This window comes from Bufo bufo, chromosome 1, assembly GCF_905171765.1.
Source record: "Bufo bufo chromosome 1, aBufBuf1.1, whole genome shotgun sequence".
Taxonomy (NCBI): Eukaryota; Metazoa; Chordata; class Amphibia; order Anura; family Bufonidae; genus Bufo; species Bufo bufo.
Genome location: NC_053389.1, coordinates 356832503 through 356904591, shown reverse-complemented (window position 1 = coordinate 356904591; position 72089 = coordinate 356832503).

The window sequence follows — 72089 nt, the reverse complement described above, 5'->3', positions numbered from 1 at the left end:
GCCTGATAGAGCAGAAACCACTAATTTAGGAATTGCTAAGTTGGGAATTGTATTTCAACCCAGAACAAAAACTGTGCTTCGGCAGACAGCAGACAGTATTACAATTGGCTAGCCACAGCTGAAACACCAGATTTAGGGTACTGCTATTTTGGCAATTGTATTTTACCCCTCAATAAAATAGCAAGCACAGCCAAGCCAAGCCACTATTGATGGTTAAAAATGGACTTGGTGGCAGCTTGTGCTGGCGCTCCACAAGACACAAAATGGCCGCGGATCACCCAATTGAATAGCTTGAATAGCTTAAATAGAGGCTGGGTCACATGCTCCACTGGCCAATCACAGCCATGCCAATAGTAGGCATGGCTGTGATGGCCTCTTGGGGCAAGTAGTATGACGCTTGTTGATTGGCTGCTTTGCAGCCTTTCAAAAAGCGCCAAGAAAGCGCCGAACCCGAACCCGGACTTTTACGAAAATGTTCGGGTTCGGGTCCGTGTCACGGACACCCCAAAATTCGGTACGAACCTGAACTATACAGTTCGGGTTCGCTCATCCCTAGTCATAATATATATACAGTGGGATGTGAAAGTTTGGGCAACCTTGTTAATCGTCGTGATTTTCCTGTATAAATCGTTGGTTGTTACGATACAAAATGTCAGTTAAATATATCATATAGGAGACACACGCAGTGATATTTGAGAAGTGAAATGAAGTTTATTGGATTTACAGAAAGTGTGCTATAATTGTTTAAACAAAATTAGGCAGGTGCATAAATTTGGGCACCACAAAAAAGAAATGAAATCAATATTTAGTAGATCATCCTTTTGCAGAAATTACCGCCTCTAAACGCTTCCTGTAGGTTCCAATGAGAGTCTGGATTCTGGTTGAAGGTATTTTGGACCATTCCTCTTTACAAAACATCTTTAGTTCATTCAGGTTTGATGGCTTCCGAGCATGGACAGCCCTCTTTAAGTCACACCACTGATTTTCAATTATATTCAGGTCTGGGGACTGAGATGGCCATTCCAGAACGTTGTACTTGTTCCTCTGCATAAATTCCTTAGTGGATTTTGAGCAGTTTTTAGGGTCGTTGTCTTGTTGAAAGATCCAGCCCCGGTGCAGCTTCAGCTTTGTCACTGATTCCTGGACATTGGTCTCCAGAATCTGCTGATACTGAGTAGAATCCATGCGTCACTCAACTTTGACAAGATTCCCAGTCCCTGCACTGGCCACACAGCCCCACAGCATGATGGAACCACCACCATATTTTAGTGTAGGTAGCAGGTGTTTTTCTTGGAATGCTGTGTTCTTTTTCCTCCATGCATAACGCCCCTTGTTAAGGCCAAATAACTCAATTTTAGTTTCATCAGTCCACAGCACCTTATTCCAAAATGAAGCTGGCTTGTCCAAATGTGCTTTAGCCCACCTCAAGCGCCACTTTTTGTGCTGTGGGCGGAGAAAAGGCTTCCTCTGCATCACTCTCGCATACAGCATCTCCTTGTGTAAAGTGCGCCGAATGGTTGAACGATGCACAGTGACTCCATCTGCAGCAAGATGATGTTGTAGGTCTTTGGTGCTGGTCTGTGGGTTGACTCTGACTGTTCTCACCATTCGTCGCTTCTGTCTATCCGAGATTTTTCTTGGTCTGCCACTTCGAGCCTTAACTTGAACTGAGCCTGTGGTCTTCCTTTTCCTCAATAAGTTCCTAACTGTGGAAACAGACGGCTGAAATCTCTGAGATAGCTTTCTGTATCCTTCCCCTAAACCATGATGGTGAACAATCTTTGTCTTCAGGTCATTTGAGAGTTGTTTTGAGACCCCCATGTTGCTACTCTTCAGAGAAAATTAAAAGAGGAGGGAAACTTACAATTGACCCCCTTAAATACCCTTTCTCATAATTAGATTCACCTGTGTATGTAGGTCAGGGGTCACTGAGCTTACCAAGCCAATTTGAGTTCCAATAATTAGTTATAAAGGCTTTGGAATCAATAAAATGACAACAGTGCCCAAATTTATGCACCTGCCTAATTTTGTTTAAACAATTATAGCACACTTTCTGTAAATCCAATAAACTTCATTTCACTTCTCAAATATCACTGTGTGTGTCTCCTATATGATATATTTAACTGACATTTTTTATCATAACAACCAACGATTTATACAGGAAAATCATGACGATTAACAAGGTTGCCCAAACTTTTGCATCCCACTGTATATATATATATATATATATATATACACAGTGCCTTGCAAAAGTATTCACCCCCCTTGACTCACAACCTGAAATTAACATGGATTGTTTGAGGATTTGTATAATTTAATTTACAGAACGTGTCCACAACTTTGAAGATGTTTTTTTTTTTTTTTTTTTTTATTGTGAAGCAAACAACAAATAGGACAAAATAACAGAAAAAGTCAATGTGCATAACTATTCACCTCCCTAAAGTCAATACTTTGTAGAGCCACCTTTTGTGGCTATCACAGCTCCAAGTCGCTTTAGATAAGTCTCTATGAGCTTGCCACATCTTACCTCTCAGATTTTTGCCCATTTCCCCTTGCAAAACTCCTTCAAGTTGGATGGCTTGCGCTTGTGAACAGCAATCTTTAAGTCTGACCACAGATTTTCTATTGGATTGAGATCTGGGCTTTGACTAGGCCATTCTAACATATTTACATGTTTCCCCTTAAACCACTCAAGTGTTGCTTTAGCAGTGTGTTTGGGGTCATTGTCCTGCTGCAAGGTGAACCTCTGTCCTAGCTTTAAATCACGCACAGAGTGGTTGTCACGAGTTAGAGATCCAGCGAAAGACCTCTGCGTCGTCAAGCAATAAACAAATGGAAATCAGGTACAGACACACAAGAGTTTATTGCACAAACAAAAACCAGGGAAGGCAGCACAGACAAAACATGAGCTCTATGTAACGTCAGCACAGTGGTACTGCGCCACTGTCTAGTAATACTCCAGAGGGGCGTGACTAAGCAACTCCTGGTATTCAGATGGTAGGCTTAGACTTTGCAGCAGGAAGTTGCCAGGTTCCACTGCAGAGCGTGAACTTGACAGTGACAGCAAGAACGAACGGACAGCAGGTACCAGAAGGTACCAACGGCACATAGGCAAACATAACATAGACAGGCAAATACAAACAGGGCAACTAATAACACAAGCAGGAGTACATAGCAAGGAACCAGGAGTGACAATGAGCAGAGGAGGACTTGCTCCACCAGAAGTAAACTGCATGGCCTTGCCCATGGCACTCTGCTGCAAAGAAAGGTGCAGCAAAGGCTTGCTGAACAGAATATCCCCTAAAGCAGAGACAGAACCCTCCATATGGAGGAACGAATATGAAATAGGGGAAGATAGGTACGAAACAAGACAGACAAAACAAATCAGGGCAGAGGAATAAAGACATAATAATACACACAGGGGAACTCAAACATAACTGGCAACCCTGCCAGAGGTAACGACTGTGACAGTGGTACAGGTTTGGCTCAAGAATATCCCTGTATTCAGCACCATCCATCTTTCCCTCAACTCTGACCATTTTCCCAGTGCCGGCTGCTGAAAAACATCCCCACAGCATGATGCTGCCACCACCATGTTTCACTGTGGGGATGGTGTTTTTTGGGTGATGTGATGTGTTGGGTTTGCGCCAGACATAGCATTTTCTTTGATGGCTGAAAAGTTCAATTTTTGTATCATAAGACCAGAGCACCTTCCTCCATACATTTTGGGAGTCTCCCACATGCCTTTTCGCAAACTCACAACGTGCCTTTTTGTTTTTAGTTGAAAGTAATGGCTTTATTCTGGCCACTCTGCCATAAAGCCCAACTCTATGGAGCCTACACCTTATTGTCGTCCTATGTACATAACCTAACCCTGACTTATACTTCTCAACAACATTGTCCCTTACTTGTTTGGAGAGTTCCTTGCTCTTCATGGCAGTGTTTGGTTAGTGATGCCTCTTTCTTAGGTGTTGCAGCCTCTGGAGCCTTTCAAAAAAGGTCTGTATATGTAATGACAGATCATGTGACACTTATATTGCACACTGGTGGACATCATTTCACTAATTAGGTGACTTCTGAAGGTAATTGGTTGCACCAGAGCTTTTTATAGGCTTCCTAACAAAGGGGGTGAATACATACGCACATACCAATTTTCTGTTTTCGATTTCGAAACAATAGTTTTATTTATGTACTTTTCTCATTTCACTTCACCAACTTAGACTATTGTGTTCTGATCAATCATATAAAATTCTGATTAACAAAACATTGAACTTAAGGCTGTGATGTACCAGGGGGGGGGGGGGGGGGAATACTTTTGCAAGGCACTGAATATATATATACACATATATATATATATATATATATATATATACAGTACAGACCAAAAGTTTGGACACACCTTCTCATTCAAAGAGTTTTCTTTATTTTAATGACTATGAAAATTGTAGATTCACACTGAAGGCATCAAAACTATGAATTAACACATGTGGAATTATATGCATAACAAACAAGTGTGAAACAACTAAAAATATGTCATATTCTAGGTTCTTCAAAGTAGCCACCTTTTGCTTTGATTACTGCTTTGCACACTTTTGGCATTCTCTTGATGAGCTTCAAGAGGTAGACCCCTGAAATGGTTTTCACTTCACATGTGTGCCCTGTCAGGTTTAATTGCCTTATAAATGGGGTTGGGACTATCAGTTGCATTGAGGAGAAGTCAGGTGGATACACAGCTGATAGTCCTACTGAATAGACTGTTAGAATTTGTATTATGGCAAGAAAAAAGCAGCTAAGTAAAGAAAAACGAGTGGCCATCATTACTTTAAGAAATGAAGGTCAGTCAGTCAGCCGAAAAATTGGGAAAACTTTGAAAGTAAGGGCTATTTGACCATGAAGGAGAGTGATGGGGTGCTGCGCCAGATGACCTGGCCTACACAGTCACCGGACGTGAACCCAATCGAGATGGTTTGGGGTGAGCTGGACCGCAGAGTGAAGGCAAAAGGGCCAACAAGTGCTAAGCATCTCTGGGAACTCCTTCAAGACTGTTGGAAGACCATTTCAGGGGACTACCTCTTGAAGCTCATCAAGAGAATGCCAATAGTGTGCAAAGCAGTAATCAAAGCAAAAGGTGGCTACTTTGAAGAACCTAGAATATAACATATTTTCAGTTGTTTCAAACTTGTTTGTTATGTATATAATTCCACATGTGTTAATTCATAGTTTTGATGCCTTCATAGTCATGAAAATAAAGAAAACTCTTTGAATGAGAAGGTGTGTCCAAACTTTTGGTCTGTACTGTATATATATATATATATACACTGCCTGTCCCAAAAAAAAGTCACTACCTGGATTTAACTAAGCAAATAATTATGAGCCTCCTATTGGATAATTACTGCATGGGCAATTATCTTTCAGCTGGCAATAAGTTATTTAACCCCAACTGGTGCAATGAGTTGCTTCTCATTTCTTAAATAACCATGTCGAGAGACAAATCTCGTGGTCGTGGAAAAGATGTTAGTATGTTTGAGAAGGGTCAAATCATTGGCATGCATCAAGCAGAGAAAACATCTAAGGAGATTGCAGAAATTACTAAAAAGAACTGTTCAACGCATTATTAAAAACTGGAAGGATAGTGGGGAAACATTGCATTTGAGGAAGAAATGTGGCGGGAAAAAAATCCTGAATGATGGTGATCAGCGATTTAAACGTTTGGTGAAATCAAAGAAAAACAACAGTAGAACTCAAGGCTATGTTTAATAGTTAAAGTAAGAGCATTTCCACAAGCACAATGCGAAGGGAACTCAATGGATTGGGCCTGAACAGCTGTGTAGCCGTAAGAAAACCACTAATCAGTGAGGCCAACCAGAAAAAAAAGGCTTCAATTTGCTAGGGAACATAACGATTGGACTTTGGAGCAATGGAAGAAAGTTATGTGGTCTGATGAGTCCAGATTTACCCTGTTCCAGAGTGATGGGCGCATCAGGGTAAGAAGAGAGGCAGATGAAGTGATGCACCCATCATGCCTAGTGCCTACTGTAAAAGCCTCTGGGGGCAGTGCTATGATCTGGGGTTTCTGCAGTTGGTCAGGTCTAGGTTCAGCAACAGTATGTGCTCCAAGAATGAGGTCAGCTAACTACCTCAACATACTGAATTACCAAGTTATTCCATCAATCGATTTTTTCTTCCCTGATGGCACGGGCATATTCCAATATGCCAGGATTCATCTGGCTCAAATTGTGAAAGAGTGGTTCAGGGAGCATGAGACATAATTTTCACACATGGATTGGCCACCACAGAGTCCAGACCTTAAACCCATTGAGAATCTTTGGGATGTGCTGGATAAGGCTTTGTGCAGCAGTCAGACCTACCATCATCAATGCAAGATCTTGGTGAAAAATTTACGCAACACTGGATGGAAATAAATCTTGTGACATTGCAGAAGCTTATCGAAACAATGCCACAGCGAATGCGTGCTGTAATCAAAGCTAAAGGCTTTATTTCAATGGCAACTTTTTTTTTGGACAGGTAGTGTGTGTGTGTATATATATATATATATATACAGTCAGGTCCATAAATATTGGGACATCAACACAATTCTAAATTTTTTGGCTCTATACACCACCACAATGGATTTGAAATGAAACGAACAAGATGTGCTTTAACTGCAGACTGTCAGCTTTAATTTGAGGGTATTTACATCCAAATCAGGTGAACGGTGTAGGAATTACAACAGTTTGCATATGTGCCTCCCACTTGTTAAGGAACCAAAAGTAATGGGACAGAATAATAATCATAAATCAAACTTTCACTTTTTAATACTTGGTTGCAAATCCTTTGCAGTCAATTACAGCCTGAAGTCTGGAACGCATAGACATCACTAGACGCTGGGTTTCATCCCTGGTGATGATCGGCCAGGCCTCTACTGCAACTGTCTTCAGTTCCTGCTTGTTCTTGGGGCATTTTCCCTTCAGTTTTGTCTTCAGCAAGTGAAATGCATGCTCAATCGGATTCAAGTCAGGTGATTGACTTGGCCAATGCATAACATTCCACTTCTTTCGCTTAAAAAAACTCTTTGTTTGCTTTTGCAGTATGCTTTGGGTCATTGTCCATCTGCACTGTGAAGCGCCATCCAATGAGTTCTGAAGCATTTGGCTGAATATGAGTAGATAATATTGCCCGAAACACTTCAGAATTCATCCTGCTGCTTTTGTCAGCAGTCACATCATCAATAAATACAAGAGAACCAGTTCCATTGGCAGCCATACATGCCCACGCCATGGCACTACCACCACCATGCTTCACTGAGGAGGTGGTATGCTTAGGATCATGAGCAGTTCCTTTCCTTCTCTATACTCTTCTCTTCCCATCACTCTGGTACAACTTGATCTTGGTCTCATCTGTCCATAGGATGTTGTTCCAGAACTGTGAAGGCTTTTTTAGATGTCGTTTGGCAAACTATAATCTGGCCTTCCTGTTTTTGAGGCTCACCAATGTTTTACATCTTGTGGTGAACCCTCTGTATTCACTCTGGTGAAGTCTTCTCTTGATTGTTGGCTTTGACACACATATACCTACCTCCTGGAGAGTGTTCTTGATCTGGCCAACTGTTGTGAAGGGTGTTTTCTTTACCAGGGAAAGAATTCTTCGGTCATTCACCACAGTTGTTTTCAGTGGTCTTCCGGGTCTTTTGGTGTTGCTGAGCTCACCGGTGCGTACCTTATTTTTAAGAATGTTCCAAACTGTTGTTTTGGCCACGTCTAATGTTTTTGCTATCTCTCTGATGGGTTTGTTTTGTTTTTTCAGCCTAATGATGGCTTGCTTCACTGATAGTGACAGCTTTTTGGATCTCATCTTGATAGTTGACAGCAACAGATTCCAAATGCAAATAGCACACTTGAAATAAACTCTGGACCTTTTATCTGCTCATTGTGATTGGGATAATGAGGGAATAACACACACCTGGCCATGGAACAGCTAAGAAGCCAATTGTCCCATTACTTTTGGTTCCTTAAAAAGTGGGAGGCACATATGCAAACTGTTGTAATTCCTACACAGTTCACCTGATTTGGATGTAAATACCCTCAAATTAAAGCTGACGTTCTGCAGTTAAAGCACATCTTGTTAGTTTCATTTCAAATCCATTGTGGTGGTGTATAGAGCCAAAAATCTTAGAATTGTATTGATGTCCCAATATTTATGGACCTGACTGTATATACAGTACAGACCAAAAGTTTGGACACACCTTCTCATTCAAAGAGTTTTCTTTCTTTTCATGACTATGAAAATTGTAGATTCACACTGAAGGCATCAAAACTATGAATTAACACATGTGGAATTATATACATAACAAACAAGTGTGAAACAACTGAAAATATGTAATATTCTAGGTTCTTCAAAGTAGCCACCTTTTGCTTTGATTACTGCTTTGCACACTCTTGGCATTCTCTTGATGAGCTTCAAGAGGTAGTCACCTGAAATGGTTTTCACTTCACAGGTGTGCCCTGTCAGGTTTAATAAGTGGGATTTCTTGCCTTATAAATGGGTTTGGGACCATCAGTTGCGTTGAGGAGAAGTCAGGTGGATACACAGCTGATAGTCTTACTGAATAGACTGTTAGAATTGGTATTATGGCAAGATAAAAGCAGCTAAGTAAAGAAAAAGAGTGGTCATCATTACTTTAAGAAATGAAGGTCAGTCAGTCAGCCGAAAAATTGGGAAAACTTTGAAAGTAAGGGCTATTTGACCATGAAGGAGAGTGATGGGGTGCTGCGCCAGATGACCTGGCCTCCACAGTCACCGGACCTGAACCCAATCGAGATGGTTTGGGGTGAGCTGGACCGCAGAGTGAGGGCAAAAGGGCCAACAAGTGCTAAGCATCTTTGGGAACTCCTTCAAGACTGCTGGAAGACCATTTCAGGGGACAACCTCTTGAAGCTCATCAAGAGAATGCCAAGAGTGTGCAAAGCAGTAATCAAAGCAAAAGGTGGCTACTTTGAAGAACCTAGAATATGACATATTTTCAGTTGTTTCACACTTGTTTGTTATGTATATAATTCCACATGTGTTAATTTATAGTTTTGATGCCTTCATAGTCATGAAAATAAAGAAAACTCTTTAAATGAGAAGGTGTGTCCAAACTTTTGGTCTGTACTATATATATATATATATATATATATATATTACGGCGGCCGCTGCATCTTCCTAGTGTCATCGACGATGCTAGGCAGGTTCGTCCACTTCGAGGCCTGCTATTGGTTGTTCCCCGTCGACGGATGTTTTGGGAGATGCAGTGACGGGAGTGCAGGCATAAGGTGCAACACATTTGTTGGGGGAGTGGGGTAAGTAAAACCTGTATGAGATGCCCTGGCATTTTGGAGGGCATTATAGTGGTTGGATAACCCCTTTAATGGCAATTATTTCTGCATCCTGGAAGGGGTTGTCTCATTTCAGCAAATGGCATTTATTATGTAGACAAAGTTAATGCAAGGCTCTTACTAATGTACAGGGTGGGCCATTTATATGGATACACCTTAATAAAATGGGAATGGTTGGTGATATTAACTTCCTGTTTGTGGCACATTAGTATATGTGAGGGGGGAAACTTTTCAAGATGGGTGGTGACCATGGCGGCCATTTTGAAGTCGGACATTTTGAATCCAACTTTTGTTTTTTCAATAGGAAGAGGGTCATGTGACACATCAAACTTATTGGGAATTTCACAAGAAAAACAATGGTGTGCTTGGTTTTAACGAAACTTTATTCTTTCATGAGTTATTTACAAGTTTCTGACCACTTATAAAATGTGTTCAATATGCTGCCCATTGTGTTTTATCTTTGGGGTCATCTGAAGGCAATTGTCTATGCTGTGAAGATACGAGATGTGCAACACCTGAAACTACGGATACTGGAAGCCTGTGCTAGCATTTCTACTGCGGTGTTGCTATCAGTGTGTGAAGAGTGGGAGAAGAGGGTTGCATTGACAATCCAACACAATGGGCAGCACATTGAACACATTTTATAAGTGGTCAGAAACTTGCAAATAACTCATGAAAGAATAAAGTTACGTTAAAACCAAGCACACCATTGTTTTTCTTGTGAAATTCCCAATAAGTTTGATGTGTCACATGACCCTCTTCCTATTGAAAAAACAAAAGTTGGATTCAAAATGTCCGACTTCAAAATGGCCGCCATGGTCACCACCCATCTTGAAAAGTTTCCCCCCTCACATATACTAATGTGCCACAAACAGGAAGTTAATATCACCAACCATTCCCATTTTATTAAGGTGTATCCATATAAATGTCCCACCCTGTATTTTGATTGTCCACATTGCCTCCTTTGCTGGCTTGATTCATTTGTCTATAGCATTATACACTGCTCTTATCCAGTCGTTTTGACCACCCTGCAATCCAGTAGCAGGAGCCATACATGCACACTATAGGAAAAGGCATATGCACACTCCCACGGTCCTAGTCATCAGATAAGCTGGCACATTTTCCTATAGTGTATAAGCATAGCCACCACTACTACACTGCTGTGTGGTCATAACCCTTGGATACGAGCAGTGTATAATGTGATGGAAAAATAAATCAAACCTCCTCTTTACTGCACCGTTGCTGAATACTGAAGTCAGGGCCAGGCATGATGACGTTTACATTGCCTGACTCTGTCGATCAAAGTGCAGATGGTGTGGTAGCAGCAGGAAGAGCACAGTCTATAGGAGTAATAGCAATGCCCCCGTTGTTCTTGGAGGCTCATTTGCATATATTAAAAGTTCTATTTTCTCAGAAAAAAAGCTACAGGTGGGAATTGGACCAAGACTGCTTGCTTCTGCTGACCTGCGCACATGTTGCAGCCTGTTTTGCTACAATGATCCTAGTGACAGAAGCTCTTTAACTTGATACGTTTTGCTTACCTTAGAACTAATAGAACCTGGTTTTCCTCTTCAGTTTTCCCCTTCCTGACCTCTGCAGTAATAGTACAGTGGAAGCCGGGTCTTTAAAGATGGCAACTGCTTGTGAGTGCAGCTAGTGACATAGCTTTCGGGTTTTTGATTATGCCTGTGATCAGCGATAATGCCAATTGCAGGCATTTAACCACTCAGATGCCTTAGTCAAATGTGACCATGACATTGGAGAGTGCAAAACTCAGAAGCGCTGCACTTCTGCCCCTGGAACGGCTCCCTAATGAGACATATGGGAGAGCTGTTCATTGCCTATGAAAGGCTGCTGAGGCTCCAATACTGTACCTTTTACAGGTATATTCGAAAGCAACTGTAGGTGCTGTGGTAGATACGTTGGTCAGTATGCCTTATTCTTTGTTGATTGTACCATATTTGAATATAGCATAGTGTGAGTTGATGTCCATATAGTCTAGGGCAGTAATCAGCAACCTTCGGCACTCCAGCTGTGGTGAAACTACGACTCCCAGCATGCACACTTGCTTAGCTATTATCAGGACTCCCATAAAAGTAAATGGAGCATGCTGGGAGTCGTAGTTTCAACACATCTGGAGTGCCGAAGGTTGCTGACTGCTGGTCTAGGGTCTATATTTGACCTCTTGATAATATATTGTAGACTCGACAATACTCTCTGATAGGCACTGACTGTATCTTTTTGTTGCATATTTATGTAGGCACTTGCACTTTACTTATATGTACTGTAATTACCACACGTCTGCAGTTTGAGTGACATTTTAAGTGTTCTTAATGTCTGTGTGGCCAGGAATGGTTGCAACTCTATATGTACTAATAAACACCGGTGATTTTGTATAAAGTCATGTTGTTGGAGTTGTGATTTAATCAGATCCATATATCGTTTATTGGTTGCCATATTCGAAAGCAGGCCTGCAGATGGCAGCACTATATTGCAATATACTAAATAATTGATTTGTCATTGATTTATTTGTCAATTATTTATTAATTTATCAATGGATTTATTTCCATATACAGTACAGACCAAAAGTTTGGACACACCTTCTCATTCAAAGAGTTTTCTTTATTTTCATGACTATGAAGGCATCAAAACTATGAATTAACACATGTGGAATTATATACATAACAAACAAGTGTGAAACAACTGAAAATATGTCATATTCCAGGTTCTTCAAAGTAGCCACCTTTTGTTTTGATTACTGCTTTACACACTCTTGGCATTCTCTTGATGAGCTTCAAGAGGTAGTCCCCTGAAATGGTCTTCCAACAGTCTTGAAGGAGTTCCCAGAGATGCTTAGCACTTGTTGGCCCTTTTGCCTTCATTCTGCGGTCCAGCTCACCACAAACCATCTCGATTGGGTTCAGGTCCGGTGACTGTGGAGGCCAGGTCATCTGGCGCAGCACCCCATCACTCTGCTTCATGGTCAAATAGCCCTTACTTTCAAAGTTTTCCCAATTTTTCGGCTGACTGACTGACCTTCATTTCTTAAAGTAATGATGGCCACTCGTTTTTCTTTACTTAGCTGCTTTTTTCTTGCCATAATACAAATTCTAACAGTCTATTCAGTAGGACTATCAGCTGTGTATCCACCTGACTTCTCCTCAATGCAACTGATAGTCCCAACCCCATTTATAAGGCAATTAAACCTGACAGGGCACACCTGTGAAGTGAAAACCATTTCAGGGGACTACCTCTTGAAGCTCATCAAGAGAATGCCAAGAGTGTGCAAAGCAGTAATCAAAGCAAAAGGTGGCTACTTTGAAGAACCTAGAATATGACATATTTTCAGTTGTTTCACACTTGTTTGTTATGTATATAATTCCACATGTGTTAATTCATAGTTTTGATGCCTTCATAGTCATTAAAATAAAGAAAACTTTTTGAATGAGAAAGTGTGTCCAAACTTTTGGTCTGTACTGTATATATTGAAGTGGCAATCTAATGACTGCATGGTGTAAGGCCCTTTGGGGGCCTAAAAGAAATCTGAAAAAAAGGTAAAAAAAAAGTTTTTAAAAATATAAAGAAATAAAAAATGAAAAATGTAAAAAACGCCCTTGCCCTAGAATAAAACGAAACAATAAAAAAATAAACATAAAAGATATCCCCATATGCAAAAACATTCATACTGTTAAAATCAAAAAATATTTATTCCATAAGACAAACAGCATAACAGAAAAAACATCAAAATGTCTGATTCACCATTTTTTCGACACTTCAACTACCGAAAAAAATGAATAAGAAAAGTGACCAAAAAGTCACACACACCCTGAAATGGTACAAATAAAAACTACAAATCAGTCTTAAAAATGAGCCCTTACACAACTCCATAGTTTATTTTTTCTAAGTATTAACATACTATAAAAACTATAAATGTAGTATCGCCATAATCATATTGACCTGGAGAATGAAGGTCATTGGTCAGTTTTACTGCATAGAGAAAGCCCTAGAAACAAAACCCATAAAACTGTTTGAAATAATAAAAGGTGTCTTTAGAAATTACAACTTGTCATGTAAAAATCAAGCCCTCAGTCGTCGATGTGAGCAGAAAAATAAAAAAAAGTTATGGCTCTGGGAAGGCAGGGAATTAAAAACAAAAATGCTAAATTGCTAAATAAACAGGAGTAGAAGAGGTTAAAAGGATATTCCGGTTGTATTAAGTTAATAATAATATAGTTAATATAGTATAAGTTAATAGTATAGTTAATAATAACTATCAGATTGATTGAGGTCTTATTGCTGGACACCCACCGATCATAAGAGCAGGGGCTTTGTACCCTATGGACCCCCTGAAATGAACGGAGAGGTCAGACATGTATGCAGCTGCTCCATTAATTTCAATGGGAGATATTTGAGTATAGTGCTCAGATATCTCTGGATCTTACAAAAAAAAAGAAAAATGGAGCAACCGTGCACATGCCTGACTGGTTGCTCTGTTCTTTTCTGGGGGCTCCACAGGGTATGAGATCCCCATTCTGGTGATCAGTGGAGGTCCTACCACTGAGACAGGGGATAGCTTTATATAACCAGAATACCCCTTTAAGGTTAGAATATGATCAACAGTAAATATACAATACACGACTGCATGAACCTTATAAGATCTTGTTATGTTATGTATTAGATAAAACTGAAAGACAATAATTATGTTATTGAATTCTGTTTTGTAATTGCTAAAATATTAGTAACAACAGTTGAAAATTGGAAGAAAAATATTTCTTCTTTAGATGTGTTTGTAATTTTTAGTTAACTATTAAGTCAGAATCAGAAGTGAAAAGTAAAATCAACATTATTATAATTACCATTTACAATAAACAGCATGATGCTAAAAGCAGAAAATTATTGTGGCTGATGAGCACTGCTGATTAGCATTGTGAAATCAAAACGGCATCTATATTTACCATACTAAAGTTGTATATCATATTACTAATCTGCTCTTAACTCAAAAAAAGAAGTAAATTAAATGGAATCTGTCACCAGTTTTATGGTGTCTTAACTAAGGGCAGCATAATCTAGTGACAGATCCCTTTAGCAAAATGCTTTCTTTAATTGCAGTTGCACCAAAATCTTGTATTGAATAGCTCCAGTGCATGCAGATGAGTCCTGAATATTTATGAGCTCCTGATTTTCTCTGCCCCCCTACTACTAGTTCAGATGGGGGATAAAAACTGTCAGCTCATGAATATCAGAACCTAGCAGCATAAAACTGGTGACAGATTTCCTTTAAAATATGACTTGTGTATAGGGATGAGCGAACCTGTAGAAGTTTGCGTTCACCGGGTTCGCCCAAGCTTCAGGTTAAAGTTCGGGTTAGGGTCCTGAACTTAACCCCAAACCCGGACCCCATTGAGGGCAATGGGGACCAGAACTTCACTTCATTATTTTCTGTTATAACATGGTTATAGCAGGAAAATAATAGCTGTCTTAAGACTGAAAGACGATAGAAAACACTGCAGCGGCGTGATCAAGTGAATGAGGTGAGTTTTTTTTATTTTAATCCCTAAATTGCCATACCCTTTTGCATTCTGTCTTAAGAATGCTTTTATTTTCCACTTAAGAGCAGGATCGGACCACTACAGCCGACCATCAGGAACCACTACCAGAGGACCAGAAGGATACAAGCCACAAGCGTCAAGAAGGGTAAGTGATTTCTGTAGCCAGAGACAGTGCGGGACGCCGCACTCAGGCACAGAGCACCTCTGCCTTCATACAGTATGTTATATGGATCCCAAACAAAAACAACTATTACCCACATGTAATATTTGTATAGACGCACCATCCTCTGTTGCGCAGCACTCTGCATAATTTGCTACTTACCTGATACCCCATATACTGATCCTACAAAGGGGCAATATAGGACAACATCCTCATTATAAGATCTTTGATTATAATCGATTTTATCCACCACACAGTGGTCACTTTATAAAAGACGGCAAGACAGTTCTATCATCCATATTTTTATGAAAGACTTTTATTATTATTCTCAGTTTTATTTCATATTTTTCCACATTTTTAAGAAGGACTATTTTTTTCCAAGTTTTTACCCCTTTTCCATTGTTTCCCACATATATTATCATATATCCTAAACAAGACTTTGTGCACATAATATATATATTTATCTCTATATATATTTTCTATTTTTGAAGGATTTTAAATAAGACCCATATCCGGGTTTTTTTCACCACAACCCTATATTTTTCGTAGGACTACCCCACAGGACATCTATCACCTTTTCACCTACTGGTGATCACTCTACACACCCCGTACCCTCACCTAACTTTATTTTTACTCTTTTATCTACTATAATAGACCATCAATAAATTACCGTTTGTACCCTATATAAGAGTGTGCCTGCTTATCTCTTATTACTTGTTACTTTATGCTTCTGACTGGGTGAGTCAGACCAAGCAGCCTTGCACCTCTACCATTTGCCTGAGCAGTAGAGCCGTCTACTCCACTTCTTTACCTATAATACAAATTCTAACAGTCTATTCAGTAGGACTATCAGCTGTGTATCCATATGACTTCTCCTCAACGCAACTGATGGTCCCAACCCCATTTATAAGGCAAGAAATCCCACTTATTAAACCTGACAGGGCACACCTGTGAAGTGAAAACCATTTCAGGGGACTACCTCTTGAAGCTCATCAAGAGAATGCCAAGAGTGTGCAAAGCAGTAATCAAAGCAAAAGGTGGCTACTTTGAAGAACCTAGAATATGACATATTTTCAGTTGTTTCACACTTGTTTGTTATGTATATAATTCTGTGTTAATTCATAGTTTTGATGCCTTCAGTGTGAATCTACAATTTTCATAGTCATGAAAATAAAGAAAACTCTTTGAATGAGAAGGTGTGTCCAAACTTTTGGTCTGTACTGTATATATATATATGTATATTATATATATACAATATTTTTTTTACGATATAGAATTGTGCATTCTCATTAAGAACACATATTCTCTCACACATACAATTGTAATAAAAAGTCAGTGAATCCTTTGGGATTGCTGAATTTCTGTATAGATTACTAATTTAATGTAGTTAGAGTTGAGCGGACACCTGGATATTCGGGTTCGACAGGTTCGGCCGAACTTCACAAACAAGTTAGAGTTCGGGACCCGAACTTGACCCGATCTTGACCCCAAGCAGCAAAATGTGGTTAAGAGCATGGCAAGTGCTCTGCAAACAAATGTGGATAGGGAAATGACTTAAAATAACATAAAATACATAAAAATTAAAAATAATATTCTTGATCTAGGAGGACGAGGTCCATATGGAGTAGGAGGTTGAGGAGGCAGTGGATGTGGCGGTGTAGGTGGAAGCGGCGGTGGAGGAGGAGGAAGTAGCTTACACAGTTTTTTTGGTTTTAATTATTTATATTTTTTTGTTTAAATTAGGGTACACCCCAAAACATTGGGAAATATAATCTGTAATAACCCCCTCCAGTCGTGCTACACAAACGTTCAGACAATACACTGGCTGCAGGGCAGGCCAGCACCTCCAAGGCCTAAAGGGCAAGCTCAGGCCATGTGCCCAATTTGGAGACCCAGAAGTTAAAGGGGGGAGACCCATCAGTCAGTACGTATAGGCGTTTGCACACATACTGCCCCACCAAGTCGCTCGTCCCCGTGATGTTCACAATCCATTTGGATATCTTATCTATCAACTTTCGATGTTCTTTTCGGCTCCTACCATGTTGATCATGGTTATCGGCGAATCAGGGTTCCACGCCGGAGAGGGAGCGTGAGAAAGGGAGACCACATCCAAGGGAGGTTAATGGCTGCAATGTGATGGAGCAGAAATATGGGACAAGTTATTAAAGCTGAAGGATTGAATAGGAGGGCCAATTAAAGAAGAATTTTAGAAATTTAAGTCCCTGTCACCTATGCAGAGCAGGGGTTTCTATCCGTCAAAATTGGCAAAATGTCACCTGACAATGTAACAGACACATTTTTTTAATTTATGTCCCTGTCCGCTATGCAGAGGAGCCCCCGTGACGTCCACCATCCATTTGGATATCTTCTCTATCAACGTTCGATGTTCTTTTCTGCTCCTACCATGTTGATAACGGTTATCGCCAAATCAGGGTTCCATGCCAGAGAGGGAGCGTGAGAAAGAGAGACCACATCCAAGGCAGGTTAATGGCTGCAATGTGATCGAGCGAAAATGTGGGAGAAGCAGAAGCATTTAATAAAAGTGTAGCTGCTGTAGACACTATAGGGACATTTGGGGTAATTTATCAAACTGGTGTAAAGTACAATTGGCTTAGTTGCCCATAGCAGCCAATTAGATCTCACATTTCATATTTGACAGCTCTTTTGGAAATCCACTTTACACCAGTTTGATAAATAACCCTAATTATGTCTACTGGGGTCGCTATGTTTTCAGCAGTATAGTACCTAGGGCATTAGGGGGCACAACGGGCACAGTATTGGGGGTGGCAGTGGGATGATACTGTGGGGACACCAGGAGGGGGAGGTTGATGGAAAACCTGAGAAATCTAAAGTGTCTGTATTACAAACTCTGTAGAGATGAGATGCGGCTGAAAGAATTTGTCATTGTGGTCTAACGGGGAGAAGAGGGAAGAGAAGGTCTACATGACAGGAGATGTCCCTAGATCAAGAGCTTTGTGGTCAAGTATTGGGGGGGGGGGTGCCAGAGAAAGGACCCAGTCTGGGTATCAAACACCCTAGGCACACCACTGGAGACACGTAGCCGGAAGAAACCGATCTCTTTTGTCAAACCATTGGGGTGGCACCATGGATGATCTAGTCTGATGCATCAGGCATTGGTGGGTGGAAATCCTGGCTGATCCACGCCTGATTAATTTTGACAAAGGTCAGTCTCTCCACATTTTGGGTGGACAGGTGAGTTCTTCTTGGTGTAACTATGGCACTAAACACCGGCTCTGATGCCACACTACTGGCCGGGTAGGAAAGATTTTCTAGGGCAAACTCGGCCAGTTGCGGCCACAAATCCAGTTTGGCTGCTCAGAAGTCTAGCGGATCTACAGGGAGTGCAGAATTATTAGGCAAGTTGTATTTTTGAGGATTAATTTTATTATTGAACAACAACCATGTTCTCAATGAACCCAAAAAACTCATTAATATCAAAGCTGAATATTTTTGGAAGTAGTTTTTAGTTTGTTTTTAGTTTTAGCTATTTTAGGGGGATATCTGTGTGTGCAGGTGACTATTACTGTGCATAATTATTAGGCAACTTAACAAAAAACAAATATATACCCATTTCAATTATTTATTTTTACCAGTGAAACCAATATAACATCTCAACATTCACAAATATACATTTCTGACATTCAAAAACAAAACAAAAACAAATCAGTGACCAATATAGCCACCTTTCTTTGCAAGGACACTCAAAAGCCTGCCATCCATGGATTCTGTCAGTGTTTTGATCTGTTCACCATCAACATTGCTTGCAGCAGCAACCACAGCCTCCCAGACACTGTTCAGAGAGGTGTACTGTTTTCCCTCCTTGTAGATCTCACATTTGATGATGGACCACAGGTTCTCAATGGGGTTCAGATCAGGTGAACAAGGAGGCCATGTCATTAGATTTTCTTCTTTTATACCCTTTCTTGCCAGCCACGCTGTGGAGTACTTGGACGCGTGTGATGGAGCATTGTCCTGCATGAAAATCATGTTTTTCTTGAAGGATGCAGACTTCTTCCTGTACCACTGCTTGAAGAAGGTGTCTTCCAGAAACTGGCAGTAGGACTGCGAGTTGAGCTTGACTCCATCCTCAACCCGAAAAGGCCCCTCAAGCTCATCTTTGATGATACCAGCCCAAACCAGTACTCCACCTCCACCTTGCTGGCGTCTGAGTCGGACTGGAGCTCTCTGCCCTTTACCAATCCAGCCACGGGCCCATCCATCTGGCCCATCAAGACTCACTCTCATTTCATCAGTCCATAAAACCTTAGAAAAATCAGTCTTGACGTTTCAGCTTGTGTGTCTTGTTCAGTGGTGGTCGTCTTTCAGCCTTTCTTACCTTGGCCATGTCTCTGAGTATTGCACACCTTGTGCTTTTTGGTACTCCAGTGATGTTGCAGCTCTGAAATATGGCCAAACTGGTGGCAAGTGGCATCTTGGCAGCTGCACGCTTGACTTTTCTCAGTTCATGGGCAGTTATTTTGCGCCTTGGTTTTTCCACACGCTTCTTGCTACCCTGTTGACTATTTTGAATGAAACGCTTGATTGTTCGATGATCACGCTTCAGAAGCTTTGCAATTTTAAGAGTGCTGCATCCCTCTGCAAGATATCTCACTATTTTTGACTTTTCTGAGCCTGTCAAGTCCTTCTTTTGACCCATTTTGCCAAAGGAAAGGAAGTTGCCTAATAATTATGCACACCTGATATAGGGTGTTGATGTCATTAGACCACACCCCTTCTCATTACAGAGATGCACATCACCTAATATGCTTAATTGGTAGTAGGCTTTCGAGCCTATACAGCTTGGAGTTTGACAACATGCATAAAGAGGATGATGTGGTCAAAATACTCATTTGCCTAATAATTCTGTACAGGGTGTATAATGATGGCTGACAGGGTGCACTCCAAGTATGCCACCATCTGCTGGTTCAGGTTCCGCTCTATGTCTACCTGTTGGTGAGTAGTTTCTTCACTATGCAGGTGAAGAAAGCTGCTCATCAGTGACTCTAGACTCAGGCTGCTGGCGCTGCTGTCATGCCCCCTTACTCTGCTGCAACCTGTGCCTGCGCCAGAAACATTTAGGCCTCTGAAACTTTCCTGTGCAGGGCCTGGCACTTCTCTATCTGACATACTATTAGATGAACTAAATAAATAAAAAATAAATTTAAACACCCCTAAGATAGAGATGTTGCGAACATAAAAATTTTCGTTCGCGAATAGCGAACGCAAATTTCTGCAAATGTTTGCGAACGGGCGAACCGCCATAGACTTCAATAGGCAGGCAAATTTTAAAACCCACAGGGACTCTTTCTAGCCACAGTAGTGATGGAAAAGTTGTTTCAAGGGGGCTAACACCTGGACTGTGGCATGCCGGAGGGGGATCCATGGCAAAACTCCCATGGAAAATTACATAGTTGACGCAGAGTTGGATTTTAAAGGGCATAGATCACCTAACAATCCAAATTTTTTTGGAACAACGTGGTTTAAAACATCCAGTGTGTGTATACGATCAGGTATGATGTTGTATCGATCAGGTAGTGTAAGGGTTACGCCCGCTTCACAGACATTGACAGACCAAACTCCCCTTTTAATGCACCGCAAACTTCCCATTTGCACAAGGTTGGATACCAAGCTAGCCATGTCCCGTTGATGTCATTGAAGGTTTCTTCCTCCACCCAGCCACGTACAACACCAAGGGTCCCCGAAAGGTGAATTCAATTTTCGAACGGGGAGATGGTTAAAAAAACGCTGGCTCCCTCCCCTTTGTTTGAATCCATGCCACGGTCACTGCGTCTGCATCGTGCAATTTACTGTCACACCCGATATGAGTGGTATTTTATGTAGTATTATTCTCATCAGTTTAATCCCTGTATGGTCCCTAATCTGGGATCCATTTATTAAATTCATTTTTCGAACGGGGAGATGGTTAAAAAAACGCTGGCTCCCTCCCCTTTGTTTGAATCCACGCCATGGTCACTGCATCTGCGCCGTGCAATTTACTGTCATACCCGATATGAGTGGTATTTTCTGTAGTACTATTCTCATCAGTTTAATCCCTGTTACGTCCCCAATCTGGGGTCCATTTTTTTAATTGATTTTTCTAACGGGGAGATGGTTAAAAAAACGCTGGCTCCCTCCCCTTTGTTTGAATCCATGCCATGGTCACTGCGTCTGCGCCGTGCAATTTACTGTCACACCCGATATGAGTGGTATTTTCTGTAGTACTATTCTCATCAGTTTAACCACCTCAGCCCCCAGTGCTTAAACACCCTGAAAGACCAGGCCACTTTTTACACTTCTGACCTACACTACTTTCACCGTTTATTGCTCGGTCATGCAACTTACCACCCAAATGAATTTTACCTCCTTTTCTTCTCACTAATAGAGCTTTCATTTGGTGGTATTTCATTGCTGCTGACATTTTTACTTTTTTTGTTATTAATCGAAATTTAACGATTTTTTTCCAAAAAAATGACATTTTTCACTTTCAGTTGTAAAATTTTGCAAAAAAAACGACATCCATATATATATTTTGCTCTAAATTTATTGTTCTACATGTCTTTGATAAAAAAAAAATGTTTGGGTAAAAAAAAAATGGTTTGGGTAAAAGTTATAGCGTTTACAAACTATGGTACAAAAATGTGAATTTCCGCTTTTTGAAGCAGATCTGACTTTATGAGCACCTGTCATGTTTCCTGAGGTTCTACAATGGCCAGACAGTACAAACACCCCACAAATGACCCCATTTCGGAAAGTACACACCCTAAGGTATTCGCTGATGGGCATAGTGAGTTCATAGAACTTTTTATTTTTTGTCACAAGTTAGTGGAAAATTATGATTTTTTATTTTTTTTTTCTTTTCTTACAAAGTCTCATATTCCACTAACTTGTGACAAAAAATAAAAACTTCTATGAACTCACTATGCCCATCACGAAATACCTTGGGGTCTCTTCTTTCCAAAATGGGGTCACTTGTGGGGTGGTTATACTGCCCTGGCATTCTAGGGGCCCAAATGTGTGGTAAGGAGTTTGAAATCAAATTCTGTAAAAAATGACCTGTGAAATCCGAAAGGTGCTCTTTGGAATATGGGCCCCTTTGCCCACCTAGGCTGCAAAAAAGTGTCACACATCTGGTATCTCCGTACTCAGGAGAAGGTGGGGAATGTGTTTTGGGGTGTCATTTTATATATACCCATGCTGGGTGAGAGAAATATCTTGGTCAAATGCCAACTTTGTATAAAAAAATTGGAAAAGTTGTCTTTTGCCAAGATATTTATCTCACCCAGCATGGGTATATGTAAAATGACACCCCAAAACACATTCCCCAACTTCTCCTGAGTATGGAGATACCAGATGTGTGACACTTTTTTGCAGCCTAGGTGGGCAAAGGGGCCCATATTCCAAAGAGCACCTTTCGGATTTCACAGGTCATTTTTTACAGAATTTGATTTCAAACTCCTTACCACACATTTGGGCCCCTAGAATGCCAGGGCAGTATAACTACCCCACAAGTGACCCCATTTTGAAAAGAAGACACCCCAAGGTATTCCGTGAGGGGCATGGCAAGTTCCTAGAATTTTTTATTTTTTGTCACAAGTTAGTGGAAAATGATGATTTTTTTTTTTTCATACAAAGTCTCATATTCCACTAACTTGTGACAAAAAATAAAAACTTCCATGAACTCACTATGCCCATCAGCGAATACCTTGGGGTCTCTTCTTTCCAAAATGGGGTCACTTGTGGGGTAGTTATACTGCCCTGGCATTCTAGGGGCCCAAATGTGTGGTAAGGAGTTTGAAATCAAATTCTCTAAAAAATGACCTGTGAAATCCGAAAGGTGCTCTTTGGAATATGGGCCCCTTTGCCCACCTAGGCTGCAAAAAAGTGTCACACATCTGGTATCTCCGTACTCAGGAGAAGTTGAGGAATGTGTTTTGGGGTGTCTTTTTACATATACCCATGCTGGGTGAGATAAATATCTTGGTCAAATGCCAACTTTGTATAAAAAAATGGGAAAAGTTGTCTTTTGCCAAGATATTTCTCTCACCCAGCATGGGTATATGTAAAATGACACCCCAAAACACATTCCCCAACTTCTCCTGAGTACGGAGATACCAGATGTGTGACACTTTTTTGCAGCCTAGGTGGGCAAAGGGGCCCATATTCCAAAGAGCACCTTTCGGATTTCACAGGTCATTTTTTACAGAATTTGATTTCAAACTCCTTACCACACATTTGGGCCCCTAGAATGCCAGGGCAGTATAACTACCCCACAAGTGACCCCATTTTGGAAAGAAGAGACCCCAAGGTATTCGCTGATGGCCATAGTGAGTTTATGGAAGTTTTTATTTTTTGTCACAAGTTAGTGGAATATGAGACTTTGTATGAAAAAAAAAAAAAAAAAAACCAGCATTTTCCACTAACTTGTGACAAAAAATAAAAAATTCTAGGAACTCGCCATGCCCCTCACGGAATACCTTGGGGTGTCTTCTTTCCAAAATGGGGTCACTTGTGGGGTAGTTATACTGCCCTGGCATTTTCCAGGGGCCCTAATGTGTGGTAAGTAGGTAAATGACCTGTGAAATCCTAAAGGTGCTCTTTGGAATATGGGCCCCTTTGCCCACCTAGGCTGCAAAAAAGTGTCACACATGTGGTATCGCCGTATTCAGGAGAAGTTGGGGAATGTGTTTTGGGGTGTCATTTTACATATACCCTTGCTGGGTGAGAGAAATATCTTGACAAAAGACAACTTTTCCCATTTTTTTATACAAAGTTGGCATTTGACCAAGATATTTCTCTCACCCAGCATGGGTATATGTAAAATGACACCCCAAAACACATTCCCCAACTTCTCCTGAGTACGGCGATACCAGATGTGTGACACTTTTTTGCAGCCTAGATGCGCAAAGGTGCCCAAATTCCTTTTAGGAGGGCATTTTTAGACATTTGGATACCAGACTTCTTCTCACGCTTTGGGGCCCCTAGAATGCCAGGGCAGTATAAATACCCCACATGTGACCCCATTTTGGAAAGAAGACACCCCAAGGTATTCAATGAGGGGCATGGCGAGTTCATAGAATTTTTTTTTTTTTGGCACAAGTTAGCGGAAATTGATATTTTTAATTTTTTTCTCACAAAGTCTCCCGTTCCGCTAACTTGGGACAAAAATTTCAATCTTTCATGGACTCAATATGCCCCTCACGGAATACCTGGGGGTGTCTTCTTTCCGAAATGGGGTCACATGTGGGGTATTTATACTGCCCTGGCATTCTAGGGGCCCTAAAGCGTGAGAAGAAGTCTGGAATATAAATGTCTAAAAAATTTTACGCATTAGGATTCCGTGAGGGGTATGGTGAGTTCATGTGAGATTTTATTTTTTGACACAAGTTAGTGGAATATGAGACTTTGTAAGAAAAAAAAAAAAAATTCCGCTAACTTGGGCCAAAAAAATGTCTGAATGGAGCCTTACAGAGGGGTGATCAATGACAGGGGGGGTGATCAATGACAGGGGGGGTGATCAATGACAGGGGGGTGATCAATGACAGGGGGGTGATCAATGACAGGGGGGTGATCAGGGAGTCTATATGGGGTGATAACCACAGTCATTGATCATGCCCCTGTAAGGCTTCATTCAGACGTCCGTATGCGTTTTGCGGATCCGATCCATCTATCAGTGCATCCGTAAAAATCATGCGGACATCTGAATGGAGCTTTACAGGGGGTTGATCAATGACAGGGGTGTAATCAATGACAGGGGGGTGATCAGGGAGTCTATATGGGGTGATCACCACAGTCATTGATCATGCCCCTGTAAGGCTTCATTCAGACGTCCGGATGCGTTTTGCGGATCCGATCCATCTATCAGTGCATCCGTAAAAATCATGCGGACATATGAATGGAGCTTTACAGGGGGGTGATCAGGGAGTCTATATGGGGTGATCACCACAGTCATTGATCATGCCCCTGTAAGGCTTCATTCAGACGTCCGGATGCGTTTTGCGGATCCGATCCATCTATCAGTGCATCCGTAAAAATCATGCGGACATCTGAATGGAGCTTTACAGGGGGTTGATCAATGACAGGGGTGTAATCAATGACAGGGGGGTGATCAGGGAGTCTATATGGGGTGATCACCACAGTCATTGATCATGCCCCTGTAAGGCTTCATTCAGACGTCCGGATGCGTTTTGCGGATCCGATCCATCTATCAGTGCATCCGTAAAAATCATGCGGACATCTGAATGGAGCTTTACAGGGGGGTGATCAATGACAGGGGGGTGATCAGGGAGTCTATATGGGGTGATCACCACAGTCATTGATCATGCCCCTGTAAGGCTTCATTCAGACGTCCGGATGCGTTTTGCGGATCCGATCCATCTATCAGTGCATCCGTAAAAATCATGCTGACATCTGAATGGAGCTTTACACGGGGGTGATCAGGGAGTCTATATGGGGTGATCACCACAGTCATTGATCATGCCCCTGTAAGGCTTCATTCAGACATCCGGATGCGTTTTGCGGATCCGATCCATCTATCAGTGGATCCGTAAAAATCATGCGGACGTCTGAATGGAGCTTTACAGGGGGGTGATCAATGACAGGGGGGTGATCAGGGAGTCTATATGGGGTGATCACCACAGTCATTGATCACGCCCCTGTAAGGCTTCATTCAGACGTCCGGATGCGTTTTGCGGATCCGATCCATCTATCAGTGGATCCGTAAAAATCATGCAGACGTCTGAATGGAGCTTTACAGGGGGGTGATCAATGACAGGGGGGTGATCAATGACAGGGGGGTAATCAATGACAGGGGGGTGATCAGGGAGTCTATATGGGGTGATCAGGGGCTAATAAGGGGTTAATAAGTGACGGGGGGGTGTAGTGTAGTGTAGTGGTGCTTGGTGCTACTTTACTGAGCTACCTGTGTCCTCTGGTGGTCGATCCAAACAAAGTGGACCACCAGAGGACCAGGTAGCAGGTATATTAGACGCTGTTATCAAAACAGCGTCTAATATACCTGTTAGGGGTTAAAAAAAACACATCTCCAGCCTGCCAGCGAACGATCGCCGCTGGCAGGCTGGAGATCAACTCTCTTACCTTCCGTTCCTGTGAGCGCGCGCGCCTGTGTGCGCGCGTTCACAGGAAATCTCGCGTCTCGCGAGAGGACGCGCCGGCGCGTCCAGGAGGAATGAATCAACCACCTCCAGGACGCGTCTGTGCGTACAGCGGTCCGGAGGTGGTTAATCCCTGTTACGTCCCATATCAGGGTAAGATTGCCTTTTGTGGAAAAAAATTTAGGCCGGGTACCTTCGACTGCCTTCACAGTGACAGACCAAACTCTGATACACCAAACTGAATTGATTTTAGGAACCGGGAGATGGAAAAAGCAGCATGGTCGGTCCTCTTACTCCCAAGTTGGGGCACTGCGCATGCACGGAGCAATGTGCTGAGACACCCTATATGAGTGGTGTCTTAACTAGTACTATTCCTCAGTTTAATCCCTGTTACGTCCCCTATCTGGGGACGTGTGTCGAATTGATTAACCATTGTCGAATTAACGAACCATTACGACATCCTGGAATAATTTAGTTCTGAGCTCTGTACTTGCTTTGTATTGGAATTGATGGGGATTTTTTAAATTGTCTGCATTATTTCTAATAAACTATTAAGAGACTTTATTATGATTTTTTTATTTTATGTATTAAAAACCCACCCATTTTTCTATGAAAAATTATCCAGCCGATCGCTTTTGGTCTGATCATAATGAAGCAACGGACTTATCATCTGGGGTGTGGCAACATTGCCAACACACTCATAGAGGTGATGATTGCTTCATTATGATACGCAAGCCCCTTCACCACAACAAGGTAACGATCACGAAGGGGAATTGACACTTTTTTTTGTTTTGTTTTTGCAGCCACAGTGCAGCACCAGAGGCCAGAAAAATTAGGCATGTACACATGCCTGAAAAATAATGTTATTGTTGCAGCCGCTGTTGTAGCAGCGGCCGGAAAAATTTATGTTTTCAAGGCAGAAAGGTGACTAAAACATTGCGGCTTGAACCCTAGTTGGTGGCGGAGAATTCACGAAAGTCATCCGGTATGCAGACATTAAATACAGCAGTGTGGGGACCATTTTGAGGCCAAGGCATGTCATCAGGCCTTTTGTTAGTCAAACGTATCCCTCACTGTCAGTCCCTTCGGGATCCATGCCTCATTCATCTTAATGAAGGTGAGGCAATCAACACTTTTTTGACCGAGGCGACTTCTTTTGTCAGTGACAATGCCTCCTGCTGCACTGAAGGTCCTTTCTGACAGGACACTTGAAGCGGGGCAGGCCAGAAGTTCTATCGCAAACTGGGATAGCTCAGGCCACAGGTCAAGCCTGCACACCCAGTAGTCAAGGGGTTCATCGCTCCTCAGAGTGTCGATATCTGCAGTTAAGGGGAGGTAGTCTGCTACCTGTCGGTCGAGTCGTTCTCTAAGGCTGGATCCCGAAGGGCTGTGGCGATGTGTAGGACTGAAAAAGCTCCGCATGTCCTCCATCAACAACACATCTGTAAAGCGTCCTTTCCTTGCAGCCGTGGTCGTGGTAGGAGGAGGATTACTTTCACCTCTTCCCCTGTTAGATTCCCGTTGTGCTGTGACATCCCCCTTATAAGCTGTGTAAAGCATATTTTTTTGTTTTGTTTTGAACTGCTGCATCCTTTCTGATTTTCGGTAAGTTGGTAACATTTCCGCCACTTTCTGCTTATACCGGGGGTCTAGTAGCGTGGCCACCCAGTACAGGTCGTTCTCCTTCATCATTTTTATACGAGGGTCCCTCAACAGACATGACAGCATGAAAGACCCCATTTGCACAAGGTTGGATGCCGAGCTACTCATTTCCCGTTCCTCGTCCTCACTGATGTCATTGACGGTCTGTTCTTCACCCCAGCCACGTACAACACCACGGGTCCCAGATAGGTGACAACAACGAGCACCCTGGGATGCCTGTTGTGGTTGGTCTTCCTCCTCCTCAAAGCCACATTCCTCCTCTGACTCCTCTCCCTTACACTCCTCTTCCAGCGTTGCCGCAGGTCCAGCAAGCGATGATGACAAGGCTGTTTCTGGTGGTGATGGTGACCACAACTCTTCCTCTTCACGCTCATCTACAGCCTGATCCAGCACTCTTCGCAGGGCACGCTCCAGGAAAAAAACAAATGGGATGAGGTCGCTGATGGTGCCTTCTGTGCGACTGACTAGGTTTGTCACCTCCTCAAAAGGACGCATGAGCCTACAGGCATTGTGCATGAGCGTCCAGTAACGTGGCAAAAAATTCCCAGCTCCGCAGAGGCTGTCCTAGCACCCCGGTCATACAAATACTCGTTGATGGCTTTTTCTTGTTGGAGCAGGCGGTCGAACATTAGGAGTGTTGAATTCCAACGTGTCGGGCTGTTGCAAATCAAGCGCCTCACTGGCATGTTGTTTCGGCGCTGAATGTCTGAAAAGTGCGCCATGGCCGTGTAGGAATGCCTGAAATGGCCACACACCTTCCTGGCCTGCTTGAGGACGTCCTGTAAGCCTGGGTACTTAGACACAAAGCGTTGTACGATGAGATTCAACACATGTGCCATGCACGGCACATGTGACAACTTGCCAAAATTCAATGCCGCCAACAAATTGCTTCCATTGTCACACACCACTATGCTGATCTCCAGTTGGTGCGGGGTCAGCCACTGATCCACCTGTGCGTTCAGGGCGGACAGGAGTGCTGGTCCGGTGTGGCTCTCTGCTTTCAGGCAAGTCAACACCAATACAGCGTGACACTGTCGTATCCAGGATGTGGAATAGCCCCTGGGGAGCTGGGGGGATTCAATTGATGTGCAGCCAGACGCCGCAGCAGAAGAGGACTCAGCCGAGGAGGTTATGGAAGAGGATGGAGTAGGAGGAGTAGAGGAGGTGGCAGGAGGCCTGCCTGCAATTCGTGGCGGTGTCACCAACTCCGCTGCAGAGCCACGCATTCCATGCTTGGCAGCCGTCAGCAGGTTGACCCAATGCGCAGTGTAGGTGATATACCTGCCCTGACCGTGCTTTGCAGACCAGGTATCAGTGGTCAGATGGACCCTTGCCCCAACACTGTATGCCAGAGATGCCATGACTTCCTTTTCAATCACTGAGTAGAGGTTTGGGATTGCCTTTTTTTAAAAAGAAATTCGTAAGGGTACCTTCCAGTGTGGTGTCCCAATAGCGACAAATTTTTTGAAGGCCTCAGACTCCACCAGCTGGTATGGTAAAAGCTGGCGGGCTAAGAGTTCCGTCAAGCCAGCTGTCCGACGCCGGGCAAGGGGGTGACATTGGCTTCCTACGCTCAAACATTTCCTTTACAGACACCTGACTGTGGGCAGATGAGATAGAACTGCTGAAGGTGAGAGGCGGAGTGGCGGGTGGTTGAGAGGGGGCAAGGAGGACAGCAGTGGTTGACGTGGCTGGAGATGCTGGACCAGGAGGAGGATGGTGGCTTTGAGCTTGTGTGCTGCTTCTACTCATCATCATGTGTTGATCCCTTAGGCGTTTGTGATGTGTGATCATGTGCCTTCGCAAAGCAGTTGTACCTTAGTGGGTGTTGGACTTCCCACGACTCAGTTACTTTTGGCACAGGTTGCAAATGGCATCGCTGTTGTCAGAGCCAGACACAAAAAAAAATGCCACACTGGTGAGCTTTGCAATGACGGCATTATGGTGGTGGCAACAGCATGTGTTGATTGGCGTGCTGTCTGGCTGACCCCGGGTGCCGATACATGCTGTCTGACTGTGCCACTAGCTCCTTGCGACGACCTCCCCCTGCTCCAACTCGTTTCCTCCTTCTCTCTGTCTCCCCTTCTGAACTTTCCCCCTCTTCTTCTCTTCGAGCAGACACCCACGTGGCATCCACAGACACATCGTCATAATCAACCACTTCACTTGTATCTGACACCTCAGCAAAGGAAGCAGCAGCGGGTACAACATCATCATCATCATCACACTGTACGTCCATGTGTGTAATGCTGCCTGACTGAGACATATCCCTGTTATCTCCATCCTCTGGCAATAATGGTTGCGCATCACTAATTTCATCCAACTGATGTGTAAATAACTCCTCTGAGGGATCAAGGGAAGCGGCTGTGGTGGCTGTGGTGGTAGTGGTGGTGGTGGCGGCGGGCGGGAGAGTGGTAACTTGAGAGCAGGTGACCAAAGCTGAGCTGGAGGAGGATGGTGCGTCAAGGTTCTTAGCGGAAGCTGTTGAAGATTGGGTGTCCTGTGTAAGCCAGGCATCTATTTTCTCCGAATATTTTGGGTTCAGGGTACGTGGCCTCTGAACACTGGGCATTATTACAGGGCCAGTGGAAATCACAGCACCACGACCACGACGGCCCCTGCGGCGTGGCCTGCCTCTGCCTGTCATTTTGTATTAGATAAGTGTTACTATGCGTGCAAGGTACTGTGCCACCCTATATAAGTGGTGGGCAGTGGGCACAGTACAGTCTGCGTGGGCCTTACACACACTGGCTTGCAAATGGGATTATATCACAGAAAAAGATTAAATTTAAAAAAAAAAATTCTGCAAGGTATTTGTGAGTGACACCCTGTAACGGTATGAGTGGAGGCCTAGCCACTAGCCAGTGGCCACAATACAGTCTGTGTGGGCCTGACACACACTGGGCTTGCAAATGTGATTATATCACAGAAAAATATTAAATAGAATTTTTTTTTATCTGCGAGGTATTTGTGAGTGAGTGACACCCTGTAACGGTATGAGTGGAGGCCTAGCCACTAGCCAGTGGCCACAATACAGTCTGTGTGGGCCTGACACACACGGGCTTGCAAATGTGATTATATCACAGAAAAATCTTAAATAGAATTTTTTTTTTATCTGCGAGATATTTGTGAGTGAGTGACACCCTGTAACGGTAAGAGTGGAGGCCTAGCCACTAGCCAGTGGCCACAATACAGTCTGTGCGGGCCTGACACACACGGGCTTGCAAATGTGATTATATCACAGAAAAATATTAAATAGAATCTTTTTTATCTGAAAGGTATTTGAGTGAGTGACACCCTGTAACGGTATGAGTGGAGGCCTAGCCAGTGGCCACAATACAGTCTGTGTGGGCCTTACACACACGGGCTTGCAACTGTTATTATATCACAGAAAAAGATTAAATAGAATTTTATTTGATTGGTGAAACAAGTGATGTACCTGCATTGAAAAGCCTCCGATAATACTGTATGGCCATACAGAAGAAAATTTCTACAGTAAAGGATTAACTATTCTTATCGTCGAAAGCTGCACCGAAGGAAATTGCGGAACAGAGTGGCAACTCCTGCGATCTTTGGAACTTCCGCGAAATTTAAACCAGCTTGCTGTATGGAGCGACTGAATAAGCCGGCAAATATTTAAAGCTCCATTGAAGCAATAGGGAGACTGCAGACGCTAGACGATAAGCCAAATATCGATTTAAAGTTTTCTTCGATTCAAAGCTCATATCGACCTTAAAAGGATATGCTATAAGAGACTTTTCACATTATCAGGATTCCTGTGGACACTTTATGAACATATTGCACTCCCAGTGAATACACCTACAACATTTTCAGTGACATTCAGTTTCCCAAATGGGATAGAGCTCTAGAAGATAATACCCCCTCTTTCCCAAATAACAGCATATACTTGAAGTTTTTGGTGTGATATATATTATTGAATTTATCGGCACTATTGAGTGGTATCGAATATTCTATCGAATATATCAACATTGAATTTTCTACCATTCAATTTATCGAATATTTTTATCGAATATATTTTTATAGAATATAGTATCGATCATATCTACCACAATATGTGTGATTGTAATGTTGCACAGGGTGGGCCATTTATATGGATACACCTTAATAAAATAGGAATGGTTGGTGATATTAACTTCCTGTTTGTGGCACATTAGTATATGTGAGGGGGGAAACTTTTCAAGATGGGTGGTGACCATGGCGGCCATTTTGAAGTTGGCCATTTTGAATCCAACTTTAGTTTTTTCAATAGGAAGAGGGTCATGTGACACATCAAACTTATTGGGAATTTCACAAGAAAAACAATGGTGTGCTTGGTAACTTTATTCATTCATGAGTTATTTACAAGTTTCTGACCACTTATAAAATGTGTTCAATGTGCTGCCCATTGTGTTGGATTGTCAATGCAACCCTCTTCTCCCACTCTTCACACACTGATAGCAACACCGCAGGAGAAATGCTAGCACAGACTTCCAGTATCCATAGTTTCAGGTGCTGCACATCTTGTATCTTCACAGATAGTGAAGATACAAAGATAGTGGGGCCATTCTTCATCAATGGAAGCCTCAAGGCCACTGGATATGCGAAATTGCTGCATGATGATGTGTTTCCCTCTTTATGCACTGAAGCTGGCACGTTCCCTGAGTTTTTCCAGCAAGATGGTGCACCACCACATTATGGGTGTCAGGTCCGAGCATTCCTAGATGAACAGTTTCCTGGAAAGTGGATTGGTCGTCGTGGGCCAGTTGAATGGCCCCCAAGGTCTCCCGATCTGACCCCCTTAGACTTTTATCTTTGGGGTCATCTGAAGGCAATTGTCTATGCTGTGAAGATACGAGATGCGCAGCACCTGAAACTACGGATACTGGAAGCCTGTGCTAGCATTTCTCCTGCGGTGTTGCTTTCAGTGTGTGAAGAGTGGGAGAAGAGGGTTGCATTGACAATCCAACACAATGGGCAGCATATTGCCTTCAGATGACCCCAAAGATAAAACACAATGGGCAGCATATTGAACACATTTTATAAGTGGTCAGAAACTTGTAAATGACTCATGAAAGAATAAAGTTACGTTAAAACCAAGCACACCATTGTTTTTCTTGTGAAATTCCCAATAAGTTTGAAGTGTCACATGACCCTCTTCCTATTGAAAAACAAAAGTTGGATTCAAAATGGCCGACTTCAAAATGGCCACCATGGCCACCACCCATCTTGAAAAGTTTCCCCCCTCACATATTCTAATGTGCCACAAACAGGAAGTTAATATCACCAACCATTCCCATTTTATTAAGGTGTATCCATATAAATGGCCCACCCTGTATATTATTGCTACATTTTTTTAATAAATTTTATTACTTGTATTTTATGGGGATTTAATAAATATTTTCTGCATATGTCAATTTGGTTGCCAAGTGTATGAGTGCCCGCTCATTTCCCTATTATTACATTTGCCTTTTAAGAGAGGGTGGGGTGATTCCCTCTATATGAGCTTGCAGCACCATACCTTAACTGCTTGCTAGTGAGCCACCACAACCTACCACTAGAATTTTTTTTTATCTGCGAGGTATTTTCTGTCACACCCTGTATGAATGGTGTGCACACAGTACTGTCTGTGACTGAGCCTGCAGCCTCTCACACACGGGCAGGCAACTGCAATATATACAGTACAGACCAAAAGTTTGGACACACCTTCTCATTCAAAGAGTTTTCTTTATTTTCATGACTATGAAGGCATCAAAACTATAAATTAGCACATGTTGAATTATATACATAACAAACAAGTGTGAAACAACTGAAAATCTGTCATATTCTAGGTTCTTCAAAGTAGCCACCTTTTGCTTTGATTACTGCTTTGCACACTCTTGACATTCTCTTGATGAGCTGCAAGAGGTAGTCCCCTGAAATGGTCTTCCAACAGTCTTGAAGGAGTTCCCAGAGATGCTTAGCACTTGTTGGCCCTTTTGCCTTCACTCTGCGGTCCAGCTCACCCCAAACCTTCTCGATTGGGTTCAGGTCCGGTGACTGTGGAGGCCAGGTCATCTGGCGCAGCACCCCATCACTCTCCTTCATGGTCAAATAGCCCTTACTTTCAAAGTTTTCCCAATTTTTGGCTGACTGACTGACCTTCATTTCTTAAAGTAATGATGGCCACTCGTTTTTCTTTACTTAGCTGCTTTTTTCTTGCCATAATACAAATTCTAACAGTCTATTTAGTAGGACTATCAGCTGTGTATCTACCTGACTTCTCCTCAACGCAACTGATGGTCCTAACCCCATTTATAAGGCAAGAAATCCCACTTATTAAACCTGACAGGGCACACCTGTGAAGTGAAAACCATTTCAGGGGACTACCTCTTGAAGCTCATCAAGAGAATGCCAAGAGTGTGCAAAGCAGGAATCAAAGCAAAAGGTGGCTACTTTGAAGAACCTAGAATATGACATATTTTCAGTTGTTTCACACTTGTTTGTTATGTATATAATTCCACATGTGTTAATTCATAGTTTTGATGCCTTCAGTGTGAATCTACAATTTTCATAGTTATGAAAATAAAGAAAACTCTTTGAATGAGAAGGTGTGTCCAAACTTTTGGTCTGTACTGTATATATAAAAATAAAAAATAAAAGCAGACTGATGTACCAGCCCTGAAAAGGGCTTTTTGGGGTGCTGTCAGGACGCTGTCCTTACAGCAGATGAGTCTGTGGACACAGAACACTGCCCTAGCTAACGCTTTCCCTATTGAATCAGCAGCAGCATCACTGTCCCTCCTCTCACTGAGAATGCAGCTTCCGAATGATTCTAAAATGGATGCTGTCCAGGAGGTGGGAGGGTCTGGGAGGGAGTGTCTGCTGCTGATTGGCTGGAATGTGTCTGCTGACTGTGAGGTACAGGGTCAAAGTTTCCTCAATGATGATGTATAGGGGCGGACCGAACATTGCATATGTTCGCCCGCCGCAGCGAACGCGAACAAGCTATGTTCGCCGGGAACTATTCGCCGGCGAACTATTCGGGCCATCTCTACCCTAAGAGCGCCAAATATATTTTTCTTTTTGTACTGAAATAGACCACTAAACGCTTTCACCACACATAACTGCAGAAGTGAAATGAGAATATATTTTTTTTTTTGTACAAAAATAGGCCATTAACGCTTTCAACATATATAACTGCAGAAGTGAACTGAGAATAAATTTTTCTTTTTGTACTGAAATAGGTCACCAAATGCTTTCACCACATTTTACTGCAGAAGTGAACTGAGAATATATTTTTCTTTTTGTACTGAAATAGGCCACTAAACGCTTTCATCACATATAGCTGCAGGAGTGAACAGTGTATATATATTTTTTTTTTTATACTGAAATACGCCACTAAACGCTTTCACCACGTTTAACTGCAGAAGTGAACTAAGGATATATTTTTTCTTTTGTACTGAAATGGGCCACTAAATACTTTCACCACATATAACTGCAGAAGTGAACTTAGAATATATTTTTCTTTTTCTATTGAAATAGGCCACTAAACGCTTTTACCGCAAATAACTGCAACAGTGAACTGTGTATATATTTTTCTTGACCGTTGTGCATGTCTGATCTGCAACTACAGGAAACGTTTGGTTGAAGTTATTGCTGCCAAAGGAGGTTCAACCAGTTATTAAATCCAAGGGTTTACATACTTTTTCCACCTGCACTGTGAATGTTTACATGGTGTGTTCAATAAAAACATGGTAACATTTAATTCTTTGTGTGTTATTAGTTTAAGCAGACTGTGATTGTCTTGTCTATTGTTTCGAATTAGATCACGATCAGATCACATTTTATGACCAATTTGTGCACAAATCCATATTATTCCAAAGGGTTCACATACTTTTTCTTGCAACTGTATATATTTTTCGTTTTTTACTGTAATATGCCACTAAACGCTTTCATCACATATAGCTGCAGAAGTGATGTAAGCCGTGTACCGGGGTGGGCTCACCAGAATACAGCAAAGTCACAGACAAGGAAAGCAACATGGACACCAGCTTACTATGCAAGAACAGAAACTTTACTTAGACAACGAGTAATAACATAAGAACAATACAAATATGCATAGAAACCGTTATATCCCCGAACCCACAGTCAACGTCCCTGCCCACTGGATAGGCCTAGCCGATGGCGGACACAGCAGAGCCTGCAAGTCGTGCTGTGCCGCTACAGAGGACACCCCTGGCCGATGGCAGACGCAGCAGAGCCTGCAAGTCAATAACTGCACTGCAGTCCAGTACAGTGCAGTACAGCCTAGCAAAACGATCTAATCCTAACTAACTAACTAACTAACTAACTAATGCTAGGCCTAGGCTAGTCTCTGTATCTTCAGGCGCCACACAATATAACAATCAGCAACCAGGTGTACTGACCTGCGTCCGTTCTGGGCCCGAGGATGCAGCCTACCAGGGATGGCCACCAACCTCTTAGCAACCGTGCGGCCTTGCTTGATGATGAGGCCTTCTGTCCACACACTGAACTGGTCTTCCTGGGACAGCCTCTCTTTCAGAAGAGCTGGATTCAGTCAGGGTATAACAGCTACTTTCCTTCTTCTGAGTGTCCATTAACTGCCAGACATCTGCAAGCCAGGATGGAATCGGATTCAGTCCCTGACAGCACAATCCTTCCACCATGCCAGATCAACACACTTCCTGGTTCACTCACAGGCAGCAGCATGAGTCATCAGCCTGAGTCATCATCTGTTTTGCATATTCAAATCTCAGAGTGTGCTGGCTGTAGCTGCAAAACAGTGGCCTCTAGTGCCCGGAATGCCAAATGACAGTTTAAGTACATACATTATGCAGAAATAGCTGTTTCACAATCTCACAGTGAACTGATAATTTATTTTTATTTTTGTACTGAAAGAGGCCACTAAATGCTTTCAACACATATAACTGCATAAGTGAACTGAGAATATATTTTTCTTTTTCCAGTGAAATAAGCCACAAAACGCTTTTACCGCAAATAACTACAACCGTGAACTGCGTATATATTTCTCTTTTAATACTGAAATACGTCACTAAATGCTTTTACCGCAAATAACTGCAACAGTGAAGTGCGTATATATTTTTCTTTTTGTAATGAAATACGCCACAAAACGCTTTCAACACAAATAGCTGCAGAAGAGAACCGTGTATATATTTTTCTTTCCCTGTGCTTGTAAAACTCTTTTTTTACAATGAGGTTTTTCCTATCAATGTCCCTAGCGTCTTCTGATGTCTCTCCCTGCACTAAGATGCTGTGAAATGATTCCTCCCTACAATTTCCCAGCACTTCTAAATCGTTTTTTCAGTTTATTTTTCACAATGAGGTTTTTACTATTGTGTCCCTAGCGCCTTTTCACGTCTATCCCTGCACTCAGAATGCTGGGAAATGTCTGAATCCAAGATGACCAATCAGCAGCCAGCCCTGTGATGTCATAACCCTATAAATATGGCAGCCATTTTAGTTTCTGCCATTTTCCAGCATTCTGAGTGCAGGGACAGACATGATATGGTACTAGGGACAGCAATAGGAAAAACCTCATTGCGAACAAAGAAACCGAAAAAACTATTTATAAGTGCAGGGAAAGAATAGGGAGGAATTATTTCACATCATCTTAGTGCAGGGAGGGACATCAGAAGGTGCTAGGACAGTGCTAGAAAAGCGATTTACAAGTGCAGGGAAAGATTATTTGGGGATCCAAATAGCCAATATGTAGCTCTGTCATTCCAGCAATTTGTTCTTGGGGTGCAAGTTCTATGTTGAAAAGCCTTTAGTGGCTTTTATCTGTGTAAAAAGAAAAATATATCCGCAGTTCACTTCTGCAGTTATATGTGGTGAAAGCATCTAGTAGTGTATTTCAGTACAAAAAGAAAAATATATATGCGGTTCACTGTTGCATTTCTTATTGGTAAAAGCATTTAGTGGCCTATTCAGTACAGAAATAAAAAAATATACGCACCTCACAGCTGCAGTTATTTGAGGAAATAGGGTTTAGTGGTCTATTTAAGTACAGAAAGAAAAATATATAGGCACTTCACTGGTGCATTTATTTCTGGAAAAAGTGTTTAGTGGCCTATTTCAGTACAAAAATAAAAATATATTCTCAGTTCACTTGTGCAGTTAAATGTGCTGAAAGTATTTAGTGGCCTATTTCAGTACAAAAATAAAAATATATTCTCAGTTTACTTCTGCAGTTATATGTTTTGAAAGTGTTTAGTGGCCTATTTTAGTACAGAAAGAAAAAAATATACGCACTTCACAGGTGCAGTTATTTGTGGCAAAAGCGTTTAGTACCTATTTCAGTACAAAAAAATATACACTGCTCAAAAAAATAAAGGGAACACTTAAACAACACAATGTAACTCCAAGTCAATCACACTTCTGTGAAATCAAACTGTCCACTTAGGAAGCAACACTGAGTGACAATCAATTTCACATGCTGTTGTGCAAATGATATAGACAACAGGTGGAAATTATAGGCAATTAGCAAGACACCCCCAATAAAGGAGTGGTTCTGCAGGTGGTGACCACAGACCACTTCTCAGTTCCTATGCTTCCTGGCTGATGTTTTGGTCAGTTTTGAATGCTGGCGGTGCTTTCACTCTAGTGGTAGCATGAGACGGAGTCTACAACCCACACAAGTGGCTCAGGTAGTGCAGCTTATCCAGGATGGCACAGCAATGCGAGCTGTGGCAAGAAGGTTTGCTGTGTCTGTTAGCGTAGTGTCCAGAGCATGGAGTCGCTACCAGGAGACAGGCCAGTACATCAGGAGACGTGGAGGAGGCCGTAGGAGGGCAACAACCCAGCAGCAGGACCGCAACCTCCGCCTTTGTGCAAGGAGGAACAGGAGGAGCACTGCCAGAGCCCTGCAAAATGACCTCCAGCAGGCCACAAATGTGCATGTGTCTGCTCAAACGGTCAGAAACAGACTCCATGAGGGTGATATGAGGGCCCAACGTCCACAGGTGGGGGTTGTGCTTACAGCCCAACATCGTGCAGGACGTTTGGCATTTGCCAGAGAACACCAAGATTGGCAAATTTGCCACTGGCGCCCTGTGCTCTTCACAGATGAAAGCAGGTTCACACTGAGCACATGTGACAGACGTGACAGAGTCTGGAGACGCCGTGGAGAACGTTCTGCTGCCTGCAACATCCTCCAGCATGACCGGTTTGGCATTGGGTCAGTAATGGTGTGGGGTGGCATTTCTTTGGAGGGCCGCACAGCCCTCCATGTGCTCGCCAGAGGTAGCCTGACTGCCATTAGGTACCGAGATGAGATCCTCAGACCCCTTGTGAGACCATATGCTGGTGCGGTTGGCCCTGGGTTCCTCCTAATGCAAGACAATGCTAGACCTCATGTGGCTGGAGTGTGTCAGCAGTTCCTGCAAGATGAAGGCATTGATGCTATTGCAGCACGCCAGACCTGCAGGGTATTGCGATAGTGAGGTCACGGTTATGGGCAATCGAGGGTTACTCACTTTTTGGAGGACCCTAGGCAGGCATGCGGCAGTAAAGGAGAGGTTAACACAAGTTCTTCTGGGGCACACTCTGGATGTAGTGACCAGACCTGATGGTGGATGAGGTGCCCTGGATGTTGCAGGTATTTTGAGTGCCTGAGGCAAGGTCCCTTTAAGGACTTTATACAGACAGTTGGTTATGCAGTCCCTTGAATTATATCATTCACAAGCAGGTTTACTTCTTAATATGGCAGGTAACAATCTTGCAAGATACTTGGACGGTAAACAGTTAATGCTTCACAGTCAAGGCTGCTCTATTTCCTCAGCTATTCTAGCTGGCTGGATCACAAGGCCCAGATGCCTAAATGCTGGCTTTAATCCTCGGTAATAAATCTTCCTCCCGTATTGACCCTTGCTTTTATCTTATAGTACCTCTGCCCATCAGATTACTTATCTGAGCTGGTTGTATTGTTCCTGTTGTGAGGGAAGCTGCAGGTTTCTCCCAGGAGGTTCATTCCTACTACTGAGGTAATCTGAGCTAACTGAGGCTCACTTTATCAACAGGCAGGCTAGAGTTCTTCACTAGCCTCCTGGTAGCAAATAGCAGCCTGGACTATCCAGCTGCATTTTCAGGAGGAGGCCCTCAGCATATCTCTGGCTAAGATGCCTTCTCACTTCTGTGTCCACAGACTCCTGACTACAGACTAACTCCTCCCTGTCTGGGCCTGAACATTTATACTAGGGGCTCCCTATCTCCCTCTAGTGTCTAGGATGCTTAACTACACCCTCATAGGCCTGCTATGTATGACACAGGGGAAACATTGCATACAAAAGCACATAGAAAATACATTAAAGTACATAGTTAAATATAATATCACTGTCCCTTAGGGGTAGGAGTAACACGTGACCCAATTGACCCTTGTGTAGTGCCCACCCCTACCTAGTGGGACACTACATACCCCCATGCTACAACGTTGCCCGTCCTCGGCGCAACATAAAGGGGCCCTGCCCAGCTGGAGACTGCACCTGAAAGAGAGAAATAATGCAAAGCAGGAATATTCATCTACATTTGCAAATACATATATATATATATATATCAGGCAGTTCTGCTGGCTTAGGGACAAGTTCGGTGAAAAGGGGCATCGTTCTCTTCTCTCAGGATAATATAAGGGAACAGGGGCGCGGACCTGGTGCAGCGTATAAATAATACCAGGATAGTCCATAATAAAACAGTAGTAGTACATAGAAAATGCAGAACATCGAATAACAATTCTTGGAGGCTGAAAGAATAAAATGAGTCCGTACCCAGGTTTCCTTCTTGTAAATTATTCAGTGAAAGTGACAAGTATAGCTGCATATGAAGCAAGGACAGAGGTATAAGATCACAGAGGCTCACATACAGTGGAGTCCATCTCTGGGCACATTTCTTTAAAATAGCAAAATCTCAAAGGCCCACATACGTTATAGTCATCTCTGGGCACATTTCCTTAAAGTAGCAAGATCTCAGAGGCTCATGTGCATTAGAGTCTATCCCTGGGCGCATTTCCTTGGAATTTAAATGGCATAATAAAAGTCACAGCACATAAAAGTAATCCACATTATTTAAAATGGCACATAAAAGTAAGTGCTGCAATATCCCTTAATCAACCTGAAAAGGGGGTTAAAAAGGGTTAAAGGTGCAACATAAAAATAGGCACAACTTGGTGAAGTATTGCAGAAGCAGGCAGGGGGTCCTGTAAACAATATGGCCTTGATGCATGTGGTATTTTCAGTGGTTTACCGCCTCCACTGAGCCGTGGGTAACTGGCAGCAGCAACAGAGGACCAAAACAAAGGACTCCTGTCCTGGAAGGGTTAAATCCTCTTTAGTAAGGTCCCTTGATAAAAGAAGTAATATCATGGCCTGGCAGGCCTACTCACAGGGGCATGTCAAATCCACTTGGCATAACAGTGGTGCTCCCTGGCTCCATTTTCAAACTGGGCCTGTAGTGAGCGTCCATAGGCGGATGTGCCCACAACACAGTATTGGGGGGCAACTGCAGCATGAAAGGATCCCTAGTTGGTATTGGCCCCATAGGCCTAGGGGTAATCACGGTGGCTGACCGCACCGGTCCAGGCGTAACAATTGTGGGCTGCTGCACTGGCCTGGGTACCGCTGATGCAAGCGGTCCGGTGGGGTCCTGGACAACTGGCTCTGCGCGTCGGTGCACAGCATAGGAAGGCCTCACCGCAGATGCTGACACTAAAGGTGGCCGGCTGGTAGGGACAGGTACCCTTACCTCTGACCCAGCGATGTCCGAGTATTGAAGTCAAACCTCTTCCTTTCTAGGTGGAGTCTGGATCCTAGCGGCAGCAATCTGGCGCAGTCCACGCAGTTGTTCCTCCAGACGGACAATCTGATCATCCAGGCTCTCGGATTCGGGATCACTGTCCTCTGGGGTTACCGCTGGTACAGGTAGGAAAGTTGCATCCTGTGCAGCCGCTGCAGGTTCAGGTGGCGCGTCCGGTCTTTTACCTTTTCGGATGTTATCCAGGGTAGCATGGAATCATTCCAACTCTTTTATGGTCTTTTCCCGGCGGGGCAGCTCAGGGGAAGGATACGGGCTCACCCACTTTTCCACAACTGTTGGTTGCCAAAAGACGTTCGGGCCAATGAAAGAGCCCCACTCTTGAAAGGCATGATGGGCCGGTTCTGGAGAGCGCGCTGGTTCACGCTCGCAGCCAATGTAGTCCTGTCACAACCAGACAGCTGAGAAGCTCTGACAGAAACCTTTCAGAACTTCCTCCTTGAGTTTCTTTGTTTTGGTTTTCAGTTCATCATCTCGTTGGCCTCTCTCAGCTGTCATGTGTTTGGACTGATTGCATCCCTTTAAATTTCTCCCCATAATGCATTAGGTTGCGGCTTATACAACTTCCTGGAGTGTGTGTGCTTGCTGTTCCTAGTTCCCAGTCGTCTGCAAGATAAGTGCTGTATATGTATTTGTGATTTTCTGTCTGCTGGATCCAGGTGACCCTGACTCCCTCCGTGTCTGTGTAGGGAGCCGGTGGTCGTGTCCCCTCACTATTGTAGGGTCTTCAGGTGTTAGATAGTCGAGGTACGTGGATATGCGACCATTCACCTTTGGGGTGTTCGCATAGGCGGAGCAGTCAGGGAGAGTCTGCCAGGTCCATGCAGGGCTCTCCCTTTTGTTCCTTAGTTGTGGATCCAGTGAGTCATTGATTATATTGCATTGTCTTGTTTCCTGTACACCATCCGTGACATTATAAGCCGCCAAAACCGTCTCAAGCATGGATCCGGTTTCACTTTTGGCTGAATGCTTCCAGGGTCTTTCATTGGAGGTAGCTGATCTCCGTAAGACTTTTTCTCAGTTTCAAGTGACCGGTTCAGCTTGCGTTCATGGAGTTTGTTCTGAGCCTAAGATCTCGCTCCCGGATACGTTCTCCGGGGGTAGTGAGAATTTTGTGCGTTTTAGAGAGGCTTGCAAACTACATTTTCGCCTTCTTCCCCATTCCTCTGGTGATGAGGAACGGAGGGTGGGGATCATTATATCGCTGCTCAGGGGTAACGCTCAGTCCTGGGCCTTTTCGCTGCCGGAGGGGGCACGGCCCCTCCGTTCAGTGGATGAATTCTTTTTAGCCCTTGGTGAGATATATGATGATCCATATCGTATTGCTCTGGCTGAGTCTAGACTACGTCTGTTATGCCAGGGTAAACAATCCGCAGAGATATACTGCTCAGAATTTCGGAGATGGGCAGCTGATACTGGTTGGAATGATGCTGCACTCCGAAGTCAATTTTGCCATGGTCTTTCAGAGGGATTGAAAGATGCATTTGCCTTTCATGAGAGGCCTATCTCCTTGGACTCTGCTATGTCTCAGGCCGTTCGTATTGACAGGCGTCTTAGAGAGAGAGGAGAGATCTCTCCTTCCTGTCATACTCAGTCCCGGGACAGTGCAGCGGTCTCATTCTGTGCGCAGGGGTCTCAGTCGCTGTCAGCCCCTTCTGAGCAGGAGCCCATGCAGCTGGGGTTGATTGCCTCTGACAATAGAAGATTCAGCCCGCATGGGAGGGTTTGTTTTTGTTGTGGAGGTATAAATCATTTGGCAAATGTTTGTCCCTCTAGGAGATTCAGGCAGTTTTCTGGGAATAATAAAGAAACAAAAAGGAAAAAATCTTTTAAAAATGTTCCGTCTGTTACTATTGGCAGGGTTGAGGCGGAAATTGAAGGTTTTCCGTTTGCTTGTAGTTCCCGTTTTGTCCTGCCTGCTAGGGTGGCGCTAGAGAGCAAGAGCATTTTTTGTGAGATTTTTGTAGATAGTGGAGCAGCTGTCAATCTCATTGATAATCAATTTGCAATAACTCATGGTTTCCAGGTATGCACTTTGGGAAAGGATATACCTGTTTTTGCTATTGATTCCGCTCCACTTTCTCAGAAATCATTAAAGGGCATAGTTCACAATATCCGTTTAATTGTGAGTGATGCTCATGTTGAGGATGTGTCATGTTTCGTCCTTAGCGGTTTGCCTACTCCTCTAGTGTTGGGGCTACCCTGGCTCACTAAACATAACCCCACCATTGATTGGCAAGCGAGGCAAATAAATGGTTGGAGTGACTTTTGCAGAGAGAATTGCCTCACGACATCTGTTTCTGAGGTTTCTACTAAGACTGTACCACCTTTTCTCTCAGAATTTTCGGATGTCTTCTCTGAAAGTGGAGTTCAGGATTTGCCCCCGCACAGGGAGTATGATTGCCCTATTAATCTCATCCCAGGTGCCAAGCTGCCTAAATCTCGTTTATACAATCTTTCCCAACCTGAGAGGGTCGCTATGCGTGCTTATATCTCTGAGAGTCTGAGAAAAGGACACATACGACCCTCAAAGTCACCTGTTGCCGCTGGGTTTTTCTTTGTTAAGAAAAAAGATGGTTCTTTAAGACCTTGTCTGGATTTCAGGGAGCTGAACAGTAATCACTATTCGTGACCCTTATCCGCTTACTCTGATCCCGGACCTGTTTAACCAGGTTGTTGGGGCTAAAGTCTTTTCCAAATTAGATCTAAGAGGGGCATACAACCTGGTCAGGGTCAGAGAAGGAGACGAATGGAAGACAGCCTTTAATACCCCTGAGGGCCATTTTGAGAATTTGGTTATGCCTTTTGGTTTGATGAACGCCCCAGCCGTTTTTCAGCATTTCGTGAACAGCATTTTTTATCATTTAATGGGAAAATTTGTATTAGTGTATTTGGATGACATTTTGATTTTTTCTCCTGATTTCAAAACTCATAAGGAACACTTACATCAGGTCTTGCTCATCCTGCGGGAGAATAAATTATACGCGAAACTGGAAAAATGTGTGTTTGCGGTTCCAGAAATTCAATTTCTGGGGTTTCTTCTCTCCGCTTCTGGTTTTCGCATGGACCCCGAGAAGGTCCGCGCTGTGCTTGAGTGGGAGCTTCCTGAGAATCAGAAGGCGCTGATGCGTTTTTTGGGCTTTGCCAATTATTACAGGAAGTTTATTTTGAATTATTCCTCTATTGTTAAACCACTCACTGATATGACCAGAAAGGGGGTAGATTTTTCTTCCTGGTCGGTAGAGGCGCGTAAGGCCTTTTCTAATATCAAGGAGAGCTTTGCTTCCGCTCCCATCCTGGTACAACCTGATGTTTCTTTACCCTTCATAGTTGAGGTTGATGCTTCTGAGGTGGGTGTGGGTGCGGTCTTGTCTCAGGGTTCCTCTCCTGCCAAATGGCGACCGTGTGCCTTTTTCTCGAAGAAACTCTCCCCTGCAGAGAGAAATTACGATGTGGGAGATAGGGAATTGTTGGCCATCAAGTTGGCTTTTGAGGAATGGCGCCATTGGCTAGAGGGAGCCAGACACCCTATTACCGTGTTTACTGACCATAAAAATCTGGCCTACTTGGAGTCAGCCAAGCGTCTGAACCCGAGACAGGCCAGATGGTCTTTGTTCTTTTCAAGGTTTAATTTTGTTGTCACGTTCCGCCCTGGGATTAAGAATGTGAAGGCAGATGCCCTGTCACGTTGTTTTCCGGGAGGTGGGAATTTTGAAGACCCGGGTCCCATTTTGGCTGAAGGTGTGGTGGTCTCTGCTCTTTTTCCTGAATTGGAGGCGGAGGTGCAGGCAGCCCAGTCAGAGGCTCCTGATCTTTGTCCTCCTGGGAGGTTGTTTGTGCCTCTCACTTTAAGACACAAGATTTTTAAGGAACACCACGATACGGTCCTTGCTGGGCACCCGGGGGCAAGAGCCACACTGGATCTCATCGCTCGGAGATTCTGGTGGCCTGCGCTTCGTAAGTCGGTTGAGGGTTTTGTGGCAGCCTGCGAGACTTGCGCTCGTGCCAAAGTCCCTCATTCATGGCCATCAGGTCCTCTCCTTCCCTTACCCATTCCTTCCCGTCCTTGGACACATCTGTCCATGGACTTCATAACGGACCTGCCTCGTTCCTCGGGGAAGACTGTGATTCTGGTGGTGGTGGACCGTTTTAGCAAAATGGTGCATTTCATCCCTTTTCCTGGTTTGCCCAATGCTAAGACGCTGGCGCAGGCATTTATTGATCACATTGTCAAATTGCATGGTATCCCTTCAGACATTGTCTCTGATAGGGGCACGCAGTTTGTTTCCAGATTCTGGAAGGCTTTCTGTTCTCGCTTGGGGGTTCGGTTGTCATTCTCTTCTGCTTTCCACCCACAGTCGAATGGCCAGACGGAGCGCGTCAATCAGAATCTGGAGACATATCTGCGCTGTTTTGTGGCGGAGAATCAGGAGGATTGGTGTTCGTTTTTGTCCCTTGCTGAGTTTGCTTTAAATAACCGTCGTCAGGAGTCCTCTGATAAGTCACCATTTTTTGGTGCATATGGGTTTCATCCGCAGTTTGGGACTTTCTCGGGAGAGGGGACTTCTGGTTTACCTGATGAGGACAGATTCTCCTCCTCTTTGTCATCTATTTGGCAAAAGATTCAGGATAATCTAAAGAGCATGAGTGAGAGATATAAGCGTGTGGCAGATAAGAGACGTGTGCCTGGTCCGGACCTGAATGTTGGTGATCTGGTGTGGTTGTCTACCAAGAATATCAAATTGAAGGTTCCCTCCTGGAAGTTGGGTCCTAGGTTTATTGGGCCTTACAAGATCCTGTCTGTCATCAATCCTGTTGCCTACCGTCTTGATCTACCTCAGACTTGGAAGATCCATAATGTTTTTCATAAGTCCTTATTGAAACCTTATGTTCAACCCATTGTACCCTCGCCTTTGCCTCCTCCTCCGATTATGGTTGATGGGAATCTTGAATTTCAGGTCTCTAGGATTGTGGATTCTCGTCTTGTCCGCGGTTCTCTCCAGTACCTCGTTCATTGGGAGGGTTATGGTCCTGAGGAGAAGAGGTGGGTCCCAGTGATGGACATTAAGGCCACTCGTCTCATCAGGGCTTTCCATAGGTCCCATCCTGAGAAGGTGGGCTCTGAGTGTCCGGAGTCCACTCGTAGAGGGAGGGGTACTGTCACAACCAGACAGCTGAGAAGCTCTGACAGAAACCTTTCAGAACTTCCTCCTTGAGTTTCTTTGTTTTGGTTTTCAGTTCATCATCTCGTTGGCCTCTCTCAGCTGTCATGTGTTTGGACTGATTGCATCCCTTTAAATTCCTCCCCATAATGCATTAGGTTGCGGCTTATACAACTTCCTGGAGTGTGTGTGCTTGCTGTTCCTAGCTCCCAGTCGTCTGCAAGATAAGTGCTGTATATGTATTTGTGATTTTCTGTCTGCTGGATCCAGGTGACCCTGACTCCCTCCGTGTCTGTGTAGGTCGTGTCCCCTCACTATTGTAGGGTCTTCAGGTGTTAGATAGTCGAGGTACGTGGATATGCGACCATTCACCTTTGGGGTGTTCGCATAGGCTGAGCAGTCAGGGAGAGTCTGCCAGGTCCATGCAGGGCTCTCCCTTTTGTTCCTTAGTTGTGTATCCAGTGAGTCATTGATTATATTGCATTGTCTTGTTTCCTGTACACCATCCGTGACAAGTCCTCATCAGTTTCCCAGTCCTCCGCTTTCTTTCTTGGACGGGTCACAGCAGTGGCGTAGGGGCCTCGCAGGCCCTCGGCAGGGGTGAACTCCACTTCCTCTCCCTCGCGGAGGTTATGCAGGTGCTCCAGGAGGTAGCTCCGCTTGACGGACCTCCGGTTAACATACAAGTCTCTGCCAGTAGTGTAGTCTTGAATAAAACCGAAGCCTCGGTCCTTGTCGATTGCCACAACCAACCCCATTATCCTTTCCAGGCGGGGTTGGGTATCAGTGTGGGGCTCACGAACGGTCTTTGCCAGTTCCTCGTAGTAGATTTTAGTCTTGGTTGTTTTCTTTATTGCGGCCTCCCGTATCTCCGTCATCAGCGCCGACCATTTAAATGAGGGTTGGAAAAAGTCTCTCCAGGAGCCATAATAGGTCTCCGGTTGCGTCCTCGGTGGCGGGCAGTTGGGTCTCTCCGGTCCCGGAGAGTAGGCCGGTGGAGCATCCTCTTGCTCCATAGTATTAGGATCCATTTGTAATCCGACAGGTGCCGACTGTAACGGGGTTCCGAAGGTGCACTCGGTCCCCCATTGCCCGCAGAACTGTTGCTTAGCTTTGGGAATGAGGATCTGTGTTTGACCTCATTCCCAGGGCGGCTTTACTAGCTGGGTGGCTCCCTGCTCCTAGTCTACCTTGAGCGCCGAGCTGATCACTCGGTGCTCGACTGGTTGGTCTGTCGGTCATGTGATGCTGGCCACGTCACATGACCCTCACTCCCCACTATAAATACAGGCAGCCTGCTGGCCACAGGTTGCCTGTTAATTTAGGTTCCATCTGTGATTTGGTCATCCTCTGCCTGCTCCCTGTGTACTTTTCTGCTCTCCTGGTATTTGACCCCGGCCTCCTCCTGACGATCCTCTGCTTGCTCCATTTGTACTTTGTAGCTTTCCTGGTATTGACTCGGTCCGTTCACGTTCTGTTGTTTGTCTATCTGTCATCCCTGCACTTATTCCAAGTTAGGGATTGCCGTCCAGTTGTCCCCTGTCATTAGGACTCGCGAGGCAAGTAGGCAGGGCCAGGGGTAAGGGTGGAGCGCAGTGGTCACTTCCCTTCCCTCTGTGTGTGTGTGTACGCGGCCGTTACAGATTAACATAGAAACATAGAATGTGTCGGCAGATAAGAACCATTTGGCCCATCTAGTCTGCCCAATATATCTGAATACTATGGATAGCCCCTGGCCCTATCTTATATGAAGGATAGCCATATGCCTATCCCATGCACGCTTAAACCCCTTCACTGTATTTGCAGCTACCACTTCTGCAGGAAGGCTATTCCATGCATCCACTACTCTCTCAGTAAAGTAATACTTCCTTATATTACTTTTAAACCTTTGCCCCTCTAATTTAAAACTGTGTCCTCTTGTGGTAGTTTTTCTTCTTTTAAATATGCTCTCCTCCTTTACCGAGTTGATTCCCTTTATGTATTTAAAAGTTTCTATCATATCCCCTCTGTCTCTTCTTTCTTCCAAGCTATACATGTTAAGGTCCTTTAACCTTTCCTGGTAAGTTTTATCCTGCAATCCATGTACTAGTTTAGTAGCTCTTCTCTGAACTCTCTCTAGAGTATCTATATCCTTCTGGAGATATGGCCTCCAGTACTGCGCACAATACTCCAAGTGAGTTCTCACCAGTGTTCTGTACAGCGGCATAAGCACTTCACTCTTTCTACTGCTTATACATCTCCCTATACATCCAAGCATTCTGCTGGCATTTCGTGCTGCCCTATTACATTGTCTTCCCACCTTTAAGTTTTCTGAAATAATTACTCCTAAATCCCTTTCCTCAGATACTGAGGTCAGGACTGTGTCAAATATTCTATATTCTGCCCTTGGGTTTTTACGCCCCAAGTGCATTATCTTGCACTTATCCACATTAAATTTCAGTTGCCAGAGTTCTGACCATTCTTCTAGTTTTCCTAAATCCTTTTCCATTTGGCGTTTCCCTCCAGGAACATCAACCCTGTTACATATCTTTGTGTCATCAGCAAAAAGACACACCTTCCCATCGAGGCCTTTTGCAATATCACTTATGAAGATATTAAACAAAATTGGTCCCAGTACAGATCCCTGTGGAACCCCACTGGTAACATGACCTTGTTTTGAATGTTCTCCATTGACTACAACCCTCTGTTGTCTGTCACTCAGCCACTGCCTAATCCACTCAACAATATGGGAGTCCATGCTCAATGACTGCAGTTTATTGATAAGTCTTTTATGTGGGACAGTGTCAAAAGCCTTACTAAAATCTAGATATGCGATGTCTACTGCACCTCCACCATCTATTATTTTAGTCACCCAGTCAAAAAAATCTATAAGATTTGTTTGACATGATCTCCCTGAAGTAAACCCATGTTGTTTTTCATCTTGCAATCCATGGCATTTTAGATGTTTCACAATCCTATCCTTTAATATAGTTTCCATTAATTTGCCTACTATTGATGTCAGACTCACTGGTCTATAGTTGCTCGATTCCTCCCTACTACCTTTCTTGTGAATGGGCACGACATTTGCCAATTTCCAATCTTTCGGGACGACTCCTGTTACTAATGATTGGTTAAATAAATCTGTTAGCGGTTTTGCCAGCTCACCACTAAGCTCTTTTAATAATTTTGGGTGTATCTCATCAGGCCCCTGTGACTTATTTGTCTTCACCTTAGACAGCAAACTTAGAACATCTTCCTCTGTAAAGATACATGCATCAAATTATTTATTAGTCATCCTTTCTAGTGGAGGTCCTTCTCCTTTTTCTTTTGTAAAAACTGAACAGAAGTATTCATTAAGGCAGTCGGCTAGCCCTTTATTCTCTTCTACATACCTTCCGTCCTTTGTTTTTAATTTAGTTATTCCTTGTTTTAATTTCCTTTTTTCATTTATATATCTGAAGAATGTCTTATCCCCTTTTTTTCATAGACTGAGCTAGTTTTTCTTCTGCCTGCGCTTTAGAAGTTCTTATAACTTGCTTGGCCTCTCTCTGCCTAATCTTGTAGATGTCCTTATCTTCATTGCTCTGTTTTTTTTTATAATTACAAAATGCTAGCTTTTTATTTTTAATGATTTGGGCCACTTCTGCTGAGTACCACAGTGGTCTCTTCCTTTTTTTGCTTTTACTGACAAGTCTAATGCAATTTTCTGTTGCCTTCAATAATGCACCTTTTAAGTAGTCCCATTTCTCCTGGACTCCATGTAATCCGTTCCAGTCTGATAAGGACTCATTTATGACTAATTTCATTTTTCAAAAGTCTGTTTTTCTAAAATCTTAAACTTTTGTTTTGTGTGGTGGGACTCTTTCACAGTTCTTATATTAAACCACACTGACTGGTGATCACTAGATCCCAAGGTTTCGCCTACAATGACATCATATACCGAATCCCCATTTGTGAATACCAAATCCAAAATGGCCTCCCTCCGGGTTGGCTCCTCAACCACTTGTTGTAGAGATAACCCCAGTAGGGAATTTAGAATATCTGTACTCCTGGTAGAACTTGCTATTTTGGTTTTCCAGTTTATATCTGGAAGATTGAAATCTCCCATAATGATAACTTCTCCTTTCATTGTCATTTTAGCTATTTCTTCAACTAGTAGATCATCTAGTTCTTTAACTTGACCAGGTGGTCTATATATCACACCTACACGAGTTACTGCATGGTTAGCAAACTGCAACGTAACCCAAACTGACTCTATGTTGGCCTCACCAACTTGTATTAGGTTAGATTTAATGCTATCTTTCACATACAGGGCCACTCCTCCTCCTTTCTTGCCTTCTCTGTCTCTTCTGTATAAAGAGTACCCTGGTATGGTTATGTCCCAGTCATTTCTTTCATTAAACCATGTCTCCGTAACAGCCACTAAATCTACATTCTCAGATGCCATTATTGACCCAAGTTCATTGATTTTTTTACCTAAACTGCGAGCATTTGTAGACAGGACTCTGAGCTTATCATTTCTTAACCTCTGTGCTTCTGACCTGTTCTGGCATTGTTTCGGGGGGCAATTGGACTCTTTTATTTTCACTCTTTTGCCCCCCCTTCCTAGTTTAAATACTCTTCCGCAAATTCTTGGAGTTGTTCACTAAGTACATTTGTTCCTTTGAGAGAAAGATGCAAACCATCTTTTTTGTACAGTTCCTTTCTATTCCAAGTAGAGCTATCATGAGAAACAAAGCCAAATCCTTGCTCTTGACACAATTTACCAAGCCATATGTTGAACTCCTTTATGCGCCTCTGCCTATCATTCCGAACATTATGCACAGGCAGAACTTCAGAAAATGAAATGGTGGATGCAAAATCCTGTACGTCATTACCAAGTGTGATAAAAGATTTTTTCACCTCTGACACTTCATTGCAAGCCAGGTCATTTGTCCCAAGATGGACAAGAACATCCACGTCCCCTTCCTGCTTTGCTTGCTTAACAATATTAATAATACGTCTTCTATCTCTTCTAGCAGTAGCCCCAGGGAGACATCTCACAAAACCATTTTCTTTAAGCTCCACACTTCTTATGATTGAATCACCCAGCAACAGCTGCTTCCTTTGAGACTTCACTTTATCTTTTTTGTTGCATACATTAGACATAGGAGTCGATGGTTTCTCACCCTCTGTGCTTGAGTCCATATCCATGTTGTCCTTACATTCTGAGAGTGCTGCAAATGAATTATGGAGAACCACCGACTGTGGGACATGTCTTCTATCCACCACTCTAAGTCTTCCAGAACCTACATTAACCCATCTGCCATTTCTGGGGGTCCTCTGTGGCAGTGGCATTGCAGCAGTCCTAGCTGGAGTTTGTTTAACAGATAATTTAAATATTTCAGATTTCAAAAATTCAATTTCCTGCTGCAGTAAGGAGAACTGTCTACAGATCTGACAGCATCCGAATCTCCAAAGAGTGGAACATGAAATAAATGCACAACAATTCCTGCACTGAACCAAGTCTGCCATTTTAAAGAGGAGAAAAAAATAATAATTTGTAAATTTAAATCAAACAAATGTTACCTTTTTTTTTTTGTATTGTTTCCACCTTCCAGCCTACCTCCTGACTATCTCCTGCAATATCTCTTTACTGTACTTAATGTAGTACTTGAAGGTAGTACTTGCAGCTAATGAATTAGGCCAGCTAATGAGTCTGTCTCTATATATACACACACACTGCTTCCCAAACTCCTCCCCCAGCAACAAATGTAACACCTTAGTGAGCTAGGCTCATTAGCAAACGCACAATAGCAAACAGCTGACCAAATTCCTTACCTCTTTTCAAGCAATGGTCAGAAAAAACAACGCAGATGAGCCAGATGCAGACTCTAAGCCAATCTCTTGCAGTATGTCTTCAATCTCTTCAGTCTCCTGCAATATCTCTTTACTGTACTTAATGTAGTACTTGAAGGTAGTACTTGCAGCTAATGAATTAGGCCAGCTAATGAGTCTGTCTCTATATATACACACACTGCTTCCCAAACTCCTCCCCCAGCAACAAATGTAACACCTTAGTGAGCTATGCTCATTAGCAAACGCACAATAGCAAACAGCTGACCAAATTCCTTACCTCTTTTCAAGCAATGGTCAGAAAAAACAACACAGATGAGCCAGATGCAGACTCTAAGCCAATCTCTTGCAGTATGTCTTCAATCTCTTCAGTCTCCTGCAATATCTCTTTACTGTACTTAATGTAGTACTTGAAGGTAGTACTTGCAGCTAATGAATTAGGCCAGCTAATGAGTCTGTCTCTATATATACACACACTGCTTCCCAAACTCCTCCCCCAGCAACAAATGTAACACCTTAGTGAGCTAGGCTCATTAGCAAACGCACAATAGCAAACAGCTGACCAAATTCCTTACCTCTTTTCAAGCAATGGTCAGAAAAAACAACACAGAAGAGCCAGATGCAGACTCTAAGCCAATCTCTTGCAGTATGTCTTCAATCTCTTTAGTCTCCTGCAATATCTCTTTACTGTACTTAATGTAGTACTTGAAGGTAGTACTTGCAGCTAATGAATTAGGCCAGCTAATGAGTCTGTCTCTATATATACACACACTGCTTCCCAAACTGCTCCCCCAGCAACAAATGTAACACCTTAGTGAGCTAGGCTCATTAGCAAACGCACAATAGCAAACAGCTGACCAAATTCCTTACCTCTTTTCAAGCAATGGTCAGAAAAAACAACACAGATGAGCCAGATGCAGACTCTAAGCCAATCTCTTGCAGTATGTCTTCAATCTCTTTAGTCTCCTGCAATATCTCTTTACTGTACTTAATGTAGTACTTGAAGGTAGTACTTGCAGCTAATGAATTAGGCCAGCTAATGAGTCTGTCTCTATATATACACACACTGCTTCCCAAACTCCTCCCCCAGCAACAAATGTAACACCTTAGTGAGCTAGGCTCATTAGCAAACGCACAATAGCAAACAGCTGACCAAATTCCTTACCTCTTTTCAAGCAATGGTCAGAAAAAACAACACAGATGAGCCAGATGCAGACTCTAAGCCAATCTCTTGCAGTATGTCTTCAATCTCTTTAGTCTCCTGCAATATCTCTTTACTGTACTTAATGTAGTACTTGAAGGTAGTACTTGCAGCTAATGAATTAGGCCAGCTAATGAGTCTGTCTCTATATATACACACACTGCTTCCCAAACTCCTCCCCCAGCAACAAATGTAACACCTTAGTGAGCTAGGCTCATTAGCAAACGCACAATAGCAAACAGCTGACCAAATTCCTTACCTCTTTTCAAGCAATGGTCAGAAAAAACAACACAGATGAGCCAGATGCAGACTCTAAGCCAATCTCTTGCAGTATGTCTTCAATCTCTTTAGTCTCCTGCAATATCTCTTTACTGTACTTAATGTAGTACTTGAAGGTAGTACTTGCAGCTAATGAATTAGGCCAGCTAATGAGTCTGTCTCTATATATACACACACTGCTTCCCAAACTCCTCCCCCAGCAACAAATGTAACACCTTAGTGAGCTAGGCTCATTAGCAAACGCACAATAGCAAACAGCTGACCAAATTCCTTACCTCTTTTCAAGCAATGGTCAGAAAAAACAACACAGATGAGCCAGATGCAGACTCTAAGCCAATCTCTTGCAGTATGTCTTCAATCTCTTCAGTCTCCTGCAATATCTCTTTACTGTACTTAATGTAGTACTTGAAGGTAGTACTTGCAGCTAATGAATTAGGCCAGCTAATGAGTCTGTCTCTATATATACACACACTGCTTCCCAAACTCCTCCCCCAGCAACAAATGTAACACCTTAGTGAGCTAGGCTCATTAGCAAACGCACAATAGCAAACAGCTGACCAAATTCCTTACCTCTTTTCAAGCAATGGTCAGAAAAAACAACACAGATGAGCCAGATGCAGACTCTAAGCCAATCTCTTGCAGTATGTCTTCAATCTCTTTAGTCTCCTGCAATATCTCTTTACTGTACTTAATGTAGTACTTGAAGGTAGTACTTGCAGCTAATGAATTAGGCCAGCTAATGAGTCTGTCTCTATATATACACACACTGCTTCCCAAACTCCTCCCCCAGCAACAAATGTAACACCTTAGTGAGCTAGGCTCATTAGCAAACGCACAATAGCAAACAGCTGACCAAATTCCTTACCTCTTTTCAAGCAATGGTCAGAAAAAACAACACAGATGAGCCAGATGCAGACTCTAAGCCAATCTCTTGCAGTATGTCTTCAATCTCTTTAGTCTCCTGCAATATCTCTTTACTGTACTTAATGTAGTACTTGAAGGTAGTACTTGCAGCTAATGAATTAGGCCAGCTAATGAGTCTGTCTCTATATATACACACACTGCTTCCCAAACTCCTCCCCCAGCAACAAATGTAACACCTTAGTGAGCTAGGCTCATTAGCAAACGCACAATAGCAAACAACTGACCAAATTCCTTACCTCTTTTCAAGCAATGGTCAGAAAAAACAACACAGATGAGCCAGATGCAGACTCTAAGCCAATCTCTTGCAGTATGTCTTCAATCTCTTCAGTCTCCTGCAATATCTCTTTACTGTACTTAATGTAGTACATGAAGGTAGTACTTGCAGCTAATGAATTAGGCCAGCTAATGAGTCTGTCTCTATATATACACATAATGCTTCCCAAACTCCTCCCCCAGCAACAAATGTAACACCTTAGTGAGCTAGGCTCATTAGCAAACGCACAATAGCAAACAGCTGACCAAATTCCTTACCTCTTTTCAAGCAATGGTCAGAAAAAACAACACAGATGAGCCAGATGCAGACTCTAAGCCAATCTCTTGCAGTATGTCTTCAATCTCTTTAGTCTCCTGCAATATCTCTTTACTGTACTTAATGTAGTACTTGAAGGTAGTACTTGCAGCTAATGAATTAGGCCAGCTAATGAGTCTGTCTCTATATATACACACACTGCTTCCCAAACTCCTCCCCCAGCAACAAATGTAACACCTTAGTGAGCTAGGCTCATTAGCAAACGCACAATAGCAAACAGCTGACCAAATTCCTTACCTCTTTTCAAGCAATGGTCAGAAAAAACAACACAGATGAGCCAGATGCAGACTCTAAGCCAATCTCTTGCAGTATGTCTTCAATCTCTTCAGTCTCCTGCAATATCTCTTTACTGTACTTAATGTAGTACTTGAAGGTAGTACTTGCAGCTAACAGGCCCAATAACCACTGTATTATGAATCCTCTGCTGACCCTGACTGACCATGTCTCTAATCTGACGCAGAGGGTGCAGGAGTTAGGGGAAAAACTCAGTTCTTTTGAGTTAGGGTAAGGTTCTTCCACTCCTCAGGCCTCCAGTCCGCATTTTGAGCCCCAGATTAAGCTCCCAGAACCCTTTTCTGGAGACCGGAAAAAGTTTCTCTCTTTTAAGGAGAGTTGCAAACTTTACTTCCGTTTGCGCCCCGTGTCCTCTGGCCCCGAGAGTCAACGCGTGGGCATTATCATTTCCCGATTACAGGGTGATCCCCAGGACTGGGCGTTCTCTTTATCTGCTGGCGCCAGTTGTTTATATTCTGTGGAGGGGTTCTTTCAGGCCCTGGGTACCCTCTATGATGAACCAGACAGGGCTCTAGTAGCCGAGACGGCTCTAAAGGCACTGGTTCAGGGGAATTTACCAGGGAATTGGGTGCAACTTATTGCACCCAATTCAGAAGGTGGTGTGTCCCTCAGGATGGAACGAACCAGCCCTGAAGAGTCAGTTCAGGTCAGGTCTGTCTGATAAATTAAAGGATCTTCTGGTCAGTTATCAACTTCCAGAGACCTTAGAGGAGATGATGACCCTTGTTGTCCGACTTGACCGACGGGTTAGAGAGAGACGACAGGAACAACAGTTCTCTTCCCAGATGGTGGTCCAGCCAGAGGCCTATCCCAGAGACCATGCTGAGGTCTCCACCGAGGAACCCATGCAGGTTGGCATGACCCGAGGGAATCTTCGCCGCAGACGTGGAGAATGCTTTTACTGTGGAGATCCTGACCATTGGATCAACCAGTGTCCTAAGAAGGTCATCTCTGTCAAGTCTCCTAAGGCAAGGCAACCTAAAGACCAGGTACACCCTGAATTTTCTAAATGTAAGCTTTCGGTACCCATTACGATTTCTCTGGGAGTAGATAAATGGCCGGGTAAGGCCTTTATTGATTCTGGCTCAGCGGCTAGCTTTATTGACTCTGAGTATGCCGTAAGATTGGGTATTCCTATGTTTGCCTTACCAACTCCTATCCATGTCATGGCTATTGATGCTACTCCTCTTATTGGTGGTACGGTGAGCTTATGTACCTCGGAGATTTCTCTAACCGTGGGTGTGTGCCACTCAGAGAGATGTTCGCTTCTAGTCCTGGAGAACCTACCTGCTGAGGTGGTACTAGGGTTACCCCCCATAGACCTTATGATTGTACCATAGAGCTAGTAGAGGGGGCCAAGTTTCCTAAAGGACAAATTTATAATCTTTCTATGCCCGAACGCAAGGCCATGGAAGATTATATTAAGGAGAGCCTTGGTAAAGGGCATATTAGACCTTCTGTCTCTCCTATGGGGGCGGGGTTTTTCTTCGTTAAGAAAAAAGATGGTGGTCTTAGGCCATGTATCGATTACCGGAGATTAAATAAAATCACTGTCCAGAATAGATACTCCCTCCCATTGATTCCGGATTTATTTAACCAGGTTCTGGGGGCAACCTGGTTTTCCAAAATTGACCTGAAAGGGGCATACAATCTAATCCGAATCAAGGAGGGAGACGAATGGAAGACAGCGTTCAATACTCCGGTAGGACACTTTGAATATCAGGTGATGCCTTTTGGACTCAGCAATGCCCCAGCGGTGTTCCAGAACTTCATGAATGACATTCTTAGGGAGTTCTTAGGTAAATTTGTTATTGTCTATCTTGACGACATTTTGATATTCTCTCCTGACTTCGAATCCCATGTGTCTCATGTTAAACAAGTATTAGAGGTGTTGAGGGAGAATCAGCTATCCGCTAAACAAGAGAAATGTGTCTTTGGTGTACAGGAGATTCTGTTTCTAGGGCATGTTCTGACTCCTCACGGCTTCAAGATGGATCCTGGTAAGGTACTAGCAATTAAGGAATGGGTAAGACCTTCATCCTTAAAGGCCTTACAACGGTTCTTAGGTTTCGCCAATTACTATCGTAAATTTATTAAGAATTTTTCCGTAATTGCTTAACCTGTTGACCGACCTTACTAAGAAAGGGGCGGATTTGGAGAATTGGTCTACTGAGGCCATTTCTTCATTTGAAAAATTAAAAATGGCATTTAGTAGCGCTCCCATTCTGATCCAGCCTGATCAGGAGAAACCTTTTATTGTAGAGGTGGATGCGTCCGAGGACGGCGCAGGAGCAGTCCTTTCACAAGGTCCTGCTAGCCTCACTAATCTGAGACCATGTGCCTTCTTCTCCAGGAAATTCTCTCCTACAGAGAGAAACTACGACATAGGGAATAGGGAGCTACTGGCCATTAAATGGGCATTTGAGTGGAGGCATTTTTTGGAGGGGGCAAGGCATTGTGTAACTGTTGTCACTGACCATAAAAACCTTATGTTTCTCGAGTCTGCTAAGAGGTTAAATCCCCGTCAAGCCAGATGGGCTCTGTTTTTTACTCGTTTTGATTTTTCCATCACGTTCAAGCCGGGAAGTAAAAATGTGAAGGCGGACGCATTATCTCGGAGCTTCCAGGCTTTTCAACCTACTGAGGTACCACCTGAATCCTTCCTACCAGCAAAAATCTTCTTAGCAGCTCTTACCCAGGATATCTCGGCTCGCATTAGGTCTGAACAACATCTGGCACCGGTATCCACCCCAACAGATAAGTTGTTTGTTCCCGTACAATTTCGTCTCCAGCTGTTGGGTGAGTGTCACGATTCTGCCTTTTGTGGACATCCGGGTGTTGGGGGCACTAAGGATCTGGTTTCTAGATCTTATTGGTGGCCCACTCTAACTAGGGATGTCAAGTCCTACGTGTCAGCCTGTGAGGTTTGTGCCAGGTCCAAGACACCTAGGACTCGCCCTGCTGGTAACCTACGACCCCTACCCATTCCCAGTAGACCCTGGTCCCATATCTCGATGGACTTTATAACTGACCTACCTCCGGCGGAGGGTAAGACTGTAGTTTGGGTAGTGGTGGATAGGTTTAGCAAGATGGTCCTTTTCATTCCCCTGTCTAAACTCCCGAATGCCAAAACCCTGGTGTCTATTTTTGTGAAAGAAATTGTTCGATTGCATGGTAACCCGGAAAAAATTGTTTCTGACAGGGGTGTGCAGTTTGTGTCCAAATTCTGGAGGGCCTTCTGTCAAAAATGTAAAATTTCATTGTCTTTTTCCTCTGCCTACCATCCTGAGAGTAATGGGCAGACTGAACGCCTTAATCAGTCTGTCGAACAATTCTTGAGGTCGTATGTTGCTGATGACCAGCAATTATGGGTGAAATTTCTTCCATTGGCTGAATTTGCTTTGAATAACTGTGTCAATTCTTCTGCTGGGGTTTCACCTTTCTTTTGTAACCATGGTTTCCATCCCCGTTTTCATTCTGGGTCATCCGTCTCCTCCTCTAACCCTGAGGCGGATAGGCTCTCCTCTGAACTGTGCACAGTTTGGGCCCGGGTTCAGTCGAACTTAGAAAAGGCTCAAAGTTCTCAGAAACTCAAGGCTGATAGGAGACGTTCAAGGGGGGTGAATTTTCAGGTTGGGGATAAGGTATGCTTGTCCTCTAAGAATCTCTCTCTTAAGGTAGATTCTAAAAAGTTTGCTCCTCGTTTTATTGGACCATATAAGATCACGGAGGTGATTAACCCGATATCTTTTAGGTTGGAGCTGCCCGAGTCATTCCACATTCATAATGTGTTCCATAAGTCTCTACTTAAAAAATATTTTGAACCGGTAGTACCATCAAAAGCCTCGCCTCCGCCGATTCTTGTTAATGATGCTGTCGAGTATGTGGTGTCTAAAATAGTGGATGTCAGGAATGCGTAATTCCTTACAGTACCTGATTCACTGGAAGGGGTATGGACCTGAAGAGAGATCTTGGGTACCTGCCAGGGAGGTTCATGCTCCTAGACTTGTTCAAAAATTTCATTTAGAACACCCTGAAAAGCCATTGCCTGAAGTCTTGGGTCCGGTGGCCCCTCGTAAAAGGGGGGGGTACTGTAACGGGGTTCCGAAGGTGCACTCGGTCCCCCATTGCCCGCAGAACTGTTGCTTAGCTTTGGGAATGAGGATCTGTGTTTGACCTCATTCCCAGGGCGGCTTTACTAGCTGGGTGGCTCCCTGCTCCTAGTCTGCCTTGAGCGCCGAGCTGATCACTCGGTGCTCGACTGGTTGGTCTGTCGGTCATGTGACGCTGGCCACGTCACATGACCCTCACTCCCCACTATAAATACAGGCAGCCTGCTGGCCACAGGTTGCCTGTTAATTTAGGTTCCATCTGTGATTCGGTCTTTCCTGGCGTACTTACCTCCTGCTGAATTCCTGACGATCCTCTGCCTGCTCCCTGTGTACTTTGCTGCTCTCCTGGTATTTGACCCCGGCCTCCTCCTGACGATCCTCTGCTTGCTCCATTTGTACTTTGTAGCTTTCCTGGTATTGACTCGGTCCGTTCACGTTCTGTTGTTTGTCTGTCATCCCTGCACTTATTCCAAGTTAGGGATTGCCGTCCAGTTGTCCCCTGTCATTAGGACTCGCGAGGCAAGTAGGCAGGGCCAGGGGTAAGGGTGGAGCGCAGTGGTCACTTACCTTCCCCCTGTGTGTGTGTGTACGCGACCGTTACACCGACATAATATTAGAGCAGTCCTCACTCTTCAACATGCTCGATCCTTCTGTGGAGAGTGACAGGGCGGCACCAATAATTGTAGTCAGATCCTCCCATTGCTCTGGGAGGCCGCCCCCCAGGTACTCCAGCATAGGGGAGGCGGAGTCCATTATAGCAGACATGCTAATTTGTAGACAGGGCGGTGGTGCGGACATACAGCCTTTCCCGCACTTTCAGCAGAAGGCTCCAATTTTTCCCGCCAGCAAAGTATGAAGATGATGCAGCAATAAATCCTGTCAAGCTAAGCGGCCATCTTTAAGCAAAATTCTGTCTATTCACTGACAGCAAGCGGTGGCTTTACAACAGCAAAACAGTCCATAAAAAGCACACTTTCACACCGCAAATTAGTACAGTTCTTTGGCCCAGCAATTTTCAATAAACAGTGGGGCTTAGTCACTTTTTAGGTGGATAATGGCACAAAGTTTTGTAATCCAACAATGGCACGGATATGATCGTATCCTGTTCGTGACGCCAAATTATGCAGCACGCCAGACCTGCAGGGTATTGCGATAGTGAGGTCACGGTTATGGGCAATCGAGGGTTACTCACTTTTTGGAGGACCCTGGGCAGGTATGCGGCAGTAAAGGAGAGGTAGACACAAGTTCCTCTGGGGCACACTCTGGATGTAAGGACCAGACCTGATGGTGAATGAGGTGCCCTGGGTGTTGCAGGTATTTTGAGTGCCTGAGGCAAGGTCCCTTTAAGGATCGTGACGCCAGTGCAGTGCCTGTAACGGTGGCAGACCGGTTTCTAATAGCAGTAATTGAGGTACACAGATGATATGATGAACCAAACGTTGCTTTACTTAGGAAACAGTCCAAACTTTATACAGACAGTTAGTTATTAGTGTTGAGCGCGAATATTCGAATATCAAATTTTTTAAGCGAATATCGGCACTTCGCTAATTCGCGAATATTTCGAAAATAGTGGTATAAATTCGATATTTTGAATATTCTTTTTTTTTTTTTTTTTCTTTCCCACTTCCCAAAAGTAGTTCTTACCTGTTCTTAGGATTCCTGGCTTCCTGGCTGCTCCAGTCAGTGCCCGTTGCCGCTTCTGACGACTTCCGTGCTCATGGAGCGTCCCCATCACCATGGGAACGTCTCCATACTAGAATGTACTGTCGGATTTGAGAATTACTTTGAAATCACAATTCGATTAATTCAAGTTATAATAATCGAATTTCAATTTTTAGTGCTAAGTTAAAATCGAAATTAGATTATTTTAACTTGAATTAATCTAATTGCTATTTCAACTTGGACCTGGTTTACTATGGTTGGCTTGGTAGAATTAGCGAATATGACGAATGTATTCGTCATATTCCTCAAAACGAAGATAACGAAGTATTCTCCATCTTCGTTTTAGCTCCATATTTGTCAACTTCTCTAATTCTAGCAATCAAATAGGAAAGTTGACTATAGAGACAGCTAAGTTTAATTCGCTATGCGATTATATTACTTTGCAGTTTTTTTTTAAATTGAATAGTTAAATACTTGATTATTATAATGATTCTATTTATAAAAAAAAAAAAAGAAAAGTAATATAATCGCATAGCGAATTAAACTTAGCTGTCTCTATAGTCAACCTTCCTATTTGATTGCTAGAATTAGAGAAGTTGACGAATAGGTAGCTAAAACGAAGATGGAGAATACTTTGTTATCTTCATTTGAGGAATATGACGAATACATTCGTCATATTCGCTAATTCTACCAAGCCAACCATAGTAAACCAGGTCCAAGTTGAAATAGCAATTCGATTAATTCAAGTTATAATAATCGAATTTCGATTTTAACTTAGCACTGCTATATTCCATATTCGTTAATTCTAGCCTAATATGAAATATAGCAGTGCTAAGTTCAAAATCGAAATTCGTATTCGTATTCTACATCTTCGTTTTAGCTACCTATTCGGCAACTTCGCTAATTCTAGCAATCAAATAGGAAGGTTGACTATAGAGACAGCTGTGTTTAATTCGCTATGCGATTATATTACTTTGCTTTTTTTTTTTTTTATAAATAGAATCATTATAATAATCTAAAAGTATTTAATAAAAAAAAAAAAGTTATATAATCACATAGCGAAATAAACTTAGCTGTCTCTATAGTCAACTTTCCTATTTGATTGCTAGAATTAGTGAAGTTGACGAATAGGTAGCTAAACCGAAGATGTAGAATACTTTGTTATCTTCGTTTTGAGGAATATGACAAATACATTCGTCATATTCATCATCTTCGCTAATTCTAGATATCAAACCAATAGGAAAGTAGCCTTAAGTTAAAATCGCAATGCGCGATTATTTAAATCGCATAATAATCGCGATAACTAGAATAATGACGAATATTCGATTTAGACTAATATGAAACTAATATTATGTCGAATATTCGCGAATTTCGTCGAAATCGAATATGGCACCTGCCGCTCATCACTTTTGGTTATGCAGTCCCTTGAATCATATCATTCACAAGCAGGTTTACTTCTTAATATGGCAGGTAACAATCTTGCAAGATACTTGGAGGGTAAACAGTTAATGCTTCAGTCAAGGCTGTTCTATCCCCTCAGCTATTCTAGCTGGCTGGATCTCAAGGTCCGGATGCCTAAATGCTGGCTTTAATCCTTGGTAATAAATCTTCCTCCCGTATTGACCCTTGCTTTTATCTTATAGTACCTCTGCCCATCAGCTTACTCATCTGAGCTGGTTGTATTGTTCCTGTTGTGAGGGAAGCTGCAGATTTCTCCCAGGAGGTTTATTCCTACTACTGAGGTAATCTTCTGAGCTAACTGAGGCTCACTTTATCAACAGGCAGGCTAGAGTTCTTCACTAGCCTCCTGGTAGCAACTAGCAGCCTGGACTATCCAGCTGCATGTCAGGAGGAGGCCCTCAGCATATCTCTGGATAAGATGCCTTCTTACTTCTGTGTCCACAGACTCCTGACTACAGACTAACTCCTCCCTGTCTGGGCCTGAACATTTATACTAGGGGCTCCCTATCTCCCTCTAGTGTCTAGGATGCCTAACTACACCCTCATAGGCCTGCTATGCATGACAGAGGGGAAACATTGCATACAAAAGCACATAGAAAATACATTAAAGTACATAGTTAAATATAATATCACTGTCCCTTAGGGGTAGGAGTAACACGTGACCCAATTGACCCTTGTGTAGTGCCCACACCTACCTAGTGGGACACTACACTATGGACTGGCCCGCCTGTTCCCCAGACCTGATTCCATTTGAGCACATCTGGGACATCATGTCTCGCTCTATCCACCAACGTCACGTTGCACCACAGACTGTCCAGGAGTTGGCAGATGCTTTAGTCCAGGTCTGGGAGGAGATCCCTCAGGAGACCGTCCGCCACCTCATCAGGAGCATGCACAGGCGTTGTAGGGAGGTCATACAGGCACGTGGAGGCCACACACACTACTGAGCCTCATTTTGACTTGTTTTAAGGACATTACATCAAAGTTGGATCAGCCTGTAGTGTGTTTTTCCACTTTAATTTTGAGTGTGACTCCAAATCCAGACCTCCATGGGTTGAAAAATTAGATTTACATTTTTAAATTTTTGTGTGATTTTGTTGTCAGCACATTCAACTATGTAAAGAACAAAGTATTTCAGAAGAATATTTTATTAACTCAGATCTAGGATATGTTATTTTTGTGTTCCCTTTATTTTTTTGAGCAGTGTATATTCTCAGTTCACTTCTGCAGTTATATGTGTTAAAAGCATTTAGTGGTATATTTCAGTACAGAAAGAAAAATATTTTCTTTGCTTTTAGTGGTGTTTTAATTTGCTTTTAATTTATTTAGTTCAGCTAAAAGTATGTCAGACAGAGAAGTGCCAGGTCATGCACAGAGGAGTTTCAGCAGAGTAAAGGGGTGTGGCAGCAGGAGTCACAGCGAGAGGCCTGAGTTCCCAGTGTCAGTTAGCGGTCGTGTCTTGACCAGCTTCCCAGCAGTTCTTGATTGGTTAACTCGTTCATCCACTTCATCCCAAGTGACATCAGACACCCCCAGCCAACAGTCGGTTGATTCGTCAGACCCAACCCTTAGTTGGCATGGCCTGGGAGCAGGCCCTGTGCCCTTACCTGTCCTCAACCTGCCTCTGTCCTTTTCTGTTCCCTCACCCAGAGTAGTATTATATGCTGTGGGCTCGGCTCCACTTTTCAGTGAGGGCGAGCTACTAGAGAACAGTTTGCAGATTCTGCCCAGCCAAGATCTGGAGGAGACATCAGTCGCTTCCTCCACTAGACGGGCAAGTAGCGATGAGGAGGTGGCATGGGAGCTGGTGTTATGTCATGGTCCTGACCAAGAGAATGTTGAGGAGGACATCAGTGACGTGCAGACAGTACTTGATGATGATGAAGCTGATTGCACTTGGGGGCCGGGTGCAGAAGGGGCTTCATCATTAGGAAAATAGGGTGGCAGCTTGCCCGTGAGCCAGCAAGTTGATAAGGTGGCGGGGAGTTAGCAGGGTGGCAGCAGTGGGAGGTCGGGAGCCAAACGTGCCTGGGGTAGACCACCTGCTTCGTAGCATCCTACCTGACTGGGAAGTAGTGGTGCAGGGGTTCACGGAGGCAGCGGCCATAGCAGTCAGTCAGTGCGGACTGTTGGGGGCAAAATCACCTACTCGGCGGTGTGGTAGTTTTTTGTTAAGCCGCCAGAGGAGTTGAACATGGCCATATGTAGAATATGTGGGCAGAAGGTGAAGAGTGGCCCGGGTTCCAATGTTGGGACTATGGCCCTGTGTCAACACATGCAGCATTGCCATACAGTGGCCTGGGAGAACTGTGGCTCCAATGTGGTCGTCCAGCCTGCCGTAGCAACCGCTGCATCACTCAGTGGCATGCACCCGGTTTCAGCCAGTGAAGGCTCCACCACCTCAGCCGAAGGAAGCTGTCTGTCACTTCCATCTTCTTCTGGTTCAGACGCTCCTGCTCCTCCTACTCCTGTCAGCAATCGATCACCGAAGCGATTGCCAAGGGACAGCAGTATACGTGCACGGATCAAACGGTGCAGAAGCTGAATGTGCTTCTGTCCAAGTTCCTGGTACTGTAGTCCCTCCCTTTCCAAGCGGTGGACTCTGCACCTTTCAGAGAACTGATAGCTTGTGCCGTGCCGAGGTGGAGAGCCCCAATCCATAATTTCTTTGCAAAAAAGGCAGTACCAGCCCTGCACAAATATGTAGAACAGAAGGTTGGCCAGTCCTTGAGCCTTTTGGTGTCTACCAAAGTGCACGGCAGTGCCGACGTGTGGAGCTGTAACTACGGTCAGGGACAGTACATGTCCTTTACGGCCCACTAAGTGAATGTGGTTCCTGCACAGCCACACCAGCAACTTGACCAGGTTACGCCGCTTCCGCCTCCATGTTGTCATACCCTTGGTCCTGCGACAATGTCCGCCTCTGCTTCCTCATCCTCCACCATGTCCTCAGCCTCCACTGCAGGGACAATGCACAGTGCCCCTTCAGCATACCACATGTGCAGGGCACAGCATTGTCACGCTGTTCTGCACCTCATTTGCCTTGGCGAACGGAGTCACACAGGGGAGGAACTGCTCCATGTCCTTCGTCAAGAAACCGAATACTGGCTTTCTCCCAAACAATTCAAAATCAGAACCATGGTGACCGACAACAGGAAGAACATTGTGTCAGTGCTGCGTCAAGGAGGGCTGAGCCATGCGCCCTGCATGGTATGTGTGTTCATTCTGGTTGTCAAGTGCTTCCTAAAGTCTTCAACCCATCTGCAAGACATCCTAAAAATGGGCAGGAAACTTTGCATGCACTTCAGCCACTCGTACACCGCAAAGCACACCCTCTTTGAGCTACAGCAGCAGAACGGCATCCCCAACATAGGCTGATATGCGACGTTTCCACCTGTTGTAAATCCACCCTCTGTATGTTGGACTGACTGTACGAACAGAGAAAGGCGATCAACGATTTCTTGATGATGCAAGTGGATAGGAGTACTCCCCTGTGTAACTTCGATGTTAGCTAGTGGCAGCTCATGCGTGACATCTGCCGTTTGCTCTGGCCTTTTGAGGATGCCACGTTATTTGTCAGTCGCCAGTACTACGGGATGAACAACGTCATTCCACTGCTTCATGTCCTGGAACAGATTGTGGCAACAATGGCTGGTCAGGGGACTGGAGATGTGGCGCCTAGATCTCACGGCCACATAAGCCCTGTGGGGGCTAATCTGGGAGAGGAGGAGGAGGGGGAGGAGTACATTGGAGCACAGGCATTTTGTAGCGAAATGGGTGATTTTTCTACTTAGGTGACAGCAGAGGAGGAGCAGGAGCCACCAGAGAAGCTACAGGACAATGAGACAGATGACCCAGACACACCGTGGCAGTATGCAGTGGAGATGGAGGCAGGGAGTCCCTCCGAGTCACTTGCACAAATGGCCCGATGCATGCTGACTTGATTGCTTAGTGACAGCCAAATTGTCACCATTCAGCAGAGGGATGACTTCTGGCTCTCCACCTTGTTGGACCCTCGCTACCGGTCCAGGATGGGGGCCTTTTTTACACCCACTGAGAGGGAGGACAAACTGAACTACTACAGAGACATCCTATGTAGTCAGTTGGCAACTGCCTATTTGTGCCATCGTCCATTCTCTCACAGGTCTGACCGGGTGGGGCCCTCTGCATTCAAGTTCTACTGCCATGGCTGCTTGGGAGAAGTGGGGCGGCAAGAGCAGTGCCAGTTCCATCAGCAGCAGTCTGAGTCTACAGTCGCTGATGATTATTTTCTTCACCAGAAAATTGAAGAAACTACTCACCAGCAGCAGCAGGTAGACCTGGAGCAGGACCTGAACCAGCAGTTGGTGGCATACTTGAACAGCACCCTGCCAATCCACATTGAAGATCCGCTGGACTACTGGGCAGCCAAAATGGATTTCTGGCCACAACTAGCAGAATTTGCCCTGGAAAAGCTGTCCTGCCCGGCCAGTAGTGTGGCATCAGAGTGGGTGCTTAGTGCGGCAGGGGCCAGAGTTACCAAACGGAGAACCCAAAATGTGGAGAGACTGACCTTTGTCAAGATGAATCAGGCATGAATCAGCAAGGATTTCAAACCACCAATTCCTGATGCAACAGACTAGATCATCCATGGTGCCACACCAACAATTTGACAAAAGAGACCAGTTTCTTCTAGCTACCTGCCTCAGCTACTACTCTGATGCTGCCATCCGCCTGATGCCACACATCTGATGCCAAGTGCTCCTTCTTTCACCCACCTTCATCAGCGGGTACTGGTATTGCCACCCACCGCCCCACTCTGTCACCGGGTCACTTTGTGGTCTCCTGATGCAGCTGCTGCTGCCATCTCCACACTATGTCACCTTGACACTCCATAGAATCTTGATGCTGTTGCTGCTGCCATCTTCACACTATGTCACCTTGCCACTCTGTAGTATCCTGATGCTGCTGCTGCCATCTCCAAACTATGTCACCTTGCCACTCTGTGGTATCCTGATGCTGCTGCCATCTCCACACTATGTCACCTTGCCACTCTGTGGCACCTTGTTTCTGCTGCCATCTCCACAATATGTCACCTTGCCACTCTCTGATATCCTGATGCTGCTGCTGTTATATCCAAACTATGTCACCTTGCCACTCTGCGGTTTACTGATGCTACTGCTGCCATCTTCGCAATTTATTACCTTGCCACTCTGTGGTATCCTGATGCTGCTGCTGCCATCTCCACACTATGTCACCTTACCCCTCTGTGGTATCCTAATGCTGTAATCTCCACAATATGTCACCTTGCCAATCTGTTTTATACTGCTGCTGCTGCCAATGCCACACTATGTCACCTTGCCACTCTATGGTTAACTGATACTGCTGCTGCCATCTCCACACTATATCACCTTGCACTGTCATTTTTTCTAAAATCACCCGTAAATATAAAAATATACATTTTCAAAAGACATGCCTTTAGCAATACAATGTAAGATATAGAAGCAGTAATGCCCGCAGACTGAACTTACGGCGTCCTGTATTTGTCTGTTTTGATACCTTATAGTCTGAGAATTTTTAGATAAAAATTTCATAAATTCACTAGGAAATATTTCATTTGCAGGTGATAATCCATAACTATCAAAAAAATAGATACACCATTCGGGTATAATATAAATAAAATCCAGTGCTTGCCCCATTGATACGAATTGTCCGTATTTACAATATTGGCCGCCGGACGATCAATGATTTTATTTACCAGTAATAAATCGCACGGAAATACACCTTTAAACATGCGTCGGGCGTGAAAGTCTGCTTTGATAACGCAGGTAATTTCATAATTATTCATTTTTTATTGAAAATCATATAAAACCTCCCTTCTATTGTTTATTTCAATAATATTTTCATGAACGGAATACACAATAATGTTAATAGTGTTTACCACCAGCTCAGGAAATCTAATTTCAGCTCTAAGATTTCCAGTTTTTACTAGAAAGAAATGTCCACCGGTTCTTGATCCGGCGATAAATCAAAAGCAAACAAAGTGTACCCGTTCAAAAATTCCGACTGATCCACGGATAAAGCGTTGTCAGCCTTTTGTTTCCCCAAAATGTGTAGGAGCGCCATATATTCACAAACAGCCGAATAGTCTTGAAAAATAGGCTGAAACGGTTTTGCGGATATCTTTTGGCCGTCCAAATATAAGGAGGCATAATTCACATTAGGTTTCATGCACACAACCGTAGTTATGGTCCACATCCGAGCTGCAGTTTCTGCGGCTCGGATGCGGACTCATTCACTTCAATGGGGCCGCAAAAGATGCGGACAGCATCCGTTGCTCCGTTCCGAGGCCCCGCAAAAAAAATATAGCATGTACTATTCTTGTCCGTTTTGTGGACAAGAATATGTATGTCTGCAATGGGCCGCCTGTTCCGTTCTGAAAATTGCGGAAGGCACACGGACGGCTTCCATTTTTGGCGGATCCACGGTTTGCAGTCCACAAAAAACAACACGGTCGTGTGCATGAGGCCTTATAGTGATTGAAGCACAAAGGATTTCTTTGGTAATGCCCGGAAAATGATTTGTTGTTCACAAACGATAGTATTACAGTTTTTGGAATGTTTCAGAGAAAAAGATTCTGATGGTAAGATTACCTGCGGGGATGCTATACACTTTAAGTGACGCGCGATCGATCAAGTACTTTGCGTTAGCTGTTAACAGAGCGCGACTGTGTCCGATTCTCACAGCGGGCGATACTTCAACTCTTTTGACAAACAACGATGCGTGCTGTATTTGGACTTTAAAATGGGTCGCCTCAGCAGACATAAGACAGAAGGTGTCTGTGGCGAAACCAACCTCGCCACGGTGTTTTGGAGAGGACTGGCTGCTGGCCTGTTGCCCCTGGATTATGGGCCATATACTAACTTTTAAACCCCTGAACCGATTCAAGTGAATTTTGGATAGGTTTGTCCCCACGTTATACTGTTTGAATTAATGTAAGTTATATGTATGGCCAATGTAAACTCACAAAGTTGTAACAATCTATAATAATTGTAACTTGTCAGCTTGGGAGGAATATGCGGGTGTGTTTCTATTGTGCCATTGTCCCATTGTGTGTTTAAATGGTGATGTCTGTTCTGTTGTCCTCACATGTGTATTGGCGATCTCCCTTTGTCCTCAGAGATAATTGGATTGCTCTTCAGGTTGTCTGGACAGAGAGGAGGAAACCATGATGCATTGTGGGGATATGTTGTCCTATGTCAGTCTTCATTCTGGTCCTCTGGGGGCGTGAACGATTGGTTGCTGTAGTTACATTGTATGTCTTGTAATATACTGATTGGTTGTATTTCAAACCCCTGTGGGCAGTACTATGTTTGTTTTTTGTGAATAAAAGAGGCTGTACTTCAAGTACAGTCAGACCACTGTTTAACCCTCAACACGGAGCCTTGTCTCGTTATTGGGGGGATTCACTGTATGCTGTTAGAGGACCGATTGCCAGGATTGTATGCTTTTCCTGTTCGTCTGCTAGCAGCTATTCGTGAGGTTCCAGTTTGGAGTGCTACTTTGTACCCAGTTCGGGAGTTGGTGTATCCTGCAGTAGCTGTGCCTGTCTCTCAGAAAGGGGCTTATCGCCTAAACGGATTTTAACCCCTTGTCTGCTGAAACGGTCCGTTACATTGGTGGCAAGCAGCGGGATCGTTCCTACAGCCAGAAGGACAGCTACAAAGAAACATCATTCCCTGGAATTACAATTTGAGGGCAACGCATGTCCCAGTACAGCGACCCTGACAGCACCAGAATGGAAACAGCAGTGGAGTACGATGAAGGTGTCATGGATGACCGAGATGCAGTCCGCAAAGGCATCTGGTACCAGGTACTGGGTATTGTGGAGTATATGCAGGACGAGAGACTCCCCACGGAAGACCAGCGGTTGCAGAAGCGAGTAGCCCTGCGGATGTCCTTCCTGGGAGAGCAGCCCCGGGAGGAATGGGTAAAGGAATTGGAACTCCTAGCATGGCGGGAGCTGTGGCTGGAAGATGCCTACCAGGCGCTCTGGTGGTATGGGGCACAGTACCTACCCAGGACAGCTGAGCATGACAAGCCGGAGGGAGAGGAGTTTGATGGTCCTGGCTTGTTATGGGAGACCTTTTCAGAGCTGGAGTTTGGGAGCCCTACACAAGCCCGGTTCCATGATCTCTTGGAATGGAGGGAGAGCAGGTATGACTGGGACGACACTCATGAGATTGAGCAGGACCTGGTCCACCTGGTGACCCGGGAGATGGAGCTGGAACAGGGCTACCAGCAGCTGTTCCACGCCAGTGAGAAGGCTCAGCAGGACAGTAAGGTGACAGACCCAGTCTCCATTCCCCAGCGGCAGTGTGAATTGCAGGGAATTGGGAGCCCAGTCTCCATTCCCCAGCGGCAGTGTGAAATGCAGGGAGAGGAGAGCAGCGTCCTCCCTCCTCAGCGGCAGGCGGAGTTACAGGGGGCAGAGGTAGTTGTTCCTGCCCCCCAGCAGCAGCATGATTTTTTGGGAATTGGGAGCCCAGTCTCCATTCCTCAGCGACAGGCGGAGTTACAGGGGGCAGAGACAGTCGGTCCTGTCCCCCAGCGGCAGAGTGTCCAGCAGGGAATAGAGAGCCCAGTCTCCTTTCCCCAGCAGCAGGACACTGTATTGGGAGCGGAGACGGTCGGTCGCCCTCCCCAGCGGCTGGAAGTATGTATGGGAGAGGAGCTCGTTACCCCCTCTCCCCAGCGGCAGCTTAACGCACCAGGGGGAGACAGTAAGCCCCACAACAGTGCAGATGGGACCGTTGTCTCTGCACTTACAGTACAGGGGGTAGAGACAGTCGGTCTCCCCCTCCAACAACCAGGCTCCAACCAGGCTTCTTCCGTGGTAGCGCTGGCACCAGGG